The sequence below is a fragment of the Hemitrygon akajei genome, chromosome 10 (genome assembly GCF_048418815.1).
Source record: "Hemitrygon akajei chromosome 10, sHemAka1.3, whole genome shotgun sequence".
Taxonomy (NCBI): Eukaryota; Metazoa; Chordata; class Chondrichthyes; order Myliobatiformes; family Dasyatidae; genus Hemitrygon; species Hemitrygon akajei.
In genome coordinates this window covers 120,636,657-120,708,745 of record NC_133133.1, presented here as the reverse complement: position 1 = coordinate 120,708,745, position 72,089 = coordinate 120,636,657, and the positions used below count along the sequence as shown (strand labels likewise).

General features: G+C 48.4%; 1 protein-coding gene across 1 annotated transcript; it reads left to right on the top strand.

Annotated features, from left to right (window-relative positions):
* The first annotated feature begins 42,962 nt into the window (after nucleotides 1-42,962).
* LOC140734625 (podocan-like protein 1) lies at nucleotides 42,963-64,828 on the top strand. Its single transcript, XM_073058852.1, has 4 exons — nucleotides 42,963-43,048; nucleotides 47,294-47,365; nucleotides 54,554-55,370; nucleotides 62,399-64,828. The coding sequence occupies exons 1-4, from the start codon at nucleotides 43,027-43,029 to the stop codon at nucleotides 63,483-63,485; spliced, it is 1,998 nt and encodes a 665-aa protein (XP_072914953.1). The 5' UTR covers nucleotides 42,963-43,026; the 3' UTR covers nucleotides 63,486-64,828.
* Nucleotides 64,829-72,089: the final 7,261 nt, after the last annotated feature.

Below are 72,089 nucleotides of genomic sequence, written 5' to 3'. Positions count from 1 at the left end.
TCTGCCCGGTGCTGTTGGCAGGAATGACGGAGGACTGTAACTAGGCCATAAGACACAGGGGCAGAATTCAGCCATTCGGCCCATTGAGTCTGCCCCACTATTGCTGATTTATTTTCGCACTCGACCCCATTCTCAAACCTTCTCTCCGTAAATGCTGATGTCCTTTCTTATCACGAACGTATCAGTCTCTTTTTCATTATACTGAATATACCCATTGGGTTTGTGCTATCCCTGTACAAATCACTCCCCCCCCCCAATTAATTCCATTTTTATCCCCTTTCAAAACTTAGCATAGTATTAATCAGGAGCAGGTTCAGGCTGTTTATGCCTCTCTTTAGCATGATCATTTCTGATGCAATTATATTGGCGACACGGTGCGTAGCGGTTAGCGTAACACTTTGCAAGCCAGCAGTCGGGGGTTCGATCCCAGCACAGTCAGTAAAAAGTCTGGATGTTCTTCCAGCGACCGTGTGGGCTTTCTCCACGGGCTCTGCTCTCCTCCCGCATTCCAAGGCTGTGCGTGTTTGGGTTAGTAAGTCATGGGCACGCTACGTTAGCCCCAGAAGCATGGTGACGTTTGCCACACCCTTGACACACAACCAACGCATTTCACTGTATGTTTTGATGCACATCTGACAACTAAAGCTCATGGTTGCTTAAAGAAAAGCCTTGACTTTGGTGGCTCTGGAGAAGTTCACCAGGCCGTTGCCTGGATTAAAAGCTAAGAGCCCTGAGGGAAGGTTGGACAAATTTGTGTTGTTACCTCTGGAGTGGTGAAGGCTGACGGTGACCTGGCAGAAGTTTGTAAAATGTTGAGGGGTGCCATAGATACTCAGAGCTTTTTCTTCCCACCACCCATCACTCAAATCCTGGAGGACACAGGTTCAAAGTGAGGGGCTGGAAGTTTAAAGGAGGTGTGTGAGGCAGGTTTTCTTACACAGGGAGTGACAGGTGCTTGGAATGTAGAGCTGGGTGCAGTGGTGGAACCAGATATGAGAACACCATTTGGACAGAGACATCAACGGGCAGAGAAATGAGAAACAGAGAACATGTTCAGGCAGACGTTGAGTTCAAACTGGCATGAATATCATCGAGCCGTTGCATGGGACCATGGCGGTTAGTGTAACACTTTAGAGAGCCAGTGACCAAGGCTTGATTCCCACTGCTGTCTGTACATTCACTCCGTGACCATGTAATCCAAAGATGTACAGGTTACTAGGTTAATTGGCCACATGGGTGAAAAAGGATGGTGTTGGCTTGTTGTTACCATGCTGCATCTCAAAATAAATAAAATCATGGATCTGAGGGCCAGCTCCTGTGCTGTTCCATGCAATTCCCCATCTGCCTGGGACAGTGCTCCACCCCAAGAATTGTCCGATTTCTCCCTTAAAAATATTCAAAGTCCCTGCCTCCACAGTCCTTCGGAGAAGAAAGTTCTAAAGCCTCGCAGGCCCCAAAAGAAGCACTTCATCTCTTTCTCTGCTTAAACAGATGATGCTTAATTTAAAATATATCCAACTCTCATACAACAGTTGTCGTTGAACCCTCTTTCGCTGTTCTTCCAGGCAAAGTACTCAGATCCCAGCTCCCCACTCATAATAAACACAAGAGATTAAGCAGATGCTGGAAATCGAGAGTAACATGCACAAAATGCTGAGGGATCTCAGCAGCTATGGAGATGAAGGGTCTTTGCCCGGAACGTTGACTGTTTACTCCTCTCCATAGATACCGCCTGACCTCCTGAGTCCCTGCTTATAAAAGTCTCCTCATGCCCCTGAATGGGGCTGAAAGGAATGTTCTGTGAGCTAGCAGAGGTTGGTAGGTCAAATGGCCTCATGTAAGAAATATGAAAAATAGATTGTTGTTTTGCAAGCTTACTTTAACTTGGGTCCTGCCTTAACTGGGAGGTTTCAACAAAACCCTGCCTCAATTTGAGCACTGCTATCAGCCCCACCTCCGCTATTGTCTAAACAACAGTAGTTTTATAACAAACTTTTTGTTCAACACAAGGGATTCTGCAGTACTGGAAATCTTGAGGGACACACAACGCAAAATGCTGAGGAGTTCAGTAGGTCAGGCAGCATCCATGCAGGAGAATAAACATCTGGCCCGAAACAATGACTGTTTATTTCGTTCCGTAGATGCTGCTAGGCTTGCTGAGTTCCTCCAGCATTTTGTGTGAGTAGCTCAAAATCTCCGGCTGAGCTCTCAATTTAGTGCCCCGCTTCTAGTTCCTGTCATGTTGACTATTGCCACAAGGTGGCGCAGTTCATTACATCTCCTTTACAGCCTGAGTTCTGCATCTGCACTACAGTAAGAGAGAGGTGAGAGTGAGAAAATGAAATGGAGAGGTAGTAATGGAGGACAAAGAAATGTCAGATGACTTAATAAGTGTTCTGTGTCATCTTCACTCTGGAAGACACTAGCAGTCTGTCAGAAATTAGAGAGTGTCAGTGGAAGAAGTGAGTGCCATTGCTATTACTAGGGAAAAGGTACTTAGGAACATGGCGTAGGTAGAGGGATTAGTCTTTGGGTGTTTTTGATTTGCTGTTTAGTTGGTTCAGCACAATATTGTGGGCTGAATGGCCCATTCCTGGGCTGTACTATTTTATGTTCCATGTTCTAGGGACCCATGGTGTTATAGGAAAGATACTATCATGGATAGAAGATTGGCTGATTGGCAGGAGGCAAAGAGTGAGAATAAAATCGTGGTTGGCTGCTGGTGACTAGCGCTGTTCTGCAGTGGTCAGTGTTGGGACCGCGTCTTGTCACGTTATATGTCAATAATTTGGACGATGGAATTGACGTCTTAGTGGCCAAGTTTGCTGATGATACGAAGATAGGTGGAAGGGCAGTTAGTGTTAGGAAGCAGGGAGTCTGCAGAAAGACCTAGACAGATTGGAAGAATGGGCAAAGAAGTGGTAGGTGGAATACAAAGAAGCATTTGGTCGTGCACTTTGGTAGAAGGAATAAAGGTGTGGATTGGATTCTAAGTGGGAAGAAAATTCAAAAATCAGAGGTGCAAGGGGACTTAGGAGTCCTTAAGCAGGATTCTCTGAAGGTTTGCTCGCAGGTTGAGTTGGTGATACGGAGGGCAAATGCAATGTTAATATCCATTTCAAGAGGATTAGAATATCAGTGCAAGAAGGTAATGTTGAGGCTTTATCAGGCATTGGTCAGATTGCATTTGGAGTATCGTGAGTAGCTTTGAGCCTCTTATCTAAGAAGCGATGTGCTGGCATTGGAGACAGTTCAGAGGAAGTTCATGAGCATGGGATCCAGGGATGAAAGGGTTAACATATAAGGAGTATTTGATGGCTCTTGGCTTGTAATTGCTGGAATTTAGAAGAATGGGGGGGGGGATCTCATTGAAGCCTATCAAATGTTGAAAGGCCTAGATAGAGTGGATGTGGAAAGGATGTTTCCTATACTGAGGGAGTCTAGGTCCAGAGGGCACAGACTCAGAATAGAGGAACATCCATTTAGAACAGAGATGAGGAGGAATTCCTTTAACTAGAGGTTAGTGAATCTGTGGAATTCTTTGCCACCGATGGCTGTAGAGCCAAATCATTGAGTATATTTAAACCAGAGGTTCTTGACTAGTCAGGGCATCAAAGATTATGGGAAGAAGGCAAGAGAATGGGGTTGAGAGGGGAAATAAATCAGCTGTGAACAGACACAATGGTCCAAATGGCCTAATTCTGCTCCTATGTCTTATGGTCTAATATCTTATGCCTTCTGTACTGCATTAACACTTTGAAATCCTTTTTTTTAATAATCTCTCTATCCATCTCCCCTTCTGTGGCCACTGTCAGGTTGGAGGAACAACACCTCATATTCCACTTAGGCTGCTTCCAACCTGACTTCTCTAACTTCCAGCACTTACTCCGCCTCCCCATTCCGTCTTTTGAAAATCCTCATTCTATCTCTCCTCTCACCCCTTCTCTTCTTCTCACCTGCCCATCCCCTCCCTGGTGCACCTCCTCCTTCCTTTCTTCCCATGATCCATTCTCCTCTCCTATCAGATTCCTTCTTCTTCAGCTCTTTATCTCATCCACCTATCACCTCTCAGCTTCTTACTTCATCCACCCCCCCCACCCCCATCCATCCACCTTCCCCCTCACCTGGTCGCAAAAACGAAGGAGTTAGTTGTGGATTACAGGAGGAATGGAGACAGGTTCATCCCGATTGACATCAATGGATCTGGGGTTGAGAGGGTGAATAGCTTTAAGTTCCTCGGCATCCACATTACTGAGGATCTCACGTGGTCTGTACACACCAGCTGTGTGATGAAAAAGGCACAACAGCGCCTCTTTCACCTCAGACGGTTGAGGAAATTTGGTATGGGCCCCCAAATCCCAAGAACTTTCTACAGGGGCACAATTGAGAGCATCCTGACTGGCTGCATCACTCCCATGTGTGGGAACTGTACCTCTCTTAATCGCAAGACTCTGCAGAGAGTGGTGCAGACAGCCCAGTGTATCTGTAGTTGTGAACTTCCCAGGATTCGGGACATTTACAAAGACAGGTGCATAAAAAGAGCCCAAAGGATCATTCAGGACCCGAGTCACCCCAACCACAAACTGTTCCAGCTGTTATCATCCGGGAAACGGTATCGCAGCATAAAAGCCAGGACCAACAGGCTCCGGGACAGCTTCTTCCACCAGGCCATCAGACTGAGTAACTCATGCTGATACAATTGTATTTCTATGTTATATTGACTGTCCTGTTGTACATACGATTTATTATAAATTACTATAAATTGCACATTGCACATTTAGACGGAGATGTAACATAAAGATTTTTACTCCTCATGTATATGAAGGATGTAAGAAATAAAGTCAATTCAATTCAATTCACATGCCAGCTTATACTCCTTCCCCTCCCTCCACCTTCTCTTTTGGCTTCTTCCCCCTTCCTTTTCAGTCCTGATGGCCCATAGGTCGACTCTGTATTCCTCTCCGTAGATGCTGACCGACTGACTGAGTTCCTCCAGCCACTAAGAATCTCGTGTGTTTGTGATAGGCTGCTGCAATGGGACTGGCCAGCGGAGGGCAGTAGCGAGCTGCTTTGGCCGGGGTAAATCAGGGAAAACCAGCATTCTGAATGTACGAAGGCCCTGGGGGACAGGCTGACTAAAGCTCTCCACTGCAGCACTCCTGACTGTTGTGAACACCTGGTGTTGTAAGCATGTTTTGCTGGAACACAGATTAAGAAGTCTCAGTTGATGATCTCACCGACTGGCATGGGAATTGCAAGGCATCCGATGTACTACCTTACAAAGCATTGCGAGGACGGCTGAGAGAACGTTGGGGTCTCTCTTCCACCCATCAGAGATATTTATCCGAGCACTGTATGTGCAGGGCACTCAGCTTTATCAATAATCCCTCCCATTGTCCAACAATCTCTTTGACCTCCTGCTATCAGTACTCACATTAATATCTACCAGAGCATTAGGACAGGAACTGTTAGGATGGAAAACAGCTTCTTTCCCCAGGCCTAAGACTACTGAACTCCCTAAAACCACCCAGTCTCATCATGTAAGAAGCGCCAGTAGCATTATACAGATTACTTTTCCACTTGTGTTGTTAATACACCTTATTAGTTATTAATTTATTAGTGATAATGTCACCACATGTGCTGTGTGTGAGTTATATGTACTGTGTTGTGCACCGTGGTCTAGAGGATCATTGTTTCGTTTGGCGGTATACATGTATACAGTTGAATGACGATAAACTTGAAATCGAGAGGGAAGGACATGCAGCTGAACTTGAGCCCAGTGTAAGGACCCTACTCAGAGGTGAATTGAGTACTGGGACCTCATCAGCATCTCTTCGTCTGTCTTCACAGGCTGTCGGAGTGAGAATTAGGAAGATAAGCCCTGGGATTGCTCCCTGCTCCTCAAATTACCCCCACCACAACTATAACCACAACCCTTCAGATCAATTGCTGAAGTTGTAGAAAACGTTGGTGAGGCTTAATTTGGAATATTGAATGCAGTTTTGGTCAGCGCCCTTCAGGAAAGACATCAATCTGATTGAAAGAGTGCAGAGAAAATGTATAAGGATCTTGCTGGAACTTGAGGAACCGAGATTCAGGGGCAGGCTGAATAGGTTAGGACTTTATTCCTTAAAGTATAAAAGTTTGAGGGCACAGCTGATAGGGTAAGTGCAAGCAGGCTGGGTGGGATTAGAACTAGAAGTGGAGGTAATGGGTTAAGGGTGAAAGGTAAAATGTTTAATGGGAAAATGTTGAAGATCATCTTCACAGAGGTTGGTGAGAGTGTGGAACGAGCTGCCCACATAAGGAATGGAGGCAGGCTTGATTTCAACAGTTAAGGGAAAATTGAATAGGAACATAGATAGGAGAGGTTGGGAGGGAGATGGTGTGGGTGCAGGTCAATTGGCCTACGCAGATTTATAGTTTTACAAAACAGATGGCCTTAAGGGCCTGTTTCTGTGCTGTATGACCCTGACACACTCCCACTGAACTGAAATTGATGGAAATGGGGATTGATGTAAGGGGATGGAAGGGGGGAATCAGGGAGGGATGCTGACTGTGGTGGGGGCAGGATGAAGAGGGAGTAAGCTCAGAGATTCTGCAATTAGTATTGTTAGAGCAACGTCTGCCTGATACACTGGGGTGACGGAGTGTGTGACACACTGGGGTGACAGTGTGTGTGATACACTGGGGTTACAGTGTCTGTGTGACACACTGGGGTGACAGTGTCTGTGTGACACACTGGGGTGATGGTGTCTGTGATACACTGGGGCGACGGTGTCTGTGATACACTGGGGTGACGGTGTCTGTGATGCACTGGGGTGACAGTGTGTGTGATACACTGGGGTGACGGTGTGTGTGACACACTGGGGTGACGGTGTGTGTGACACACTGGGGTGACGGTGTGTGTGACACACTGGGGCAACGGTGTCTGTGATACACTGGGGTGACAGTGTGTGTGATACACTGGGGTGACGGTGTCTGTGATACACTGGGGCGACGGTGTCTGTGATACACTGGGGTGACGGTGTGTGTGACACACTGGGGTGACGGTGTGTGTGACACACTGGGGTGACGGTGTCTGTGACACACTGGGGTGACGGTGTGTGTGACACACTGGGGCGACGGTGTGTGTGACACACTGGGGCGACGGTGTGTGTGACACACTGGGGCGACGGTGTGTGTGACACACTGGGGCGACGGTGTGTGTGACACACTGGGGCAACGGTGTGTGTGACACACTGGGGTGTCAGTGTCTGTGATCCACTGGGGCGACGGTGTCTGTGTGACACACTGGGGTGACAGTGTCTGTGATACACTGGGGCGACAGTGTGTGTGATACACTGGGGCAACGGTGTGTGTGACACACTGGGGTGTCAGTGTCTGTGATCCACTGGGGCGACGGTATCTGTGTGACACACTGGGGTGACAGTGTCTGTGATGCACTGGGGCAATAGTGTCTGTGACACACTGGGGTGATGGTGTCTGTGATGCACTGGGGCGACGGTGTGTGTGATACACTGGGGTGACGGTGTGTGTGACACACTGGGGTGACGGTGTGTGTGATACACTGGGGTGACAGTGTGTGTGACACACTGGGGTGACAGTGTCTGTGACGCACTGGGGCGACGGTGTGTGTGACACACTGGGGCGACGGTGTGTGTGACACACTGGGGTGACGGTGTGTGTGACACACTGGGGCGACGGTGTGTGTGACACACTGGGGCGACGGTGTGTGTGACACACTGGGGCAACGGTGTGTGTGACACACTGGGGTGTCAGTGTCTGTGATCCACTGGGGCGACGGTGTCTGTGTGACACACTGGGGTGACAGTGTCTGTGATACACTGGGGCGACAGTGTGTGTGATACACTGGGGCAACGGTGTGTGTGACACACTGGGGTGTCAGTGTCTGTGATCCACTGGGGCGACGGTATCTGTGTGACACACTGGGGTGACAGTGTCTGTGATGCACTGGGGCAATAGTGTCTGTGACACACTGGGGTGACAGTGTCTGTGATGCACTGGGGCAATAGTGTCTGTGACACACTGGGGTGATGGTGTCTGTGATGCACTGGGGCGACGGTGTGTGTGATACACTGGGGTGACGGTGTGTGTGACACACTGGGGTGACGGTGTGTGTGATACACTGGGGTGACAGTGTGTGTGACACACTGGGGTGACAGTGTCTGTGATGCACTGGGGCGACGGTGTGTGTGATACACTGGGGTGACGGTGTGTGTGACACACTGGGGTGACGGTGTGTGTGTGACACACTGGGGCGACGGTGTGTGTGACACACTGGGGCAACGGTGTGTGTGACACACTGGGGTGTCAGTGTCTGTGATCCACTGGGGCGACGGTGTCTGTGTGACACACTGGGGTGACAGTGTCTGTGATACACTGGGGCGACAGTGTGTGTGATACACTGGGGCAACGGTGTGTGTGACACACTGGGGTGTCAGTGTCTGTGATCCACTGGGGCGACGGTATCTGTGTGACACACTGGGGTGACAGTGTCTGTGATGCACTGGGGCAATAGTGTCTGTGACACACTGGGGTGATGGTGTCTGTGATGCACTGGGGCGACGGTGTGTGTGATACACTGGGGTGACGGTGTGTGTGACACACTGGGGTGACGGTGTGTGTGATACACTGGGGTGACAGTGTGTGTGACACACTGGGGTGACAGTGTCTGTGATACACTGGGGCAACAGTGTGTGTGATACACTGGGGCAACGGTGTGTGTGACACACTGGGGTGACAGTGTCTGTGATACACTGGGGCGACAGTGTGTGTGATACACTGGGGCAACGGTGTGTGTGACACACTGGGGTGTCAGTGTCTGTGATCCACTGGGGCGACGGTGTCTGTGTGACACACTGGGGTGACAGTGTCTGTGATACACTGGGGCGACGGTGTCTGTGTGATACACTGGGGTGACCATGTCTGTGATACACTGGGGTGACAGTGTGTGTGATACACTGGGGTGACAGTGTCTGTGATGCACTGGGGCGACGGTGTGTGTGATACACTGGGGTGAACATGTCTGTGATACACTGGGGTGACAGTGTGTGTGATACACTGGGGTGACAGTGTCTGTGATGCACTGGGGCGACGGTGTGTGTGATACACTGGGGTGACAGTGTCTGTGATACACTGAGGTGACGGTGTCTGTGACACACTGGGGCGACGGTGTGTGTGATACACTGAGGCGACGGTGTGTGTGATACACTGAGGTGACGGTGTGTGTGATACACTGGGGCGACGGTGTGTGTGATACACTGGGGCGACGGTGTGTGTGATGCACTGGGGCGACGGTGTGTGTGATGCACTGGGGCGACGGTGTGTGTGATGCACTGGGGCGACGGTGTGTGTGATACACTGGGGCGACGGTGCCTGTGACACACTGGGGTGACAGTGTCTGTGATACACGGGGGTGTCAGTGTCTGTGATACACTGGGGCTATAGTGTTTGTGACACACTGGGGCGACGGTGTCTGTGATACACTGGGGCGACAGTGTGTGTGATACACTGGGGTGTCAGTGTCTGTGATCCACTGGGGCGACGGTGTCTGTGTGACACACTGGGGTGACAGTGTCTGTGATACACTGGGGCGACGGTGTCTGTGATACACTGGGGCGACGGTGTCTGTGTGATACACTGGGGCGACGGTGTCTGTGATACACTGGGGTGACAGTGTCTGTGATACACTGGGGTGACAGTGTGTGTGATACACGGGGGTGTCAGAGTCTGTGATACACTGGGGCTATAGTGTTTGTGACACACTGGGGCGACGGTGTCTGTGATACACTGGGGCGACAGTGTGTGTGATACACTGGGGCAACGGTGTGTGTGACACACTGGGGTGTCAGTGTCTGTGATCCACTGGGGCGACGGTGTCTGTGTGACACACTGGGGTGACAGTGTCTGTGATACACTGGGGCGACGGTGTCTGTGACACACTGGGGCGACGGTGTCTGTGATACACTGGGGCGACGGTGTCTGTGTGATACACTGGGGCGACGGTGTCTGTGATACACTGGGGTGACCATGTCTGTGATACACTGGGGTGACAGTGTGTGTGATACACTGGGGCAGTAGTGTCTGATACACACTAGGGCGATGGTGTCTGTGATACACTGGGGCGATGGTGTGTGTGACGCACTGGGGCGACGGTGTCTGTGACGCACTGGGGTGACAGTGTCTGTGATACACTGGGGTGACAGTGTGTGTGATACACTGGGGTGACAGTGTGTGTGACACACTGGGGTGTCTGTGACACACTGGGGTGATGGTGTCTGAGATGCACTGGGGTGACAGTGTGTGTGATACACTGGGGTGACAGTGTGTGTGACACACTGGGGTGTCGGTGTCTGTGATACACTGGGGTGATGGTGTCTGTGATACACTGGGGCGACGGTGTCTGTGATACACTGGTGCGACAGTGTGTGTGATACACTGGGGTGACAGTGTGTGTGACACACTGGGGTGTCTGTGACACACTGGGGTGATGGTGTCTGAGATGCACTGGGGTGACAGTGTGTGTGATACACTGGGGTGTCGGTGTCTGAGATGCACTGGGGTGACGGTGTGTGTGATACACTGGGGTGATGGTGTCTGAGATGCACTGGGGTGACGGTGTGTGTGATACACTGAGGTGACGGTGTGTGTGATACACTGGGGTGATGGTGTCTGAGATGCACTGGGGTGACGGTGTGTGTGATACACTGGGGTGATGGTGTCTGAGATGCACTGGGGTGACGGTGTGTGTGATACACTGAGGTGACGGTGTGTGTGATACACTGGGGTGATGGTGTCTGAGATGCACTGAGGTGACGGTGTGTGTGATACACTGGGGTGATGGTGTCTGAGATGCACTGAGGTGACGGTGTGTGTGATACACTGGGGTGATGGTGTCTGAGATGCACTGAGGTGACGGTGTGTGTGATACACTGGGGTGATGGTGTCTGAGATGCACTGAGGTGACGGTGTGTGTGATACACTGGGGTGATGGTGTCTGAGATGCACTGGGGTGACGGTGTGTGTGATACACTGAGGTGACGGTGTGTGTGATACACTGGGGTGACAGTGTCTGTGATGCACTGGGGAGACGGTGTGGGTGATACACTGGTGCGACAGTGTATGTGATGCACTGGGGTGACAGTGTGTGTGATACACTGGGGTGACGGTGTGTGTGACACACTGGGGTGACGGTGTGTGTGATACACTGGGGCGACAGTGTGTGTGATACACTGGGGCGACGGTGTGTGTGACACACTGGGGTGACAGTGTGTGTGATACACTGGGGCAACGGTGTGTGTGACACACTGGGGTGTCAGTGTCTGTGATCCACTGGGGCGACGGTGTCTGTGTGACACACTGGGGTGACAGTGTGTGTGATACACTGGGGCAACGGTGTGTGTGACACACTGGGGTGTCAGTGTCTGTGATCCACTGGGGCGACGGTATCTGTGTGACACACTGGGGTGACAGTGTCTGTGATGCACTGGGGCAATAGTGTCTGTGACACACTGGGGCGACGGTGTGTGTGATACACTGGGGTGACGGTGTGTGTGACACACTGGGGTGACGGTGTGTGTGATACACTGGGGTGACGGTGTGTGTGACACACTGGGGTGACGGTGTGTGTGACACACTGGGGCGACGGTGTGTGTGACACACTGGGGTGACGGTGTCTGTGATACACTGGGGCGACAGTGTGTGTGATACACTGGGGCAACGGTGTGTGTGACACACTGGGGTGTCAGTGTCTGTGATCCACTGGGGCGACGGTGTCTGTGTGACACACTGGGGTGACAGTGTCTGTGATGCACTGGGGCAATAGTGTCTGTGACACACTGGGGCGACGGTGTCTGTGTGATACACTGGGGTGACCATGTCTGTGATACACTGGGGTGACAGTGTGTGTGATACACTGGGGTGACAGTGTCTGTGATGCACTGGGGCGACGGTGTGTGTGATACACTGAGGTGACGGTGTGTGTGATACACTGGGGCGACGGTGTGTGTGATACACTGGGGCGACGGTGTGTGTGACGCACTGGGGCGACGGTGTGTGTGACACACTGGGGTGACGGTGTGTGTGATACACTGGGGTGACGGTGTGTGTGACACACTGGGGTGACGGTGTGTGTGACACACTGGGGCGACGGTGTGTGTGACACACTGGGGTGACAGTGTCTGTGATACACTGGGGCGACAGTGTGTGTGATACACTGGGGCAACGGTGTGTGTGACACACTGGGGTGTCAGTGTCTGTGATCCACTGGGGCGACGGTGTCTGTGTGACACACTGGGGTGACAGTGTCTGTGATGCACTGGGGCAATAGTGTCTGTGACACACTGGGGCGACGGTGTGTGTGATACACTGGGGCGACGGTGTGTGTGACACACTGGGGCGACGGTGTGTGTGACACACTGGGGCGACGGTGTGTGTGACACACTGGGGCGACGGTGTGTGTGACACACTGGGGCGACGGTGTGTGTGACACACTGGGGCGACGGTGTGTGTGATACACTGGGGCGACGGTGTGTGTGACACACTGGGGTGACAGTGTCTGTGATACACTGGGGCGACAGTGTGTGTGATACACTGGGGCAACGGTGTGTGTGACACACTGGGGTGTCAGTGTCTGTGATCCACTGGGGCGACGGTGTCTGTGTGACACACTGGGGTGACAGTGTCTGTGATGCACTGGGGCAATAGTGTCTGTGACACACTGGGGCGACGGTGTCTGTGTGATACACTGGGGTGACCATGTCTGTGATACACTGGGGTGACAGTGTGTGTGATACACTGGGGTGACAGTGTCTGTGATGCACTGGGGCGACGGTGTGTGTGATACACTGAGGTGACGGTGTGTGTGATACACTGGGGCGACGGTGTGTGTGATACACTGGGGCGACGGTGTGTGTGATGCACTGGGGCGACGGTGTGTGTGACACACTGGGGTGACGGTGTGTGTGATGCACTGGGGCGACGGTGTGTGTGATGCACTGGGGCGACGGTGTGTGTGATACACTGGGGCGACGGTGCCTGTGACACACTGGGGTGACAGTGTCTGTGATACACGGGGGTGTCAGTGTCTGTGATACACTGGGGCTATAGTGTTTGTGACACACTGGGGCGACGGTGTCTGTGATACACTGGGGCGACAGTGTGTGTGATACACTGGGGTGTCAGTGTCTGTGATCCACTGGGGCGACGGTGTCTGTGTGACACACTGGGGTGACAGTGTCTGTGATACACTGGGGCGACGGTGTCTGTGATACACTGGGGCGACGGTGTCTGTGTGATACACTGGGGCGACGGTGTCTGTGATACACTGGGGTGACCATGTCTGTGATACACTGGGGTGACAGTGTGTGTGATACACTGGGGCAGTAGTGTCTGATACACACTAGGGCGATGGTGTCTGTGATACACTGGGGCGATGGTGTGTGTGACGCACTGGGGCGACGGTGTCTGTGACGCACTGGGGTGACAGTGTCTGTGATACACTGGGGTGACAGTGTGTGTGACACACTGGGTTGTCGGTGTCTGTGACGCACTGGGGTGATGGTGTCTGAGATGCACTGGGGTGACAGTGTGTGTGATACACTGGGGTGACAGTGTGTGTGACACACTGGGGTGTCTGTGACACACTGGGGTGATGGTGTCTGAGATGCACTGGGGTGACAGTGTGTGTGATACACTGGGGTGACAGTGTGTGTGACACACTGGGGTGTCGGTGTCTGTGATACACTGGGGTGTCGGTGTCTGTGATACACTGGGGTGATGGTGTCTGTGATACACTGGGGCGACGGTGTCTGTGATACACTGGTGCGACAGTGTGTGTGATACACTGGGGTGACAGTGTGTGTGACACGCTGGGGTGTCTGTGACACACTGGGGTGATGGTGTCTGAGATGCACTGGGGTGACAGTGTGTGTGATACACTGGGGTGTCGGTGTCTGAGATGCACTGGGGTGACGGTGTGTGTGATACACTGGGGTGATGGTGTCTGAGATGCACTGGGGTGACAGTGTCTGTGATACACTGAGGTGACGGTGTGTGTGATACACTGGGGTGATGGTGTCTGAGATGCACTGGGGTGACGGTGTGTGTGATACACTGGGGTGACAGTGTCTGTGATGCACTGGGGAGACGGTGTGGGTGATACACTGGGGTGACGGTGTCTGAGACACACTGGGGCGACGGTGTCTGTGATACACTGGTGCGACAGTGTATGTGATGCACTGGGGTGACAGTGTGTGTGACACACTGGGTTGTCAGTGTCTGTGATACACTGGGGTGACAGTGTGTGTGATACACTGGGGCAATGGTGTGTGTGACACACTGGGGTGACAGTGTCTGTGATGCACTGGGGTGACAGTGTCTGTGATACACTGGGGCGACAGTGTGTGTGATACACTGGGGCAATGGTGTGTGTGACACACTGGGGTGTCAGTGTCTTTGATGCACTGGGGTGACGGTGTGTGTGGAAACACTGGGGTGACAGTGTCTGTGATGCACTGGGGCGACGGTGTCTGTGATACACTGGGGTGACAGTGTCTGTGACACACTGGGTCGACGGTGTGTGTGATACACTGGGGCGACGTGTCTGTGATGCACTGGGGTGACAGTGTGTGTGATACACTGGGGTGTCAGTGTCTGTGATACACTGGGGTGACAGTGTCTGTGATGCACTGGGGCGATAGTGTCTGAGACGCACTGGGGCGACGGTGTCTGTGATACACTGGGGCGACGGTGTCTGTGATACACTGGGGTGACAGTGTCTGTGATACACTGGGGTGACAGTGTGTGTGATACACTGGGGCGACAGTGTCTGTGATACACTGGGGCGACGGTGTCTGTGTGACACACTGGGGTGACAGTGTCTGTGATACACTGGTGTGACAGTGTGTGTGATACACTGGGGCGACAGTGTCTGTGATACACTGTGGTGACAGAGACTGTGATACACTGGGGCAATAGTGTATGTGATACACTGGGGCGACGGTGTCTGTGTGACACACTGGGGTGTCAGTGTCTGTGATACACTGGGGCAATAGTGTCTGTGACACACTGGGGTGTCAGTGTCTGTGATGCACTGGGGTGACAGTGTGTGTGACACACTGGGGTGTCAGTGTCTGTGACACACTGGGGTGACGGTGTCTGTGATCCACTGGGGCGACGGTGTCTGTGACACACTGGGTCGACAGTGTCTGTGACGCACTGGGGTGACATTGTGTGTGACACACTGGTGTGACAGTGTGTGTGATCCACTGGGGCAATAGTGTCTGTGACACACTGGGTCGACAGTGTCTGTGATGCACTGGGGTGACAGTGTGTGTGACACACTGGGTCGACAGTGTCTGTGATACACTGGGTCGACGGTGTCTGTGACACACTGGGGTGACGGTGTCTGTGATACACTGGGATGATAGTGTCTGTGATACACTGGGGTGACGGTGTCAGTGTGATACACTGGGGCGTCGGTGTGTGTGATACACTGGGGTGACGGTGTCTGTGATACACTGGGGCGACGGTGTCTGTGATACACTGGGGTGATGGTGTCTGTGATACACTGGGATGATAGTGTCTGTGATACACTGGGGTGATGGTGTCTGTGATACACTGGGGCGACGGTGTCTGTGATACACTGGGATGATGATGTCTGTGTGACACACTGGGGTGACAGTGTCTGTGTGATACACTGGGGTGACGGTGTCTGTGATGCACTGGGGTGACAGTGTGTGTGATACACTGGGGTGTCGGTGTCTGAGATGCACTGGGGTGACGGTGTGTGTGATACACTGGGGTGATGGTGTCTGAGATGCACTGGGGTGACAGTGTCTGTGATACACTGAGGTGACGGTGTGTGTGATACACTGGGGTGATGGTGTCTGAGATGCACTGGGGTGACGGTGTGTGTGATACACTGGGGTGACAGTGTCTGTGATGCACTGGGGAGACGGTGTGGGTGATACACTGGGGTGACGGTGTCTGAGACACACTGGGGCGACGGTGTCTGTGATACACTGGTGCGACAGTGTATGTGATGCACTGGGGTGACAGTGTGTGTGACACACTGGGTTGTCAGTGTCTGTGATACACTGGGGTGACAGTGTGTGTGATACACTGGGGCAATGGTGTGTGTGACACACTGGGGTGACAGTGTCTGTGATGCACTGGGGTGACAGTGTCTGTGATACACTGGGGCGACAGTGTGTGTGATACACTGGGGCAATGGTGTGTGTGACACACTGGGGTGTCAGTGTCTTTGATGCACTGGGGTGACGGTGTGTGTGAAACACTGGGGTGACAGTGTCTGTGATGCACTGGGGCGACGGTGTCTGTGATACACTGGGGTGACAGTGTCTGTGACACACTGGGTCGACGGTGTGTGTGATACACTGGGGCGACGTGTCTGTGATGCACTGGGGTGACAGTGTGTGTGATACACTGGGGTGTCAGTGTCTGTGATACACTGGGGTGACAGTGTCTGTGATGCACTGGGGCGATAGTGTCTGAGACGCACTGGGGCGACGGTGTCTGTGATACACTGGGGCGACGGTGTCTGTGATACACTGGGGTGACAGTGTCTGTGATACACTGGGGTGACAGTGTGTGTGATACACTGGGGCGACAGTGTCTGTGATACACTGGGGCGACGGTGTCTGTGTGACACACTGGGGTGACAGTGTCTGTGATACACTGGTGTGACAGTGTGTGTGATACACTGGGGCGACAGTGTCTGTGATACACTGTGGTGACAGAGACTGTGATACACTGGGGCAATAGTGTATGTGATACACTGGGGCGACGGTGTCTGTGTGACACACTGGGGTGTCAGTGTCTGTGATACACTGGGGCAATAGTGTCTGTGACACACTGGGGTGTCAGTGTCTGTGATGCACTGGGGTGACAGTGTGTGTGACACACTGGGGTGTCAGTGTCTGTGACACACTGGGGTGACGGTGTCTGTGATCCACTGGGGCGACGGTGTCTGTGACACACTGGGTCGACAGTGTCTGTGACGCACTGGGGTGACATTGTGTGTGACACACTGGTGTGACAGTGTGTGTGATCCACTGGGGCAATAGTGTCTGTGACACACTGGGTCGACAGTGTCTGTGATGCACTGGGGTGACAGTGTGTGTGACACACTGGGTCGACAGTGTCTGTGATACACTGGGTCGACGGTGTCTGTGACACACTGGGGTGACGGTGTCTGTGATACACTGGGATGATAGTGTCTGTGATACACTGGGGTGACGGTGTCAGTGTGATACACTGGGGCGTCGGTGTGTGTGATACACTGGGGTGACGGTGTCTGTGATACACTGGGGCGACGGTGTCTGTGATACACTGGGGTGATGGTGTCTGTGATACACTGGGATGATAGTGTCTGTGATACACTGGGGTGATGGTGTCTGTGATACACTGGGGCGACGGTGTCTGTGATACACTGGGATGATGATGTCTGTGTGACACACTGGGGTGACAGTGTCTGTGTGATACACTGGGGTGACGGTGTCTGTGATACACTGGGATGATAGTGTCTGTGATACACTGGGGTGACGGTGTCTGTGATACACTGGGGTGATGGTGTCTGTGATACACTGGGGCGACGGTGTCTGTGATACACTGGGGTGACGGTGTCTGTGATACACTGGGGCGACGGTGTCTGTGATACACTGGGATGATAGTGTCTGTGATACACTGGGGTGATGGTGTCTGTGATACACTGGGATGATGGTGTCTGTGATACACTGGGGCGACGGTGTCTGTGATACACTGGGATGATGGTGTCTGTGATACACTGGGGTGATGGTGTCTGTGATACACTGGGGCGACGGTGTCTGTGATACACTGGGATGATGATGTCTGTGTGACACACTGGGGTGACAGTGTGTGTGATACACTGGGGTGTCAGTGTCCGTGTGACACACTGGGATGATAGTGTCTGTGATACACTGGGATGATAGTGTCTGTGATACACTGGGGCGTCGGTGTGTGTGACACACTGGGGCGACGGTGTCTGTGTGACACACTGTGGCGACGGTGTCTGTGACACACTGGGGTGACGGTGTCTGTGATACACTGGGGTGACAGTGTCTGTGTGATACACTGGGGTGACGGTGTCTGTGATACACTGGGGTGACGGTGTGTGTGATACACTGGGGCGACGGTGTCTGTGATACACTGGGGTGACGGTGTCTGTGTGATACACTGGGGTGACGCTGTGTGTGATACACTGGGGCGACGGTGTCTGTGACACACTGGGGTGACGGTGTGTGTGATACACTGGGGTGACAGTGTCTGTGATACACTGGGGTGACGGTGTCTGAGATACACTGGGGTGACGGTGTCTGTGTGATACACTGGGGTGACGGTGTCTGTGATACACTGGGGCGACGGTGTCTGTGATACACTGGGGTGTTGGTGTCTGTGATACACTGGGATGAGAGTGTCTGTGATACACTGGGGTGATAGTGTCTGTGATACACTGGGGTGACGGTGTGTGTGATACACTGGGGCGACGGTGTCTGTGACACACTGGGGTGATGGTGTCTGTGATACACTGGGGCGACGGTGTCTGTGACACACTGGGGTGATGGTGTCTGTGACACACTGGGGCGACGGTGTGTGTGATACACTGGGGTGATGGTGTCTGTGACACACTGGGGCGACGGTGTGTGTGATACACTGGGGCGACGGTGTCTGTGACACACTGGGGTGATGGTGTCTGTGATACACTGGGGCGACGGTGTCTGTGACACACTGGGGCGACGGGTGTGTGTGATACACTGGGGCGACGGTGTCTGTGACACACTGGGGTGATGGTGTCTGTGACACACTGGGGCGACGGTGTGTGTGTGATACACTGGGGTGACGGTGTCTGTGACACACTGGGGTGACGGTGTCTGTGATACACTGGGGTGACGGTGTCTGTGTGATACACTGGGTTGACAGTGTCTGTGATGCACTGGGGTGTCAGTGTGTGTGATACACTGGGGTGACGGTGTGTGTGATACACTGGGGCGACGGTGTCTGTGATACACTGGGGCGACGGTGTGTGTGATACACTGGGGCGACGGTGTCTGTGTGATACACTGGGGTGACGGTGTGTGTGATACACTGGGGCGACGGTGTCTGTGATACACTGGGGCGACGGTGTCTGAGATACACTGGGGCGACGGTGTCTGTGTGACACACTGGGGCGACGGTGTCTGTGACACACTGGGGCGACGGTGTGTGTGATACACTGGGGCGACGGTGTCTGTGATACACTGGGGCGACGGTGTGTGTGACACACTGGGGTGACGGTGTGTGTGATACACTGGGGTGACGGTGTGTGACACACTGGGTTGACGGTGTCTGTGATACACTGGGGCGACGGTGTCTGTGATACACTGGGGCGTCGGTGTGTGTGATACACTGGGGTGACGGTGTCTGTGATACACTGGGGTGACGGTGTGTGTGATACACTGGGGTGACGGTGTCTGTGATACACTGGGGTGACGGAGTGTGTGATACACTGGGGCGTCGGTGTCTGTGATACACTGGGGTGACGGTGTCTGTGATACACTGGGGTGACGGAGTGTGTGATACACTGGGGTGACGGTGTGTGTGATACACTGGGGCGACGGTGTCTGTGTGACACACTGGGGCGACGGTGTCTGTGACACACTGGGGTGACGGTGTCTGACTGATACACTGGGGTGACGGTGTCTGTGACACACTGGGGTGACCGTGTCTGACTGATACACTGGGGTGACGGTGTCTGTGACACACTGGGGTGACCGTGTCTGACTGATACACTGGGGTGACGGTGTCTGTGACACACTGGGGTGACCGTGTCTGACTGATACACTGGGGTGACGGTGTCTGTGACACACTGGGGCGACGGTGTCTGTGTGACACACTGGGGCGTCGGTGTGTGACTGTCTGTGATCACACTGCCACCAGATTTCTGAACGAACAGTGAACCAAACCATGACACTACCTCACTATTTTTACACCACTTACTTAACTTTTTAATGTACATTTCTGGTTGTAATTTATAGTATTTTTATATATCACTGACACTGCCACTGTACTTCTGTCACAAAACAGCAACTTTCCTGCCGTTTGACAGTGATGTTAACTTTGAACTCGATCCTGTCGTGGCAGTGTCTGTGTGTTGCTTTGGTGCTGCAGGGTACAATGCATTTTGCGACAGTAGTTAATGATGCATGATTGGAGCAGCAGGGAGCCTCTCCCTTGAATGCATATGTGTGGTGGCCGACAGTCCTGTTGTACGACACACTAGTATCGACTCCAACCTTCCCTCAAGTTTCAGCAGTGTGAAACAGATGCTCAGATCTATCAGCAGCTGTCAACTCTCCTTTTGTGATGCTCAGTTTTAAAACAAAATTTACACAATTTCTTTTCTACTTCCCCGCTAAAAATGCCCACTATCCCATTTTCCTCTTCCCTCCCAACACATCCTTCTCTCCTGACACTCTCAGGGCTCCTGCTTTTCATTGCTGTAGCCACATCAGCAATAGTGAGGCTGTCCCGTTCGCCACAGGCTGGGATTAAAGGAATGTCGGAGGCCCGATCCCTGTTGGAGCATTGGAGGCGGCCTGTCCTGGGGTTAGAGGCCTGTCTCTGCGTGGGGGAGGGAGGGAAGGGCCTTGTGGCTGTTGCTGTTTGTGTTGTTCTGCTGAGTATTGTGGGCATACTGCGCTGGTGTGGCGACACTTGGGGGCTGCCCCCAGGTTGTTCTGGTTGCTGATGCAAACGGCACGTTTCACTGCCTGTTTCCACGTCCATCTGGTAAACTAATGAACCGGAATCTGAATCTAAAGATGAGCTTTATTTGTTGCATGTACGTTAAAGTGTACAGTAAAATGCACCCTTTGTGTCAACAACCAACAGAGTCAGAGGATGTGCGACGGGCAGCCCTCGAGTGTCACCACACTCCAGCACAACGTAGGATGCCCACAACACACCACCCCTAACCTGTGTGCCTTTGGAATGCGGGGGGGGGGGGGGTCTCACGCGGTGCAAGGTCCTTACAGGCAACGGAGGGAATCGGACACTGAGAGCTCGTAGGGTTAGGAGGAAGGAGACGCGATCGTGGTGAGAACTGAAAGTAGGAACAAGCATTTGAAAACATTGCTTCACTGGGAGTCAGCAAGCACTGGGGAAGGACGCTGAGGTCACATGTGGAGCAACAGGAGGTGGAACGATTCAAGGTTTATGAAAGGAGGAACTGACTGTGAGCCGTTCAACAACTCAGGGATTGATTCAGGAGTGCAGGGGAGGCATCAGCAGTAGATTCCTGGTTTTTGGTCTAAGCTGAGTGTAAGGTTATGATTGTGGCCACACTTCCGTGCAGGTGACACAGTGGTTTACAGTGCCAGCTGTCAGATCAGGGTTCAGTTCTCATTGCTGCCTGTAAGGAGTTTGCACGTTCTCCCCGTGACTGGATAGTTTCCACCAGCTGCTCCGGTTTCCTCCCACAGTCCAAAGGCGTATCAATTAGGGTTAGTGAGTTACAGACCCACCCCGTTGACAAACAAGAGAAAATCTGTAGATGCTGGAAATCCAAGGCAACTCAGCAAACCAGGCAGCATTTATGGAGAAACGTAAATAGTCGACATTTCAGCCTGAGACCCTTCAGCAGGACTCTATTGACGTTGGAAACGTGGCGACAATTGTGGGCTGCCCAGCACAATTTGATGAAAACACATTTCACTGTACATTTTGATGAACACGTGACAAGTAAAGCTGATCTTTTCTTCAGTGTGAGAGGGGGTTGGTTTTGTCTTGTCATTAGGGGGCAGTATTGCTGTTTTAGAAGCCAATGCTTGAGACTCTGCCTACCTCAGACCCGGTGATAAAACCTAACGCAGTGTCTCCAGCTTTGGAGGGGCACACAGCAAAGTCAGCAACTCATTTGACAGCTGAGTTTGACAAAGCATTCTGATCTGCGTGGACTGTTTACCAAAGGCAAAGCGGCAGAGCATGGGCTTGTTTCTAAGAGGTTTTGCAATAAAGTGGGCCCTGGCGGGGCATGTTGATTTGTTTAATAACCTCCTCCTGCAGTCCAGCGAAGCTCCCACCCGAGTGTTGGTTGCCCACTTGGTCTCAAATGTTGTAAAATCCAAGAAGTCGCAAAGTTCAGTACGATGTGCTATTCCGGCTGTTTCTGGAAACTTCTGCACTGGGGAGCACAACATGGGGTCCATGTTTCTGGCCTGTGATGTTAAGCTAGGTCACTATCCAAGTCTGTGGACATCAGATGATTAGCTCCCAACATCACGTTACCAAGGCTGCAGCTACTGTGTACCTCTCTGCCCCGATTATCCCTGTTAACCCCCCACCAAAATCTTTCCGTTCCCAACTCCTGTAACACTCCCCCAAAAATCTTTCCATTCCAACTCCCAACTCCCACTGACCCAAAACCCCAACATTCAGCCTCCAAATTCTCTGTACCACCCCTCCATATTCTTCGAAAAGGTACCTGTGATTGGAATGGGAACCGGCTCACATCGAGTACCATGGTAGCACCGTGGTTTGCACAGCTATATTACAGCTCTGAGCGCTGGGAGATACAATTCACTTCCATCGCCATCTGTACTGTGTCCCTGTTTGACATGGGCTTCCTCCGGGTGTTCCCGTTTCCTCCCTCAGTCCAAAGACGTCTGAATTGTCCTGTGAGTAGGGTATGGTCAGCCGATGGGCTGCTGGGCTGGAGGGGCCTATTCTGTGCTGTTTCTCTAAATAAACAGATGCTCTGATACCCAGTGAAAAGCTGTCTTCAATACAGATCAAATCGTTACACAGGTAGGACAAAACAATAGCGGAATGCAGAATAAAGTGTAACAGCTACAGAGAAAGTGTTGTGCAGGCAGATGATAATGTAGGAGACTGAGATCAAGAGTTAATTTCATCGCTCTAGAGACCATTCAGAAGTCTTACAGCAGTGGGATAGAAGCTGAACCTAGTGGTACAAACATGTACTGAGATACAGTGAGAATCTTGTCCTTCATACTGTTCATACAGATCAGACCGTTACACAGCGCATCAAGGTAGGGCAAGGTCAAACTATAACAATGCAGAATAAAGTAAACAGCTACAGTGCAGGTAAACAAGAAGATGCACGATCATAACAAGGGAGATTATGAAGCCGAGACTCAATTTTATTGTAATAGGTGACCATACACGCTTTCAGGCTTTTGTGTTGTCTGCCCGACGGGAGAGGGGAGAAGAGAGAACGTCTGGGACTGGTGGGTCGGTGATTATGTTGCTTGCTTTACTGAGACAGCGATAAGTATAGACAGAGTCCAGAACGGAGGCTGGTTTGACCAGGATCCACAGAAGTCACCATTTCTAGCATCTCAGTGGGTCTCGGATCTACGACTGAGAGAGCAGATTGCAGTCTGTAGCCTCATTTCAGAGACCTTGGTGTGAATTACAGGCTGATTCTTCCAGTGTAGACCTGAAGGGGGTTCATAGAAACAGACAGCTGCTCATTTTTACACTAATCTTATCCAAACGCATAGACACATTTGAAACACAACATCCTGCTCCCTTCTAATTATTAATTCCCTTTCTCTGGGACCTTACTGGCTTTATGCTCCTCTGAAGGTCACCGGTCAGTCTTCTAAACTCCAATGAATAAAGTCCTAACTTGCTCAACTTCTTCATGTTGCTGGACCTCAGGAACTGGCAGCATGGAAGACAGGGGGTAGTGGTTGAAGGGGCTAATTCGAGCTGGAGGTCTGTGATTAGTGGTGTTCTTCGCTGTTTGTGATGTATATAAATCACCTGGATGAAAACGGAGTATGTTTGCCGGTGATGCGAAGATTAGTGGCGGTCCCTGTAGTGTGGATGACTGGCAAAGAATTTAGTGGATATAGATTAGTTGCAGGGATGGGTTCAGAAACGGCAGATGGAATTTAGCCTGGCCAAATGTGAAGTGTTACCCCCTGGGTAGGACAATTGCAGAGAGAGAGTAAACTGTTAAACGTAAGGCCATGAATGGTTTTGAGGAGTCAAGGGACCTGGGGGTTCGTTCATTGCTCCTTGAAAGTGGCTACACAGGTTGATGGGGGGTTCGGAAGGCATATGCCATGCTTGCCTTCATTAGTCAAGGCATTGAGTTGAAAAGTCAGGGAAGTTGCATACTGTCTGGAAGTCAAAGCCTAGTGGCTGAAGCCTGGGGACTGGAGGCCGGAGGCTTGTCCTGGATTTGGAGGACTGCCTGTGGGAGGGTTGGGGATAGAAAGGGGCTTGTTTTGCTGTTGTCATTTTATTGCCTCTATTACACTAACTGTAATTGATTTATTTTTCTCTCTATTGTCATGTATTGCATTGAGCTGCTGCCACTAAGTCAACATGCCACATGCCAGTGATACTAAACATGACTCTGACAAGCTGGCAGGTGATGGGTGAGATCGGGTGGGGTAGAGGTGGGTGAGTGGGGGGGGGGGAATGAGGTCGGAACTGGGAGGTGATGGGTGAGATCGGGTGGGGTAGAGGTGGGTGAGTGGGGGGGGGGGAATGAGGTCGGAACTGGGAGGTGATGGGTGAGATCGGGTGGGGTAGAGGTGGGTGAGTGGGGGGAGGGGAACGAGGTCGGAACTGGCAGGTGATGGGTGAGATCGGGTGGGGTAGAGGTGGGTGAGTGGGGGGGGGAATGAGGTCGGAACTGGGAGGTGATGGGTGAGATCGGGTGGGGTAGAGGTGGGTGAGTGGGGGGAGGGGAATGAGGTCGGAACTGGCAGGTGATGGGTGAGATCGGGTGGGGTAGAGGTGGGTGAGTGGGGGGAGGGGAATGAGGTCGGAACTGGGAGGTGATGGGTGAGATCGGGTGGGGTAGAGGTGGGTGAGTGGGGGGAGGGGAATGAGGTTGGAACTGGGAGGTGATGGGTGAGATCGGGTGGAGTAGAGGTGGGTGAGTGGGGGGAGGGGAATGAGGTCGGAACTGGGAGGTGATGGGTGAGATCGGGTGGAGTAGAGGTGGGTGAGTGGGGGGAGGGGAATGAGGTCGGAACTGGCAGGTGATGGGTGAGATCGGGTGGGGTAGAGGTGGGTGAGTGGGGGGAGGGGAATGAGGTCGGAACTGGCAGATGATGGGTGAGATCGGGTGGGGTAGAGGTGGGTGAGTGGGGGGAGGGGAATGAGGTCGGAACTGGGAGGTGATGGGTGAGATCGGGTGGGGTAGAGGTGGGTGAGTGGGGGGAGGGGAACGAGGTCGGAACTGGCAGGTGATGGGTGAGATCGGGTGGGGTAGAGGTGGGTGAGTGGGGGGGGAATGAGGTCGGAACTGGGAGGTGATGGGTGAGATCGGGTGGGGTAGAGGTGGGTGAGCGGGGGGAGGGGAATGAGGTCGGAACTGGCAGGTGATGGGTGAGATCGGGTGGGGTAGAGGTGGGTGAGTGGGGGGGGGAATGAGGTCGGAACTGGCAGATGATGGGTGAGATCGGGTGGAGTAGAGGTGGGTGAGTGGGGGGAGGGGAATGAGGTCGGAACTGGGAGGTGATGGGTGAGATCGGGTGGGGTAGAGGTGGGTGAGTGGGGGGGGGAATGAGGTCGGAACTGGCAGGTGATGGGTGAGATCGGGTGGGGTAGAGGTGGGTGAGTGGGGGGAGGGGAATGAGGTTGGAACTGGCAGATGATGGGTGAGATCGGGTGGAGTAGAGGTGGGTGAGTGGGGGGAGGGGAATGAGGTCGGAACTGGGAGGTGATGGGTGAGATCGGGTGGGGTAGAGGTGGGTGAGTGGGGGGAGGGGAACGAGGTCGGAACTGGGAGGTGATGGGTGAGATCGGGTGGAGTAGAGGTGGGTGAGTGGGGGGAGGGGAATGAGGTCGGAACTGGGATGTGATGGGTGAGATCGGGTGGGGTAGAGGTGGGTGAGTGGGGGGGGGGAATGAGGTCGGAACTGGGAGGTGATGGTTGAGATCGGGTGGGGTAGATGTGGGTGAGTGGGGGGAGGGGAACGAGGTCGGAACTGGGATGTGATGGGTGAGATCGGGTGGGGTAGAGGTGGGTGAGTGCGGGGAGGGGAATGAGGTCGGAACTGGGAGGTGATGGGTGAGATCGGGTGGGGTAGAGGTGGGTGAGTGCGGGGAGGGGAATGAGGTCGGAACTGGGAGGTGATGGGTGAGATCGGGTGGGGTAGAGGTGGGTGAGTGGGGGGGGGAATGAGGTCGGAACTGGCAGGTGATGGGTGAGATCGGGTGGGGTAGAGGTGGGTGAGTGGGGGGAGGGGAATGAGGTTGGAACTGGCAGGTGATGGGTGAGATCGGGTGGGGTAGAGGTGGGTGAGTGGGGGGGGGGAATGAGGTCGGAACTGGGAGGTGATGGGTGAGATCGGGTGGGGTAGAGGTGGGTGAGTGGGCGGAGGGGAATGAGGTTGGAACTGGCAGGTGATGGGTGAGATCGGGTGGGGTAGAGGTGGGTGAGTGGGGGGAGGGGAATGAGGTCGGAACTGGGAGGTGATGGGTGAGATCGGGTGGGGTAGAGGTGGGTGAGAGGGGGGGGGGAATGAGGTCGGAACTGGGAGGTGATGGGTGAGATCGGGTGGGGTAGAGGTGGGTGAGAGGGGGGAGGGGAACGAGGTTGGAACTGGCAGGTGATGGGTGAGATCGGGTGGGGTAGAGGTGGGTGAGTGGGGGGAGGGGAACGAGGTCGGAACTGGGAGGTGATGGGTGAGATCGGGTGGGGTAGAGGTGGGTGAGTGGGGGGAGGGGAATGAGGTCGGAACTGGGAGGTGATGGGTGAGATCGGGTGGGGTAGAGGTGGGTGAGTGGGGGGAGGGGAATGAGGTCGGAACTGGGAGGTGATGGGTGAGATCGGGTGGAGTAGAGGTGGGTGAGTGGGGGGAGGGGAATGAGGTCGGAACTGGCAGGTGATGGGTGAGATCGGGTGGGGTAGAGGTGGGTGAGTGGGGGGAGGGGAACGAGGTCGGAACTGGGAGGTGATGGGTGAGATCGGGTGGGGTAGATGTGGGTGAGTGGGGGGAGGGGAATGAGGTTGGAACTGGCAGGTGATGGGTGAGATCGGGTGGGGTAGAGGTGGGTGAGTGGGGGGAGGGGAATGAGGTCGGAATTGGGAGGTGATGGGTGAGATCGGGTGGGGTAGATGTGGGTGAGTGGGGGGGGGAATGAGGTCGGAACTGGGAGGTGATGGGTGAGATCGGGTGGGGTAGAGGTGGGTGAGTGGGGGGAGGGGAATGAGGTTGGAACTGGCAGGTGATGGGTGAGATCGGGTGGGGTAGAGGTGGGTGAGTGGGGGGGGGGAATGAGGTCGGAACTGGGAGGTGATGGGTGAGATCGGGTGGGGTAGAGGTGGGTGAGTGGGGGGAGGGGAACGAGGTCGGAACTGGCAGGTGATGGGTGAGATCGGGTGGGGTAGAGGTGGGTGAGTGGGGGGAGGGGAATGAGGTCGGAACTGGCAGGTGATGGGTGAGATCGGGTGGGGTAGAGGTGGGTGAGTGGGGGGAGGGGAACGAGGTCGGAACTGGCAGGTGATGGGTGAGATCGGGTGGGGTAGAGGTGGGTGAGTGGGGGGGGGAATGAGGTCGGAACTGGGAGGTGATGGGTGAGATCGGGTGGGGTAGAGGTGGGTGAGTGGGGGGAGGGGAACGAGTTCGGAACTGGCAGGTGATGGGTGAGATCGGGTGGGGTAGAGGTGGGTGAGTGGGGGGTGGGGAATGAGGTCGGAACTGGCAGATGATGGGTGAGATCGGGTGGGGTAGAGGTGGGTGAATGGGGGGAGGGGAATGAGGTCGGAACTGGGAGTTGATGGTTGAGATCGGGTGGGGTAGATGTGGGTGAGTGGGGGGAGGGGAACGAGGTCGGAACTGGCAGGTGATGGGTGAGATCGGGTGGGGTAGAGGTGGGTGAGTGGGGGGAGGGGAACGAGGTCGGAACTGGCAGGTGATGGGTGAGATCGGGTGGGGTAGAGGTGGGTGAGTGGGGGGAGGGGAATGAGGTTGGAACTGGCAGGTGATGGGTGAGATCGGGTGGGGTAGAGGTGGGTGAGTGCGGGGAGGGGAATGAGGTTGGAACTGGCAGGTGATGGGTGAGATCGGGTGGGGTAGAGGTGGGTGAGTGGGGGGAGGGGAATGAGGTTGGAACTGGCAGGTGATGGGTGAGATCGGGTGGGGTAGAGGTGGGTGAGTGGGGGGAGGGGAACGAGGTCGGAACTGGGAGGTGATGGGTGAGATCGGGTGGGGTAGAGGTGGGTGAGCGGGGGGAGGGGAATGAGGTCGGAACTGGGAGGTGATGGGTGAGATCGGGTGGGGTAGAGGTGGGTGAGTGGGGGGAGGGGAACGAGGTCGGAACTGGCAGGTGATGGGTGAGATCGGGTGGGGTAGAGGTGGGTGAGTGGGGGGGGGAATGAGGTCGGAACTGGGAGGTGATGGGTGAGATCGGGTGGGGTAGAGGTGGGTGAGCGGGGGGAGGGGAATGAGGTCGGAACTGGCAGGTGATGGGTGAGATCGGGTGGGGTAGAGGTGGGTGAGTGGGGGGGGGGGAATGAGGTCGGAACTGGGAGGTGATGGGTGAGATCGGGTGGGGTAGAGGTGGGTGAGTGGGGGGAGGGGAATGAGGTCGGAACTGGGAGGTGATGGGTGAGATCGGGTGGGGTAGAGGTGGGTGAGTGGGGGGAGGGGAATGAGGTTGGAACTGGCAGGTGATGGGTGAGATCGGGTGGGGTAGAGGTGGGTGAGTGGGGGGGGGGAATGAGGTCGGAACTGGGAGGTGATGGGTGAGATCGGGTGGGGTAGAGGTGGGTGAGTGGGGGGAGGGGAACGAGGTTGGAACTGGCAGGTGATGGGTGAGATCGGGTGGGGTAGAGGTGGGTGAGTGGGGGGAGGGGAATGAGGTCGGAACTGGGAGGTGATGGGTGAGATCGGGTGGGGTAGAGGTGGGTGAGTGGGGGGAGGGGAATGAGGTCGGAACTGGGAGGTGATGGGTGAGATCGGGTGGGGTAGAGCTGGGTGAGTGGGGGGAGGGGAATGAGGTTGGAACTGGCAGGTGATGGGTGAGATCGGGTGGGGTAGAGGTGGGTGAGTGGGGGGAGGGGAATGTCGGAACTGGCAGGTGATGGGTGAGATCGGGTGGGGTAGAGGTGGGTGAGTGGGGGGAGGGGAATGAGGTCGGAACTGGGAGGTGATGGGTGAGATCGGGTGGGGTAGAGGTGGGTGAGAGGGGGGGGGGAATGAGGTCGGAACTGGGAGGTGATGGGTGAGATCGGGTGGGGTAGAGGTGGGTGAGTGGGGGGAGGGGAACGAGGTCGGAACTGGCAGGTGATGGGTGAGATCGGGTGGGGTAGAGGTGGGTGAGTGGGGGGAGGGGAACGAGGTCGGAACTGGCAGGTGATAGGTGAGATCGGGTGGGGTAGAGGTGGGTGAGTGGGGGGAGGGGAACGAGGTCGGAACTGGGAGGTGATAGGTGAGATCGGGTGGGGTAGAGGTGGGTGAGTGGGGGAAGGGGAATGAGGTTGGAACTGGGAGGTGATGGGTGAGATCGGGTGGGGTAGAAGTGGGTGAGTGGGGGGAGGGGAACAAGGTTGGAACTGGGAGGTGATGGGTGAGATCGGTGGGGTAGAGGTGGGTGAATGGGGGGAGGGGAATGATGTAAGCAACTGGGAGGTGACGTGTGGAAGGAATGAAGGATTGAGAGTTCAGGCCAGAACAGGCAGTGCGGCCTGCTTTCCTTCGTTAATTGAGGAATTGAATTCAAAAGACAAGAAGTTATGTTGCAGCTTTCTAATACTCTAGTTAGACCACACCTGGAGTGTTACATTAGTTTCTGCATGTTGAGGCTTTGCAGAAGCTGAAGAGGGTTACAGGACACTGCCTGGATTAGAGTGCATGTGCTGTAAGGCCAGGTTAGACAAACTATGGATGTTTTTTCTGGAGCAGCAGGGGCTGAGAGGAGATGATAAAATTATACGAGGCAAGGATAGAGGACCCGTATGGGCGGGGGGGGGGGGGGGGCGGTGGGCAGGATGGGTCGACCTACACTTTACAGGTTAATAAAGACAGAAACTATTTTCTAAATGAGAAGTGAATTCAGAAATTAAAGCAGAAAAGACAGTTCTCAAGCAGGATTCCCTAAAACAGGGGCTCCCAACCTTTTTTATGCCATGGTCCAATACCATTAAGTAAGGGGTCCATGGACTCCAGGTTGGAAACCCTTGCTGAATAGGTTAACTTTCAGGTTGAGTCAATAAGAAGGAAGGTACATTTCAAGAGCAATAGAATATCAAAGCAAGGATGTAATGCTTTGCCTTTATTAGGGGTTGGAAAGACCACACTTGGAGTATTGTGAGCTCTTTTGGGACCCATATCTAAGGACGTACTGGCATTGGAGAGGGTCCAGAGGATGTTTGGGTTGTGGAAAACATGTTTCCAGTAGCGGGACAGTCTAGAAGCAGGGGGCACAGCCTCGGAACAGAGGCACGCCCCTTTAGAACAGAGACAAGCAGGAATTTCCTTAGCATGAGGGTGGTGAATCTGTGGAATTCATTGTCACAGACGGCTATGGAGACCAAGTCATTGGGTATATTTAAAGTGGACATTGACAGGTTCTTAATTACTAAAGGTGTCACAGGTTACAGGTTACAGGAGAATGGTGTTGAGAGGGATAATAAATCAGCCAGGATGGAATGGTGGAGCAGACTTGATGGGCTGAATGGCCTAATTCTGCTCCTATATCTTAAGGACATGGTTCTGATTGTAATTTGCAAAATTATATAGGATATTAATAGGGTGGATAATTAGATGAAAATAACCACATGATTATATAAGTATATCATTATAAATAATAATGTTAACAATTATGTAGGTAGTAATAAACTCTGAATTAAACTGTATATAACAAATTATTGGCCACAAGTTATTGGCCACAAGTTTAAGATTCAAGATTCAAGTTTATTTATCACATGTACATTGAAGCATACAGTGAAATGTGTTGTTTGTGTTAACAACCAACACACCCGAGGGGACGGACACACACACACACACACACACACACACACACACACACACACACACACACACACACACACACACACACACACACACACACACACACACACACACACACACACACACACACACACACACACACACACACACACACACACACCTCTCTCTAACCCCGGGACAGGTCGTCTTCTTCGGCCTCCAGCCTCCAGTGACTCAGACTCAGACATCAGGAATTAAGGGAGTAGGAGATGTGGAGGGATTTGAGGAAGATTTCTTTTCACCCAGAGGTGGTATTCCTGAAATATACTGACTGAGAGAACGGGAGAGGGAGAGGATCCTGCAATTTTTAATAAGTATTTTGAGGAACATTTGAAATATAATGCCAAAGAAAGTTATGCATTGGAAATTATGGTTTGCATTGATGGCCAGCAGATATACAATGGGCTGAAGGGCCTGCTTCCATGGTACATGTCTCAATACTCCTTTGGTTTCAACCGTTTTCTGACAGGGACGAACCAGGTGGGATGACCTCTCTATAAAAAACATGAAAAGCTTATACGAGCAAGATTCTTCCAGCCACACACGAGTGCATAATGAGAATCTGGTTTTTGCAGAGACTGCACAATTTTGTCTTTAGCTGAGGCATTTATTACGAGCTTTGCGAGTTAGTTCCTGACACCAGCCAGTCTGTGAGAGTCTCTAGCCTACTGCAGAGTTCAAGTTTAGTCCAGGAGTCATCCCTGCATTCACACCTGTTCCTCTCGCTCTGGGACAGCAATATGTGTCCAAATCAATCATTGTGATTAACATTGTCCATCATATTTCCCTGAATAATGAATGAGTGAGGGGCAGAGAGGGTCTATGTATCAGGATGATTTGGGATTACAGAACCAACAGATCTGGGATGAATATAGAGTATGCTGGAGTAGTGGGCACGGTATGAAATCAAGCAGATTTCAAATGGAAAGCAATTGAGCACTTGAGACAGCTCTACTGGTCAGTGGTTTACATTTCATCCGTAAAAGGCACTCAAGGCTTCTTTTGAAAGTGCTTAATTTTCTATAAGACCAAAAATCTATAACCGTTTGAGCCGAATTAGGCTATTTAGACCATTGAGTCAGCTCTGCCATACAATCTTGGCTGATTTAGTATTCTCAACCCCATTCTCCTGCCATCTCCCCATAACTTATACAGCTTACTAATTCAGAACCTCATCAATCTCCACTTTAAACATAGCCAACAACTTGACCTTCACAGTTGTCTGTGACAATGAATTCCACAGATTCATCACCCTCTGGCTAAAGAAATTCCTCATCTCTGTTCTAAATGGACGTCCCTCTATTCTGAGGCTGTGCCCTCTGGTTCTAGTCTCTCCGACTACAGGAAACATCCTCTCTATGTCCACTCTATTTAGACCTTTCAATATTTGATATGTTTCAATGAGATCCCCTCGTCGTTCTTCTAAACTCTAGCAAGTACAGGCCCAGAGCCATCCAAAGTTCCTCATACATTAACTCCGTCATACCCAGGATCCCCTTATGTTTCCCTTAAACTTCTCACCTTTCACCTTTAACATATGATCTCTGGTTGTAGCCCCATCCGTGACTGAAGCCTCCATCAGTCAGAGTCGACCATGGATGTTACTTCCAAGCTGTCTAGATGTGCAACCCTGGCTGGTACGATATGGAAAGAAAGCTGTTGCCCAGGTAGCAAGATCTCCCTCTCCAAGCAACTGATGAAGCCAAAGGAACGGCAGAGACTGATATAGTTTGGCACCAGCAGGAGTTGCCAGTCAGCATTGAACTCAACGTTGGACTGCCTTAGGGACTCCAGCTCCAGATTTTTCCCTCGGGGTTCACTCCCGAAGCCTTCCCCATGAGTGGGTACAGACACAAGGCAGCAGAGGTTTGAATCAGAGTTTTCCTTCTCCTAGATGAGCTGCCAACCACGGCTGAAAGAGACCCATCTACCTGAAACCACTGGCTTTAAGGTGCCAATAACCCACCTTTGTCCCTTCTCCTGTCGGTAGAAATGGTTCCACTGGGTTTAGTGGCTAAGCCACACGTGAAGGCCAGTAACTGGTCTTGGTTGTTGGAGGCTATTTGAGGCGCACACCATTGGCAGCATTTAATAGGCAGTGGGAGCTTTCCTCTATCCAGGAAATCTACAGCAGCAGGTGCATAAAAAGGGCCCGGAGGATCATCAGGGACTCCAGCCACTCCAAACTGTTTCAGCTGCTACCGTCTGGCAAACGGTACTGCAGCATTCAGGCCAGGACCAACAGGCTCGGGACAGCTTCTTTCACCAGGCCATCGGATTTATCAATACACGTTGATCTGATTGTGTGTCTGACTGTACATACATGGACACAAAACAGTTATGTATACAATCCTGACGAAGGGTCTCGGCCTGAAACGTCGACATCGCTTCTCCCTATAGAAGCTGCCTAGCCTGCTGTGTTCTACCAGCATTTTGTGTGTGTTGCTATGTATACAATCTTAGTGTTTGGGCAATATCCTCCCACATTTCCCCTCTTTATTGCTTGTACATAGTGATGGAGGCGCAACATAAAGATTTTTACTCCCTGATGTTGTGAGATGGATGCAAGAGATAAAATTCTAATTCAATTCTAATTTACATACTTATTGAGAGACTTTCTATTACAGAAGATGGACTCTTGACTTCACAATCTACCTTGTTGTAATATCGCAGGTTATTGTCTGTCCTCACCGTGCTTTCCTTGTAGTTGTTGTAGTTTATTCTGTCTTGTGCTCTGTGTAATGAATTGATCGGTATGAACAGTATATGGATCAAGTTCAAGTTCAATTGTCAGTCATAAACGAATCTCCATGAATACAGCCAAATGAAACAGCGTTACTCTGGGGTTAAGGTGTAAAACTCAATACCAACAGTCACACGCAGCGCAAGGTAGACTTAGCATATATAAAATATCAGTTAAAACAAAAGTCCAAGGCCTTGAGTCTCTGAAAGTTACACCAGCCTGCAGTTGAATGCAATACAGCTTGTCTTCTGCCAGCTGAACACTAGGGGGCAGCACCAACTCCAGCTTGGACACCTCGCCACATGGCCTCCGTGGGAGCGCACCAACTCTGATGCACCTCTCCTGGGTGGCTGCAGCCTGAGGCCCAGTCCTCGCCACAATCGAGGCCATGTGGGTCCCCGGGGACATCCCACGCAGTCACAGAGAGAACATGCAAATTCCACACCGGAGGCCAGGACTGAACCCAGGTCTCGTGTGCTGTGAGGAACTGGCTGCTCCACTGTGCAGGCCACATTGTTCTGGGAGGAGTGGAACCTGCAGTAGATCCAGGAGACTCCTGTTCCTCCACACTCACCCCCTTATTTATTCCCTCACAAGATGAGGGCAGTGGGTAGAGATTTAAAGCAGTTGACAGGATGGGCCAAATGGCCTACTTCTGCTCCTATTCTTTATGCTCTCAAGGAGTCTCCAGGCCTTACCCTCTACCACTGCCTTTTAGAGGTGGAATGCCCTGAGCTGCCAGTCCACCCACTGCTGGAGTTCTTGAAGGAAAAATCGCGGAGAGCGTCACACACAAAGTGCTAAAGGAACTCAGAAACATTTGGCCCAAGGCCCCTAATGTCTCTTTTTATGACTTGTGTTATTAGATTCTACATCTTTCCCATGGAGCACCTTCTTGTGGTGATGTTGGCAGAGGCAAAGGAAAGAACGATCCAATTCTCTGCACTCCCTGTTCTTTCCCCCGAGGCCTGTACGTCCTCTGTCCCTCAAGCATTTTGAAAAGAGTCTTAGGTGTTTGTGAAGACTCCCAGAACATTACCCATACCCGGTGTGGCTTGTGAAATGCCACTTCTGGCTCGGCATTTACTTGGAACGGTGAGAACAGAGGATGCATTTAAAATAAAGACTTTGAAGTGGCCAAACTCAAGCTGACAATGTGAGCAAGTATCTGACGGGGTTGCTGAGGCGACGGGGGTTGTAAAATGTGCCGAAATGAAAACACATCCACCACAGGCTGGTGTAAAGAGAGGAGTGTCCAACAACAAATCATAGACACAGGGGATTCTGCAGATGCTGGAAATCTTGAGCAACACACATATACACAAATGCTAGAGGAACTCTATAATTCTGCAGCTCTATGTTCTATATTTAAGGTAGGGGGTTATATGGGAGGCAGGGTTTAACGGTTGGCACATCATTGTGGCCGAAGGGCCTGTACTGTGCTGTACTATTCTATGCTCTATGTTCTAATTCAGGCAGCATCCATGTAAGGGAAATAAACAGTTGACATTCTGGACTCAGGGTCTTCATCGGGACTGGAAAGGAAGGGGGAAGAAGCCAGAATAATAGGTAGTGGGAGGGAGGATGAAGGGCCTCGCCCTGAAATGTCAACCATTTCTAGTATTTGTGTGTTCATCAGATCAGATTGTCTGTATTGTCACATGCATATCGAAGCATTAAAACATATGGTGAAATGTGAAGCTCTATGCCAGCGACCAACATAGCCTGAGGATGTGCTGGGGCAGCCCGCGAGTGTGGCCACTCCTCCAGAACATGCCCCCAAGTCACCGACGTTAACACGTGCGTCCTGGGAATGTGGGAGGAAGTGCCCGGAGGAAACCCAGGCGCTCACGGGGAGAAGGTGGACATTCCTGGCAGACAACGGCGGGAATCGAACCCTGAGCAGCGGTCGCTGGCGCTGGGAACCGTTGCACTAACCGCTACGGCACCGCGCTCCCACTGCATCGTGCAGCATGATAACTACAGAGATTCGCAGGATGAGGGGATTGTCCCGTCTAGAGAACTGGAGAAGAACTAGAAGATACCTGGGAGAATGCAGGCAGGATATACAGTATGTTAGGTTAATTGGACATTGTAAATTGCCCCGTGAATAGGCTAGGGTTAATTTGGGTGGGGGGTGAGGAGGGGGTTGCTGCAGGGAGGAACGGCTCAAAGGGCCAGAGTGGCCTATTCTACACTCTAGCTCAATAAATAAATAAATAAATAAATAAGGTTCTTATGGCCTTTGACCTGCAGAGGCTGAGAAGCTGCATTCACTACGCCAAGAACAAGAGAGCACAGTCTAAGGGTGAAGGGCCAAGAGTTTAGGGCTGAAATCCTGAGCAGATTCACACCCACCTTCTCCCCAGCGCGCCAGCCACTTCTACACTACTTCCAGGCGCAAGAAGTTCTTGCCTACTTCGAGCTGCCCATGTTTTCAGTCCAAGTCCAGATCAAACTGAGGTTTGATTGAAAATCTGGCTGAGTGGTGCCACAACAACAACTTCTCACTCAACGTCAGCAGGACCAAGAAGCTGATTATTGACCCGGAAGAGGAAACTAGGGGTCCATGAGCCAGGGGATCAAAGGTGGAGAGGATCAGCAGCTTTAAATTCCTCGGCAACACAAACAAAATGCTGGAGGGATGCAGCAGGCCAGACGGCATCTGTGGAAAAGAGTATGGTCAAAGCTGCAGGCCGAGACCCTTCGGCAGGATTGGAGAAAGAAAGATGAGTAGATTTAAAAGGTCTGGGGAGGGGAGAGAGAAACACAAGGTGATTGGTGAAACCTGAAGGGGGAGGAGTGAAGTAAAGAGCTGGGAAGCTGATTGGTGAAAGAGATACAGGGCTAGAGAAAGGAGAACCTAATAGGAGAGGTCAGAGGCCATGGAAGAAAGGAAAGGGAAGAGGTGCACCAGAGGGAGGTGATGGGCAGGCAAGGAGATAAGCTGAGAGAGGGAATAGAAAATGGGGAATGGTGAGGGAGACAGAAGGGGGGGGCAGACATTATCAGAAGTTAGAGAAATCAATGTTCATGCCATCAGGTTGGAGGCTACCCAGATGGAATATAAGGTGTTGTTCCTCCAAGCTGAGTGTGGTCTCATCATGACAGTAGAGGAGGCCGTGGAGAAAGAGACTGGAATGGGAATGGAAAGTGGAATTAACATGGGTGGCCACTGGGAGATCCTGCTTGTTCTGGCAGATGAAGCATAGTTGCTCAGCGATGCAGTCTCCCAATCTATAACTGGTCACACCACTATACGGGAGGCCATACCAGGAGCATCGGACATGATATATGATCCTAACAGACTCAGGTGATGTGTCGCCTCACCTGAAAGTTTTGTTTGGGGCCACGGATGGTAGAGAGGGAAGAGGTATAGGGGCAGGTGTAGTACTTGTTCCATTTGCAAGGGTAAGTGCTAGGAGGAAGATCAGTGTGGAGGGACAAATAGACAAGGGGGTCACATAGGGAGCAATCCCCGTGGAAAGCAAAAAGTGAGGGCAGGGGGGAGGGAGGGGAAGACATGCTTGGTGATGGGACCATACTGGAGATGGTGGAAGTTGCGGAGAATTATGTGCTGGACGCGGAGACTGGTGGGGTGATAGATGAGGACGAGAGGAACCCTATCCCTGGTAGGGTGGCGGGAGGATGGGGTAAGAGCAGACGTGCATCAAATGGAAGAGATGCGGTTGAGGGCAGTGTTGTTGGTGGAGGAAGGGAAGCCCCTTTCTTTGAAGAAGGAGGACAGCTCCTTCGTTCTGGAATAAAAAGCCTTATCCCGAGAGCAGATGTGGTGGAGGCGGAGGAATTGAGAGAAGGAGATGATGTGTTTACAAGTAACAGTGTGGGAGGAGGTGTAGTCCAGGTAGCTCCTTCTTCATAATCATATAAGGAAAAAATGAAATTATTGTTGTCTGTGCTGTCTTTGTCAAACAAGGCTGAATCTCAAAGGGAATAATCTGACAATATTCTCAGCCTGATTTCAATAGTTGTATAGGCATTGTCGTCCTAGCTGAGTGTGATCATTTGTCCATCTCTCCCAAACCTCCCTTTTACACATTGAGTTGTAGATTCACAATTCAGGCACTTTGGCCTAACTAGACTGGTGACCAATTTGCCTACCTGAGCTTGTCCATTTGCCTGCACTTCAAAGTTTTCAAATGTAGAATTTAATGTCAGAGAAATGTATACAATGTATATCCTGAAATGCTTTTTCTTCGCAACCATCCATGAAAACAGAGCAGTGCCCCAAAGAATGAACGGCAGTTAAATGTTAGAACCCCAAAGTCTCCCTCCCAGCTCCCCTCCCTCCCACGTGTAAGTGGCAGAAAGCAACAATCCCCCCTCCCCCACTGGCAAAAAAAGCATTGGCACCCGCCACCGAGCATGAAGCTTTAGCAAAGCAACAGTAAAGACACAGACTTACATACCCCAAAAACTACATTGTTCATCCGGCATTCAAAATACCACGGGTTCTCTCTCGTTAATAGGGGAGAAAGAGGTGGCCCATATTTCCCTAAATCAAGGTTTCTCAACTGGGGTTCCATGAGAGGTCGCTAGGCGTTCCATGAGAGATTGTGATAAAAAAAAACCAAACATTGTTTTTTGAACTTCACGTGATGCTAGTGCTCACAGTGGTGGGCAGCCCCATTAACGATCTCGTTAGAGGTCTCTCAGCCCAGTAGGACAGTGTTTATTTGCTTGAGTCCAACGCGAGATGGGGAGGATGGTGAGCACTGTATTCCACAGGAGGGAGGACGGTAGGCTGATAATTGGTGAGTGCCGTATTGCACCGAGGGGAGGACGGTAGGCTGATGAGGAGTGTGAAGTGCATTTTCCAAGCATTGAACAGACTCACCCAATTTGGGCTGTGACGTCAACCTCTCCCTCCTGAATTACCCCCCTCCCCCTGCAACTTCCCCTTACACACTGCCGACTGACTTACAGGAGCGAACAATCTCTACCGGTGTGGTAGAAAATTGGAGGGAAGTGTTCTTTCTAAAGACTGTCTAATGGGTCGATATTTGAAGAGGAGGATTCTAGGCCTATGGACAATTCTGATAAGTTTAATGATGAAGAATTCAAAGGTTCAAAGGTCAAGTTTAATATCAGAAAAATGTATACAACATACAACCTAAAACTTTTTTTCTTCGCAAAACATCTTCTGAGTCATTTCCCTGAACTAGTGCAACTAGGGCCACAAAACATAGTTTTTACATAACTATAAAGGTTTATTTGCACAACAAATACATAAAGTACAAACATTAAGTATTTACAAGACAGTGAATAAATTCAAATTAAAATATCATTATTACTGTCTTTAAAACAGTCAATTCCCCAGGGCCCCCATCACTTCTGAAAATCCTCCACTGTACCTATTGTGAAAGCATACACCCTCTCCAAGGGCAGCCAGGCACAAATGTATCCTCGGAAGAGGGGCAAACTGCCGGCTCTGGCAGGGCCCTCGACTTTCCACTGCCTAGACCTGTAAATGCCCTTCTTGGCCAAGCCCAGGAGCAAGCCCACCAGGAAATCCCCTGAGCAACACGTCCCCTTCCTTACTGGGTGCCTGTTTATGAGGAGCGCGGGGCTGAAGTGGAACCAGGACCTGAGTGGCAGCCCCTTCAGATACTCAAACGGGGGCTGCAACCTCTCACACTTCATTTCAGCCCGGTACACTGACTCCTCCCGGACACAGGAGGGACAGGTAGACGGGGTGTCAGTGAGCCTGCCCTATGCAACACCTTCCACCCCAGGTCCCCAATATACATGGGAAGGACCCCTGCATGAAGAGATTTCTACTGGAGACCTCCTCCATCGTGGTGAAACAGATTGGCAAGGCGAGTATGGTTGGCAGATGAAGGCAAGGATGCGAAAGCTGTGCAGGAGCAGCCCATACAGAAACCAAGAAACACTTTGGAGCATCACAGAAGGACAAGATGGCATCCCCGTGGGACGGCTGACGTGCGCGACCCTCTCCCGCGTGGTATCCCGGGGCCGGGGTCCGACAGGCAATTTCAGCCCATCAGGTGGTGGTGCAACTGGAGCCTCTGCATTTCTCCGAACCCCCTCAACACCCACCATGATAGGATGGGGACCAGTCCCTCACTGACACAGGGGCACCTTGTCTGGATGAGACTGAACCTCAGACCCTCAGCAGCTCTCAGTAAAGCCGAGGCACTTCCCTCAAAGCGGCGCGGCTGATGCTGTCCGCTGGAAGCCCCGTGCCCTCCTGCTGGCAGTGTCCCCAGCAGAGAAGGTGCTTGCCAGCGCACGCCATCTCAGAGGGCAGTCACTGTACAGGTACCCAAGCAGGGTCCTGAGGCAGAGAGCTACCAGCTGGGTGCACACACTCCAATCTGCCCTCTGCGATTGGAAGACTCGGACCGCAGCAGAGAGCCAATGCCTCCTGTTGCCCCAGAAGAAGTCCACCAGCCTCTTCTGGGTCCTGGAGACAAAATCAGTGGGCAGGACTAATATAATCAGCCAGTACCATGTCTTTACAATGAAAGCTGCTTATCAGTGGGTTTGACATGGGCTGGTGATCCACGTTGTCCTGTTCCATTGTGCCAAACAACGTACAAATGCAGCAATGGCTCCAGCAAAATTGAACAGACACTGAACCAGAAATCACAGCCATCTGACACGTAAAAACACTACTTATTTTAAACAACTATTGGAATCTCAAAGCAAACAGATTAAAGGTTTTGAAAATAAAATCACAGTCAGTAAAAGGGTTCAGGAAACAAGTTATGTAGCAGCTTTGAGATCAGTTCACTCAAGAATGTTTAAAAAAACTGTGTGCAAACCTGGACAAAGAGCACACCCATCGTCCGCTACATACAGAAATCTGGTGGCCTAGCAGAGGAGTTCTCAACAGGTTGTTTGAGCTGAAAGGTGAATTGCAGGAGTACTTTCAAGAAAATAGTAAACCAGATTTTGCTAAGTGTTTTAAAGATGAAGAATGGATGTAAAAGCTTGCCTACTTAACGGACATTTTCATCATTTGAACCAGTTGAACAAGTCTCTGCAAAACCCTGGAGAAAACTTTTTGATTTCAAGTGCCAAGGTTCTTGGATTTAAAAGGGAACTGAATCTTCAGAAAAATCATGTTGTAAAAGGAAATCTTGAAATGTTTCCACTGCTGCTTGGCTTGAGAGTGAGGATGGATATCAGAAAGTCTTGAGTCTTATTGAAAAACACCTGGAAGAACTGCAGAACAAAATTGAACAGCATTTTTCCTCCCTTTCAACACAAGTGTATGACTGGGCGAGGGAGCCGTTCTCTGAATCTTCTGCTCAGACTGAGAACTTGACTTTGAGAGAAGATGAAGAACTTTGTAGGCTGCACTCTGACCATGCATTCAAGCATCAAGAGCAAGGATAGAAATCATCTCATTTCGGTTGAAGGTGAAACCCATGTGTGCTTATCTCAACTTCGACACAAAATTGAGAAATTTATTATGCCTGCCTCATGAGTTTTTAAAATTTATTAAAGAGTAAGGAAGATTAATTTCAAGAAAGGTTAGCTAAACTTAACTCTCTGCTTTTTTTTTTCCAGAAAGGCTGGCTAAAAATTCATTCTCTGCTCAAAAGAACATTGACAATTATTTTTGGATTATTACATCTACAATTTACTGATCACACTAACGTACCATGACCTCTAGATATAATAACTTTAATGCAGGAGTTCCCTGAGACCTGAAAAATTATTTTAAGGATTCCTCCAGGGTAAAAAAGTTGAGAAAGGCTGTTCTAAATGGTGACAAGGAGTCATACAGCAGCGAGATAGATCAGCTAATTGAGTGATGTTGCAACAATGGCATTGCACTCAATGTCAGTAAGACCAATGACCTCAAGAAGGAGAAGTTAGTAGAACACGCACCAGTCCTCAATAAAGGTTCAGCAGTGGAAAGTGTGAGCAGCTTCAAGTTTGTGGGTGTCAGCATCTCAGAGGATCTAGCACATTGATGCAATCGTGAAGATGCACCTCAGTGGGTCTACTTCATTAGGAACTTGAAGATATTTGGTATGTCAGTAAAGATTCTTACATATTTCTGTAGGTGTATGGTGGGGAGAATTCTGGTTACATCACAGTCTGGTATGGAGGTTCCAATGCACAGGATTGAAAGAGGCTGCAGAGGGTTGTAGACTCAGCTAGTTCCATCACGGGCCCAACCTCCCCATCATCAAGGACCTCTTCAGGAGATGGTACTTCAAGAAGGCAGCATCCATCATTAAGAAGCCTCATTGTCAGGGACATGCCCTTTTTCATGCCCTGATGAAATATCACAGCCCAATACGTCAACTGCCCATTTCCCTCTATAAATGCTGTCTGACTAGCTAAGTTCCTCCAACATTTTGTGTCTTGCTCTGGATTTCCAGCATCTGGTGAATCTCTTGTACTTATGATAATTTCCCTCCATTGATGCTGCCTGACCTGTTGAGTATTTTGTATTTATTTTCATGTGTGGGGTATGAGCCTCACTGGCATTAATTGTCCTTGAATGTAAAGATCATTGGACCATCTCAGAGGACAGTCAAGAGTCAAGCAAGCTGGTCAATAGTTAAGCAAGGTAAGGACTGGAGATTCCCTTTCCCAAAGAACATTAGTGAATGAAATGGGATTTTACAAAAAATTCATGTATACATGGACAACATCTCTGAAGCAATATTTTATTCATGAATTAACTAGATTAAGATCCTTTATTATCTTTGGTGGGATTTGAACTCATTTCCCAGGAATGTTTAGCCAGACAGTCAATAACTAGCTTAGTATCCTAACAGCCATGCTTTTGGACCTTATTTGATCAGATTCTTAGTGTCTGTGGCATTAATATCAAAGGTAATAACTTAGTTAAAAAGACTAAAAGATTAACTCTATTTGTCACATGTACAGCAAAGCAAACAGAGAAACGTGTCATTTGCAACAAATCTAGTTTGATACAGGGTGATCTTCTTAAAGGAAGACTTGTTCCAATGAATGTCACAGCTTTTAAATTGCAGTGCTCAAAAGAACCTCCATATTTGTTACTCTGTGACCTCTTGTAACCTTTCTCCTCAGAGATGTACTGTCAAAATCAGTATTTGCATGTGAAAATCACAGTGTGGGGACACATGGATCGCTGGCTACTGTGCCTCGTATATAGGGCTAAGAGGATGCTTCAAAGGATCAGAAGCATGATGGTAAATGAGTGGGAGTTTCAGCCACAGCTGAATACAGTGTTGAGATAATAGCATGAAGATGATGAACTTTAAAGGTAAGAACACTTGCAAGTTGAACAGGCATTAGTTGCAATGATTCTTGTGTGTGATCTAATAATGTGGAAAGAAAGGGGAGGATTTTGTTGAAATGTGAAGTTGTGCTCTAAGTAGTATTTAGAAAAATGAATGTGTGCATGATATCAGAAAAACAGCCACTACAATCCACCATATATCCACGTCAGGCTTCGAAGAGAGCATGTCTTATAAGATTAGCTTGAGCCAGCTAGGGCTTTTCTCTTTGGAGTGAAGTAGGATGAGAGGTGACCTGATACAGGAGTACAAGATGATCAGGGGCATAGATCAAGAAGTGGACAGCCAAATCCTTTTTCGCAGAGTGAGAATGGCTAATATGAAGGAGCATGATTTAATGTGTTTGGAGGAAAGTATTAGGGGGACAGTGACTGTGGTAGGTTTTTCCACAGAGTGGTGGCTGAGTGGAATCCACTGCCAGGAGTGGTGGTAGACACAGATACTTTAGAGGCATTTGAAAGACTCTTAGATATTATGTGAATGAAAGAAAAATGGAGGGCTATGGGGGTAGGGGGAAGGGTTAGATTCATCTAGGAGTAGGTTAAAGGTCAGCACAACATTGTGGACCGAAGAGCCTTTGCTGTGCTGTATGGTCTAACGTTCTATGTTCTATGTCCAACGTTTTTGACCCTCTGCAGTAATCCCATTTGCCTGCAATACAACTGTATCCTTATACAGTACTGTGCAAAAATCTTAGGCACATATTGTATGTACAACTGGGGAGCTTAAGACTTTTACACACTCCTGTATTTGTCAACGTGGAGTGGAGAGCGGGCTTGTAAATCTGGCAGGAACAAAAGATATTGGGAATGGTGAGGGTGAGGCACTATGTGAGGGGTATGAGACAGGTGGCAGAGAAGGAGTGCCAGGTGCGGGGGGGTGGTGGTGGTGGGGGGTTTGGGTGTGGGTGCCGTGTGGGTGCAGACTCACCCAGCCCTGAGACGACAGGCAAGGTCATTTCATTCCAAACAATTGCTGCTCCCTCCCCTCTCCTTTTGCCTTTTCCCAACCATGATTCCCCCCTCCCTGCTCCCTTCCCACTCTCAGTCCACAATAGAGACCCATATCAGGTTTATCATCACTTACATATGTCATGAAATTTGTTTTTTTTTGTGGCAATACATCAAATTACTATAGTACTGTGCTGAAGTCATAGGCACTCGTTCTACATATCACATATGTGCCCAAGACTAGTACAGTACTGTAAAAAAAACAGAGTTTTTAACCGGATTAGATGGTTGTAGGGAAAGAAATATGGGGCGAATATCAAGTAAATAGTGATGGAAATTGTGGCTTAGCAGACTCATGCAGTTCTGTCACTTGCACAACTCTCCCACCATCGAGAACACCTTCAAAAGATGACGCCTCAAGAAGGCAGCATCTATCATTAAGGAGCCTCACACCTGAGAAATGTCCTCTGCATGTTACTACCACTGTGAGCCTGAAGTCTCACTCTCACTGGTTCAGAACAGCTTCTTTCCTTCTTATTACTGTTTATTTATTTAGAGATACAGCTCAGAAACACACCACCCGTGTGACCAATTAACTACGTGTGAGGGAACCGGAGCATCCGGAGGAAACCCATGCTGTCACTGGGAGAGCAGACACACTCCTTACAGACAGTGGTGGGAGCTGAACCTGGGCCGCATGCACTGTTACAGTGTTATGCCAAGCACAATATTACAGTACCACCCTTCCACTATTAGATTTCAGAATCAGAATCAGGTTTAATATCACTGACATGATAAATAAATATAGAGAAAAATACTGAATTACAGTAAGTATATACCGTAAGTCTATTAAGTAATTAAGTTACTCTGAAATAAGTTGTGCAAAAAAACAGGTAAAAAAGTAGTGAACTGGTGTTCATGAGTTCAATGTCCATTCAGAAATCAGCTCTTTGGTCTTGCTGACATTGAGTGCCAGGTTGTTGCTGTGACACTACTCAACTAATTGGCATACCTTGCTCCTGTATGTCCTTTCGTCACCATCTGAAATTCTGCCAACAATCAGCAAATTTAGAGAAGGCAGTTGAGCTATGCCTAGCCACATAGTCATGGGTGTAGAGAGAGTAGAGCAGTGGGCTAAACACACACCATGTTGATTGTCAGCGAGGTGGGGATGTTATTTCCAATCTGCACAGATTGTGGTCTTCTGGTTAGGAAGTTGAAGATCCAGTTGCAGAGGGAGGTATGGAGGCCCAGGTTGATGGTATTAAATGCTGAGCTATAGTCACTAAACGGCATCCTGACAGAGGTGTTTGCATTGTCTGGGTGATCCATGGCTGTGTGGAGAGCCATTGAGATCGTGTCTGCTACAGACCTTTTGTGGTGATAGGCAAATTACGTCCTTTCTGAGACCATCCATTATTAAAGACCCCCATCACCCAGGACACACCCTCATCTCATTGTTACTATCAGGAAGGAGGTACAGAAGCCTGAAGGCACAGACTCAGTGATTCAGGAACAGCTTCTTGCCCTCTGCCATCTGATTTCTAAATGCACATTGAACCCATGAACAGTACCTCACTCATTTTTGTATTATTTCTGTTTTGCACAATTTTTATTCTAACTATTTAATATGCATTTATACACTATACTTACTGTAACTGATTTACTTATTTACATTTTTCCTCTATATTATCATGTATTGCATTGAACTGCTGCTGCTAAGTTAACAAATTTCACAACACATGCCGGTGATAATAAACCTGATTCTGATGACCAACCTCTCAAAGCATTCCATCACCGTAGATGTGAGTGGTACTGGGCAATAGTCATTAAGGCAGCTCACTCTGCTCTTCTTGGGCACTGGTATAATTGTTGCCCCTTTGAAGCAGGTGGGAACTTCTGACCGTAGCAGTGAGAGATTAAAGATGTCGTTGAATGCCCCCGCCATTTGGTTGGGGCAGGTTTTCAGGGCCTTAACAGGTACTCCATCGGGGCCTGCCATGTAGCGACAGTTCACCCTCTTGAAAGACACCCTGATGTCGGCCTCAGACAGAGATCACAGGGTCACTGGATGCCACAAGGATCCTCATAGTTGTGGTTTTATTCTCCCTTTCACAGTGAGCATAAAAGGCGTTGAGCTCATCTGGGAGTGAAGCATCACTGCCATTCATGTTATTGGGTTTCCCTTTGTAGGAAGTGGGAACCTGCAAACCCTGCCAGAGTTGACGTGCATCCGATGTCGCCTCCAACCTCACTCAGAACTGCTCCTTAGCTCTTGAAATAGCCATCCACGTCATACCTGGTTTTCTTGGTACAGACCTGTGTTGCCAGACTTAAATGCCACAGATCTAGCCCTCAGCAGACTATAAACTTCCTGGTTCATCCATGACTTTTGGATTGGGAGTGTACAGTATGTCCTTGTGACCGCACAGGTTTTAGTGAAGTCAGTAACAACTGCAGCATACTCATCCCGATTCGAAGATGACTCTCTGAATACAGTCCAGTCCATTGATTCAAAGCAGTCCTGTAGGTGCTCCTGTGTTTCCCTTGTCCAAACCTTCTTGGTCCTCACTACTGGTGCTGCAGTCTTCAGTCTCTGTCTGTACTCAGGGAGTAGAAGTACAGCCAGGTGATCAGACTTTGCAAAGTGTCTCATTTATGAATGGTTTACAAACACTACTCTCTCATTCCTGTTATTTTACAAAATTTCTTTATTTTTGTAATTTAATGATTTTTATGTTTTTGCACTTGTGATTACAGCACCAGTGATCAGGGTATAATTCCCACTGCTGTCTGTGAGGAGTTTTTATGTTCTCCCTGTGACCACTTGGGTTCCCTCTGGGCGACTCTGTTTCCTCCCACATCCCAAAGAGATACGGGTTAGGGTTAGCGAGTCGTGGGCACGCTCTGTTGGCACCGGAAGCATGGTGACGTTCATGGGCTGCCCCCAGCACATCCTCAGACTGTGTTACTTGTTGATGCAAACAACACATTTCACTGTATGTTTCTATGTCTTGATGTACTTGTGACAAATAAAGCTAATATTTAATATGATAGGAATTTCAAAGAGGTATTTATGCAGACACAAGGACAAGGACAAGCAGGGCAGAGAGGGGCATAGAATGTGCAGGGCGATAGGACTGGTTAAGATTGGCATCATGGCTGGCATAGAGATGGTGGACTGTTCCTATGCTGTACTGTTCAACATTCACCTGTGTAATTCTCTGCGTGTTTCCCTGTGCATCCAAATGAACGACCAAGGGAAGATTTTGGTGCAGACTTTGATGGTGGTGATCCTGCTACTCGGACGCTCAGCTACCGATCTGCGGAACGGTGAGTACTGGGCAGAGTGTAATCTCCTGCTTCCGTTCACCATCACACACACCAGCACCACCCACCCTGGACGTTCTCTGTCCTCCCCTCTCCAACTGAGCAGAAGATAGAAGAGTCTGAAAGGAAGTACCGCTAGGCTCAGGGGCAGCATCTAGCCCACTGCTGTGAGAATTCAAATGGTCTCTGGAATGTTAAGATGGGCTCTTGACATCATGATGGGATGGTTATAGTTTTATAATTCTGCTCGAGCTCTCAGGTCTTCTTCTGCAACTCTTCTAACTTTAAACAATTTCCCACAAAAGATAATTGGCAGCTTTTTTTGAACTACTGTCTTAAACCGTGGAATTCAAAGAAGTTCAAAAGTTCAAAGCTCAAATAAAATTTAATATCAGAGTACATACATGTCACCACATACAATCCTGAGATTATTTTTCTATAGAACAGTAACTGTAAACAGGGTCAATGGACAACAAACTGTGCAAATGCAGATATAAATTAACAACAAGATAAATAAATAACGAGCATGAAATAATAAGATAAAGAGTCCTTAAAGTGAGACCATCAATTGTGGGAACACCAGAAACAGAATGAGTGTAGTTATCACCTTTTGTTCAAGAGCCTGATGGTTGAAGGGTAGTAACTGTTCTTGAACCTGCTGGTGTGGGTCCTGAGGCTCCTGTAACTTCTATCTGATGGCAGCAGTGAGAAAAGAGTATGTCCTGGGTGGTGAGGATCTTTGATGATGGATGCTGCTTTTCTACAGCACATTTCATGTAGATGTGCTCAATGGTTGGGAGGGCTTTACCTGTGATGTACTGGGCCGAATCCACTACATTTTGTAGCATTTTCCGCTCAAAGGCGTTGGTGTTCCCATACGAGGCTGCAATGCCGCCAGTCAGCACACTTTCCACCACACATTTATAGAGGTTTCCCAGGGATTTTGATGACATACTGAATCTGCTGACTCCTGAGGAAGTAGAGGTGCTGGCAATTATATTTATATGATGGGTCCGGGACAGGTCCTCTGAGATAGCGACCCCCAGGAATTTAAAGTTACTCACCCTCTCCACCTCTGGTCCTCCAATGAATACTGACCCATGGGCCTCTGCTTTCCCTCTCCTGAAGTCTATAATCAGTTTTTTGGTCTTTCTGACATTCAGTGAGAGGTTGTTGTTATTACACCACTCTACCAAATTTTCAGTCTCCCTCCTGTATGCTGATTCATCACCATTTCGATACAGCTACAATAGTGGCTTCATGAGCAAACTTGTACAGTCCATGGTGTTGGAGCTGTACTTATCCTCAGAGTCATAGGTGTAAAGTGAGTAGAGCAGAGGGCTTGGTACACATCCCTGCTGTGCTCCTGTGCTGATGGAGATTGTGGAAATACCTAAAACCATAAGTGATGCAGACTCAGTTGAGACTTTTAAACACCAGCTCCAAGCCTATTTATTTAACCTTGCTTTTAACTAACATCTTTTTGCCCTTTCTTTTCATGTTTATTCTTTTTTAAATTTTTTATTTTATTTTCGTGTTTGCACTTCGGTTATTCGTTTTGTGCTGTGTTGTATGACGTGAGCGATCATGGTCTTTCCAGGGCCACGATTGTTCTTGGCAAATTTTTCAACAAAGTTAGATTGCCGTTGTCTTCTGGGCAGTGCTTGCACTTTGTCCCATTGTAAGGCATTTTGAATTACAGCATCTGCATGAAAAGTGCTCTTTGAATAATGTTATTATTAACATTATTTTGTCTTTCTTTCCCTTGTTGTAACCTTGCACCTGATCATCTGCCTTCACTGCATTTGTTCGTTGCATGTATCACTTTATTCTGCATTCTGTAATTGTTTTACCTCAGCTCGTTGTGCAGTGACATGATCTGGATGGCTGGTATGCAAGACAAGCTTTTACGTGAGGCAATTATAAACCAACTCCAACTCCAGTCCCAAGTCCACCAAGTCAGATTCAGATTCAAATTTAAATTAATTTATTTATTAGACAGCCATTGAACCATGCCATGAAATGGCTTGCTTGGGTTAACAACCAGATTGAAAGAGTACATAGAAAATTTACAAGGATGTTGCCAGGATTTGAGGGAAAGGTTGAAAAGGTTATGAATAGAGATTTGATAGAGGTGTACAAAATTATGAGGGGTATAGATAGGGTAAATGCATGCAGATAGGAATAGAACTAGGGGTCATGGGTTAAGGGTGAAAGGTGAAATGTTTGAGGGGGAACTTCTGCACACAAGGGTGGTGAGACGTGGAACGAGCTGTCAGTGGAAGTGGGTTCAATTGCAACATTTCAGAGGTTTGGATCACTACATGGACAGTTAATAATCTGTACACGACACTGTCTTGGAGAACAAGGATCCCTTCAGAACAGAGATGAGGAGGAATTTCGTTAGCCAGAGGGTGGTGAATACATTGCCACAGACAGCTGTGGGACCCAAGTAATTGGGTATATTTAAAGTAGAGGTTGACAGGTCTTGATTAGTAAGGCTGTCAAAGGTTACAGGGAGAAGGCAGGAGAATGGGGTTGAGAAGGAAATAAATCAGCCCCGATTCTTGAGGTTATGTCCCCCAGTTCTAGTACAGGTCCAATGAAGAGCCCGCTTACAGCAGCATCACAGGATTGTAGGTTCAGATAAGATGCAGAATAGAAATTATACATAAATTATAGAAAAAAAGAGGAAAAGACCATGCACTATGAGACATTAGTGCAAAAAGCCAACAGAGACAGGGGCACAATTGAGAGCATCCTGACTGGCTGCATCACTGCCTGGTATGGGAACTGTACTTCCCTCAATCGCAGGACTCTGCAGAGAGTGGTGCGGACATTAGTTGTGAACTTTCTGCTATTGAGGATATTTACAAAGACGGGTGTGTAAAAAGAACCAAAGGATCATTGGGGACCTGAATCACCCCAACCACGAACTGTTCCAGATGCTACCATCCGGGAAACGGTACCGCAGCATAAAAGCCAGGACCAACAGGCTCCGGGACAGCTTCTTCCACCAGGCCATCAGACTGATTATTTCATGCTGATATGATTGTACTTCTATTGACTGTCCTGTTGTACATACCATTGACTGTACAGACAGACAAACACACTTTATTGATCCCGAGGGAAATTGGGTTTTGTTACAGCCGCACCACCAAGAATAGTGAAGAAATATAGCAATATAAAACCATAAATAATTAAATAATAATAAGTTAATCATGCCAAGTGGAAATAAGTCCAGGACCAGCCTATTGGCTCAGGGTGTCTGACACTCTGAGGGAGGAGTTGTAAAGTTTGATGGTCACAGGCAGGAATGACTTCCTATGACGCTCAGTGTTGCATCTCGGTAGAATGAGTCTCTGGCTGAATGTACTCCTGTGCCTAACCAGTACATTATGGAGTGGATGGGGGTCATTGTCCAAAATGGCATGCAACTTGGACAGCATCCTCTTTTCAGACACCACCGTCAAAGAGTCCAGTTCCACCCCCACAATATCACCTGCCTTACGAATGAGTTTGTTGATTCTGTTGGTGTCTGCTACCCTCAGCCTGCTGCCCCAGCACACAACAGCAAACATGATAGCACTGGCCACCACAGACTCGTAGAACATCCTCAGCATCGTCCAGTAGATGTTCAAGGACCTCAGTCTCCTCAGGAAATAGAGACGGCTCTGACCCTTCTTGTAGACAGCCTCAGTGTTCTTTGACCAGTCCAGTTTATTGTCAATTCATATCCCCAGGTATTTGTAATCCTCCACCATGTCCCCACTGACCCCTTGGATGGAAACAGGGGTCACTGATGCCTTAGCCCTCCTCAGGTCCACCACCAGCTCCTTAGTCTTTTTCACATTAAGCTGCAGATGATTATGCTCACACCATGTGACAAAGTTTCCCATCGTAGCCCTGTACTCAGCCTCATCTCCCTTGCTGATGCATCCAACTATGGCAGAGTCATCAGAAAACTTCTGAAGATGGCAAGACTCTGTGTTGTAGTTGAAGTCCGAGGTGTAGATGGTGAAGAGAAAGGGAGACAGGACAGTCCCCTGTGGAGCCCCAGTGCTGCTGACCACTCTGTCTGACACACAGTGTTGCAAACACATGTACTGTGGTCTGCCAGTCAGGTAATCAATAATCTATAACACCAATGAAGCATCCACCTGCATCACTGTCAGCTTCTCACCCAGCAGAGCAGGGCAGATGGTGTTGAACGCACTGGAGAAGTCAAAAAACATGACCCTCACAGTGCTTGCCGGCTTGTCCAGGTGGGCATAGACACGGTTCAGCAGGCAGACGATGACATCCTCAACTCCTAGTCGGGGCTGAAAGGTGAACTGGAGAGGGTCTAAGTGCAGAGCTGCTCTAGAACAAGTCTCTCCAGGGTCTTCATGATGTTGGAGGTCAATGCCACCGGTCTGTAGTCATTGGAGCCACTGGGGCACGGCGTCTTCGGCACAGGAATGAGGCAGGGCGTCTTCCACAGCACAGGAACCCTCTGGAGACTCAGGCTCAGGTTAAAGACATGGTGAAGTACTCCACATAGCTGGGGGGCACAGGCTTTGAGCACCCTGGGGCTGACACCATCCGGGCCTGCAGCCTTGCTTGGGTGGAGACGTTTCAGCTGTCTTCTCACCTGTTCAGCTGTGAAGCCCACCATGGTGGTTTCAGGTGTGGGAGGGGTGTAGTCACGAGAGGAGGGTGGGGGGCTGTGAGGAGGGGTAGAGGGGAGAGTGGAGTATGTGTTGGTTGGGGGCCGACATGTGAATCACATGAATCATGTGGGGGATGGGCAGCGGCCACAGTGTCAAATCTGTTGAAGAACAAGTTAAGTTCATTGGCCCTGTCCACACTGCCTTCAGCTCCTCTGTTGCTGGTTTGCCGGAACCCAGTGATGGTCCTTATCCCACTCCAGACCTCTCTCATGTTGTTCTGCTGGAGTTTCCACTCAAGCTTCCTCCTATACCTGTCTTTAGCCTCCCTGATCTTGGCTTTCAGGTCCCTCTGTATTGCCCTCAGCTCCTCCCTATTTCCATCTCTAAACGCCCTCTTTTTAGCGTTCAGGATGTCCTTAATGTCCTTTGTTACCCATGGCTTGTTATTTGAATAACAAAGGACAGTCCACACAGAAGTTGATGTAACCAGTGATGCACTCTGTGAGCCCATCAATGTCCTCTCCATGTGGCTCACAGAGTGCCTGCCAGTCTGTCGCCTCAAAACAATCCTGGAGTGCCTGATAAGCCTCCCACGACCATTTCCTCACTGACCTGGAGGTTGCAGGTTTACTCTTCACCAGAGGCACATAGCAGGGTTTGAGATGCACCAGGTTGTGATCTGACCTTCCCAGTGGGGGGAGGGGAGAGGAGCTGTAAGCATCCTTAACGTTAGCATACATCGTCCAGGGTACTCTCCCCTCTCCTCTCTCCTCTCTGTATGAACCTGTTGTACATACTATTTATTACAAATTACTATAAACTGCACTTTGCACATATAGATGGAGACAAAGATTTTTACTCCTTATGTATGTGAAGGATGTAAGAAATAAAGTCAATTTAATTCAAGACCATGGTAGTGCAAGAGGTAGTGTTCCGCTGCTGAGGGAGGGTTGGGATTATGTAGGTCAGTTCAAGACTTGACAGTTGTACGAAAGCAGCTACTGCTGAACCTGGCAGTGTGGAGCTTAAGGAGATCAGTACTCCTCGACCACATGACCTTTCGTGAACTTATACATCTCAATTACAGCTCAGCCAATCAAACACAAAAGGTCTTATTTTCAGACCTAAATTACGGGGTGGTTCTGGTCTGGGTACAGTACTTTTACTGTGACTGGGAGTTCTGACCTCTTTGAACTTGCCTTTGTTGTACACAGGGTTGTTGATTGTAATTTTGATCACATCTTTGGCACACTGAAGCCTTAGGTCCCGCATTACTGGCCTCAGGGATAGTCATTACTCTACAACCATCAGGTTCCTGAACCAGTGTGGATCATTTCACTCACCACAACTCTGAAACTGATTCCACAGTCTACAGACTCACTTCCAAGGACTCTTGAAAACTCATGTTCTCAGTATTACTTTTCACTTGCATAATCTGTCTACCATTGCACATTGCTCGTCACTTTGTTTATATAGTTTTTCATCAATTCCATTATATTTCTTTATTTTCCTGTAACTGCCTGGAAGAAAATGAATCTACATGGTAGCATATGTTTATGTACCTTGATAGTAAATTTACATTGACTTTGACTCTAAATCAGATATAGTGGTTAACCCTTTCTTGCCCTGCGAAATGACCCACCAGCCATTCAGTTCATGGGGCACTCTGGGATGGTCATTAAACCCTGTCCAAGCCAATGCTAATTCACAAGCTACTGTACCTGGGAAACAGTGCTTTAAATGCTGACCTTCAGGAGTTCCATCTTGCCCAGGAGACACTGCCACTATGATAGCACCCTCACTGCTGCCATTACTGTCTGGTTTAATGCATTATCCTCTCACATTGTATGAAACTGTCAGGACAGCAGGAAAGGGCACTGGCTGCAGGCTACCATCACTGCTGGACTTGTACGCCCAGGACAAAGAAACAGGCAGAAATAGTCATTGTGAACTCTACCCACCCTGGAAACTGCACTTTGTCAAAAGCTTCCTCTGGAAAGTGCTATAGGGCTATTAAAACCAAACAAAAAATATCACACTATCTTACTACCTTCTGCCCCCAGGCAGTTAATCTTTTCAAGGCAACACACACAAAATGCTGGGGGAACTCAGCAGGCCAGGCAGCATCTGTAGACAAGAATAAACAGTTAACATTTCAGGCCGAGATCTTTCATCAGGACTCATTAATCTGATCAACCATTCTAGTTTCCCCCGCCCACCCCCTATCTATTACCTTAGTCACTACACTATAAAAACTTTAAAACACTTTTTATAATGGTATTTACATGGTAAATACATGTTGGTATTTATGAATTTATAGATATTTTATTTATATCAATGCTTATAAAATAATTTTATGCAATTATTTACTTTTTACAGTTTTCAAATGTTGTTACTTTTTTGTTTCATCTCACACCAACGCACCACAGCAAATTCCTCGTGCATACAAACATATTAGGTGAATGAAGTTGATCCTTGATCCTGTTAATCCTTGAGAATTATTCCCACTGTTGATGTTGTGCTTCTTTCTCTCCCACAGCCATGGAGGGCAGGCAGGCTGAGCTACAGATCTCACAGACCCTTCTGCTGTCAACGCAGGCTGCACCAAAGATGACTAGGCCTCAGAAAGGCAGAGGACTCCGAGCGTCCGGAGATTTGACACTTATTGTTGCCCTCGGCAACAATAAGTTTGGGGTCACCAACGAGGCATCTGCTACAAGTGACAACAAACCTTTCCCTCATGCACCAGTAGCACAAAGCCTGAATTTGTCAAATCCCATCTGTACCACTGTGCCTACCAGTTTGCTCCATAAAGCTGGGCAGACTGGCAGCCAGATGTTTCCTTTACAAGAGAGAGCTGGTACCACCCAGGATCCTGATAAAATAGAAGTCAATCTAGCTGCAAACCTGGTTGTGAACACTAGTCTAATACAAGCTCGCCATCCAACTCTGAACTATTCCCTCAGCCAGATTTCCAAAAACGTGCCAACACGTGTCCAATTGGGAAGGAATACAACAGCTAAACCAGCAAGGAGGAACCCTCCCAGACTCTCAGCTCCTAAACGATCGGGAAGCGACCCCATCAGCATCCACTGGAGACGGCCAGGAGCAAAGAGGGTCACAAAGGTCACCGCAAATCATCCAAAATATCACAAGCTCACCAAACCTCCCAAAAAACGTCAGAAACTGCCACCTGCCAAGCTGAAGGCAAAGCCCCATGTCCTTGGGAAGGTAGATCAGACGAAAAGGGAAAAGAAGCCACAGAAAAATAAACCATTAAAAAGAAAGGCGAAGCCAACAGCGTTCCCCTACTTTGAAGACTATTACTGTCCCCCACAGTGCACGTGCTATGGAAGGTATGGTTTGTCCTGTACGATAGCCTTTCAGTCATAAATATCCAGATATAATCTTAATGTGATCGATCCGGGTGCAACTAAAGTGTGCATTGAGGAGGATGCTTAATTGTTAGTTGGTCTAGTATTGTCATAAATACCAAGATATAATGAAAAGCTTTTGGTTTGCCTGCTATCCAGACAGGCTATTCCATATGTAGGTACATTGAGGTCGTACAAACGGAAAACAAAACAAAATGCAGAATATTGCTACAGTTATTGAAATTGTTTTAATATTGTGAGAAGTACCAAAGTATAGTGGAGAAAGGGGTCGAGAGGAATACTGAAACAGCCATGGTTGAACAGCGGAATAGTCTTGGTGGGCAGAATGGCCTAATTCTGCTCCTATGTCTTATGGCCTTAGAGTGAAATGCTTGTCTTGCCTGCTGGACGTACGCTTCAGATCATTATGAGGCAGAATAAGGTAAAACAATGACAGAGTGCAGAATGAAGTGTAGCAGCTGCAGAGGAAGTTCGGTGCAGATGGACAGTAAGATCATAACGAGGTAGATTGTGACATTACGATTTACAGAGAAACTGAAGTGCAGGAGGATAGATAAGTGCAAGGACTACAACAAGGTGGATTGAGAGATGAAGAGTTCATCTTTAGTGTATAAGAAGTCTGTCCAAGAGTTGTATAAGAGTGGGATAGAAGCTGTCCTTGAGCCTGGTGGTATGTGTTCTTCTTGCATCACCTGCCTGGTGGAAGGGAAGAGGGAGAATAACCAGGGTGGGAGGTGTTCTTGGATTTCTTGGCTGCATTCCTGAAGCAGTGGGAAGTGTAGATAGAGTTAATGGAGAGAAGGCTAGGCTGCATTCACAACTCAGTGCACTTTCTTACAGTCTTGGGTAGAAGAGTTGCTGGATCAAACTGTGATGCATGCGGACGGACTGCTTCCTATAACGCATCGATAACAATCGGTGAGGGTCCTTGGGGAACGTGCCAAATTCCCTCAGTCTCATGAGGAAGCAGGTCTTCTTAACTTGTGAATTGCCCCATTCTGGAACCTGCTGATATTTTCCAGAATGGTACTGGATGCTGGGCAAATTGAAGGACAGTGAGAATGGAGCAGAGAGTTGGAATACAGGGAATACAGATCCATAATTCCTTGAAATTAGAGACACAGGTAGATAGTGAGCTTTTGCTACTTAGCCTTCATAAATCAAAGTACTGAGTACAAGAGTTGGGATGTTATGTTAAAGTTCTATTAGATGGAAAGATTTCAATAAGATTGAAAGAGTGTGGAGAAAATTTACAAGGTTGTGACTGGGATCTGATGATCTGAGGTATAGGGAAAGGATGAATAGATTAGAACTTCATTCCCTAGAATGTAGGAGAATGAGGGAGATTTGATGAAGATACACAAAATTATGATGTGTACAGATACGGTAAATGTAAACAGCTGAAGTTGGATGAGACTGGACACTAGAGGTCATGGGTTAAGGGTGAAAGGTGAAATGTCTAAGGGGGAACATGAGGGGAAACTTCTTCACTCAGAGCATGGTGAGAGTGTGGAATGCCAGCAGAAGTGGTGGATGTCGGCTCTATTTCAAAAGAGAAATTTGTATAGGTACATGGATGGGATGAGTATGGAGGGTTATATTCCGGATGCAAGTCTGTGAGACTTGGCAGCATAGTCTAGATGGGCCAAAAGGCCTGTTTTTGTGCTGTAGTGTTCTATGACCGTGAATAATTGGATGTTTGTGTAGCTAGCATAGATATGACAGGCCAAATCATCTCCCAATCAACATGTTGAGGATTTGTCCACTGGGTCAGTCCTTCAAAATAAATACCACTGAAGAAATATCATGTGAATATTTTAAACATTTGTAAATTAGAGTAGGCCTTGCAAATTTCCGTGCATTAAGAGCATGAAAAATGGTCCGCTGAGGAGACATTTTCAGGGTGAATCCCATTGTGTATATCACATTTCTCCCAATTCTGTCATCATCTGAACTTGAAGGGTTACTGGCAGGATTCTTAGCAGTGGAGAGGACAGAGCAATCTTGAGGTAAACATCCATCAAAGCTGCTACACAATGCGAACAGAGTGATTAGAAAGGCGTATGGTTTGTTAGCGATCGTTAGTCATGTGATTGAGTTCAAGGGTCACTACAGCTCTATAAAGCCCTGGTTAGTCCACAGTTGGAGTATTGTGCTCAGTTCTGGTCTTCTCATTATAGGAAGGATGTGGAGGATTTAGAGATGGTGCAGAGGAGATTTACCAGGATGCTGCCTGTCTTATGAGGAATGGTTGAGCGAGCCAGGATTTTTCACTTCAGAGTGAAGCAGGATGAGAGATGACTTGATAGAAGCGTAAAGGCCGTAAGAGGCATTGATAGAGTGGACAGCCAGCACCTTCCTCCCCACGGTGAAAATGGCTAACACCAGATGGGATAATTTCAAGGAAAGTATGGGGGGCGGGGGGTTGTCAGCATAGTTTTTTTGAACCGAGTTGTAGGTGTGTGGAACACACTACCAATGGTGGGCGTAGAGGCAGATACATTAGGAACATTTAAAAGACTCTTAGACAGGCACATGGATGATAGAAAAATGGAGGGCTATGTAGGAGGGAATAGTTAAATTGATTGTGGAGTAGGCTAAAAGGTCGACACAACATAGTGGGCTAATAAGTATAGACAGTGTAGAAGGTTTTGGCATGGACTAGATGGGCTGAAGGAATCCCCCTGTTTGCACCTCAGATTTCTGAATTTTCTCCCCATTTAGAAAATAGTCTGTCTTTTTTCTTTCTACCAGAGTGTAATGCCATATACTTCCGTACACTATATTCTTTCTGCATTTTCTTACCTATTCAATTCTGAAACCCATCCGTTTTCAACACCGTATTCCCGCTCCCACATCCCCACTCTCCCTCCCTCTCTGCAGCTGACGCAGAGAGTGAACAGGGCTTAAGGAAACTACACTGGAAAATATCGCAGAAACCTCACATGACCTCACCACACTTGGAGACGTGAATAATAAATCAGCCTGTGCCGGCCATGCCAACTCGTGTCTGGTGAATCAGGCGGTTGGATTTGTCTTGCTATTTTCCTACAAGCCATCCCAGCCATGATTCAGAATGTCCTCTCGGCCACTCGTGTTCTCTGCTTCCGCAGTGACCAGGCCCTGCTCTTTTGCTGCTCTATGGGAGAGGATGGGTCTGTGCTCTTTTTCCCTCACATTGGCTGAAGATGACGTTTATAACCGGGACACAAGTTGTGTCCATTGCACCCAGCAGTTCACAAGGGTCTCTCTGTCAGCTGCAGGGGAGCCCTTTAATAACAGGAACTCTGTTCCTCAAGGCAGTCCAATGCCGTCTGAGTAATATCAATGTGGCTGATTGCTCATGATCTCCAAATGTAAGCAAATGGTGTTGTGGTTCGTCATTCAAACATTAACCATTTCATCACTGGTTGGACTAAAGAGAGCCCTGGTTCTATCACAACATCAGGATCTGTCAAACACAAGAGTTTCTGCAGATGCTGGAAATCCAGAGTAACACACACAAAATGCTGGAGGAACTCAGCAGGCCAGGCTGCATCTATGGTGGGGAATAAATAGTCGCCGTTTCAGGCTGAGACCCTTCATCAGGACTGGAAAGTAAAAGGACAGAAGCCAGAATAAGAAGGTGTGGGAAGGGGAGAAGTAAAGGCTGGCAGGTTTCTCCAGCATTTTGCATGTGTTAATCAGGACTTTCCCATGTGATCGTTCACCAATCAGTACCTTGTGCTTTCTGCTGCAAAGTGGCAGATTTTATTTCCCCCTACAATTTGTTTTCTCGTGTTTACATCATTGCTTGTTAACTGCTTCCTTAAGTTTAAAAGATCAAAGATGAAGATTAGCTTTATTTGTCACATGTACATTGAAGCACCGAAACAGACAGCGTAACGCATCTTTTGCGTCAAATCAGATCAACAAAGGTTGTGCTGGGGGCAGTCCACAAGTGTCGCCACATGTTCGTCTCCAATGTGAGAACTCATTAACCCTAACCCGTACGGTTTTGGAATGAGGGAGGAAACTAGAGGACCTTGAGGAAACCGAAGCAGTCAGGGCAAGGACTCACACCGTAAAACGTTATGCTAATTACTACATCACCGTGCCACCCAATCAAATCAAATCATTACACATTGCATTGAGGTAGGACAAGGTAAAACAGTAACAGAATGCAAAATAAAGTGTAACAGCTACAGAGAAAGTGCAGCTCAGATGAACACAATCAGAATGAGGTGGATTGCGAAGTCTTTGTAGGTGCCAGGATTGAAATGAAAGGCTTTCTTTCTAAGTTGCTTTGATACAAGGGGAAGTTCTCTCACACTGAAGGGCATTGAACTTGGGGCAATAACTCAGGATATGGACGCTGCTATTTAGAAGCTAAGCCAGAGTTTCACAGGAGAATTATTTGGACTTTATTCTCTTGAGTGCAGGGGAATGAGGGGAGATTTGATACAGGATTATGAGAGGTATAGATAGGGTAAATGCAAGCAGGCTTGCATTCTCATCGCTCATCTCAGTCAACCGAATGTGCGTGAGACATGGAGATTAGAGGAGGAATCTTCCTTTAGGTCCCCCAGGCTCGTTCCACCGTTCAAAAGAGATCAAAGCTAGTCTGCTCCAGGGTTTTAGTTCTATATCCCTAGTGATTTCCTAGAATTCCGAAATGAAACTACTGTGGCTCTGAATAGAGTCAAAGAGTTTAGATCCACACTTCTCCATGTTGGGAATTCCAATGACGCACAATGTTCCCGGAGAAGAGATTCACTGCTTGTCTTCCTTGATAGAGTAATATAGCACTTCACAGAAATAGGCCCTTGGCCCACCTCGTCCATCTGGTTTTCTCCCTAGTCCCAATTACCTGCACTGGAACCATAGCCCTCCATACCTTTCTCATCTATGTACCTATCCTAACTTCTCTTAAATACTACAATTAAATCCATATTGATTACTTACACTGACAGCTCACTCCACACTCACACTGCCACCTGAGTGAGGTAGTTCCCCCTTATGTTCCCCTTAAACATTTCACCTTTCACCCTTAACCAATGACCTCTAGTTCTAGTCTCACCCAACTGAGGGGACAAAACCTGCATGGATTCAGCCTATTTATACACTTCATAGATTTGTATATCTCTGTAAGATCTCTCCTCGCTCTCCTGCACTCTGGGGAATAAAGTCCTAACCTGTTCAACCAATCGCTGTACCTTCAGTCTTCACAGCCCAGCAACAATTTTCTCTTTAAATCTCATTGATATCTTTCCTGTAGGTAGGTGACCAGAACTGAACACAATGCTCCAAGTTTAGTCTCACCAATGTCTTAAACAAGTTCAGCATAACATCCCAACTCCTCTACTTTGATTTATGAAGGTCAATAGGCCAAAAGCTCTCTTATGACCCAATATACCTGTGACACAACTTTCAAGGGAATATGGATCAGTATTCCTAGATCCTATTGATATTCAATTCCTATTCCCAAATTCTATAAAATCCAATTGGGATAAGTACATACAGGAATAGGAATAAGACGTTTAGTTTCTTGACCATGGTCCAAAGTTCAATGATCATCAGTGGTCTATTTATGTACTCCGCCCCCAAGCCAGTGTAACCTCTAAAACCAGTTGTTAATGATATTAATGACATTGATGGAACAGACTTCTGCATTTCTACCAGTCTGTGCAGAGGCGTTCTCGGAAAGACAGAGCAATGCTGCGCTTGGTGGTTGCCATCTCACATCACCAGAGACCTGGATTGAATTCTGAGCTCTGGTACTGTCTGTGTGGAGTTTGCACATTGTCCCTGTGACTGACTGTATTTCTCGTGGGTGCTCCCATTGAACAAGACTGAAGACACATACCGCCAGGCTCAAGGATGGCTTATACCATTCTGTAATAAGACTATAAGTGGTTTCCTAGTAGAAGTGGGTGGCAGGGTGGAGATGCATCTCTATCAAAGTCCTTCCCTCTGCTAGCAGGTCAGCCTGGGCAGGGTGGTGTGTCACCTGTTTAACCCCCCCTCCCCCCTCCCTGATCATGGTCATGTGAAACCACAGGAGCAGGTGGTGGACGGTCGTATGAGCAGCGGGTACATATCACTAGTCCTGGTTATGTGACCACTGACGCCAGGCAGCCAGTCTCTGAAGATTATTGATAATGGCTGGGGTCACCCGTCTTGTAAAGACACTGCCCAGAGGAAGGCAATGGCAAACCACTTCTGCAGAAAAATTTGCCAAGAGCAATCACGGTCATGGAAAAGCCATGATTGTTCATGTCAATACAACGTGGCACATAACGATGATGAGAAGTATGATAAGATGAACTCTTGACCCCACAATCTACCTTAAACATTATTGTTTACCTGCAGTGTAGCTCTCAGCTGCTGTTCCACTTTAAATTGCCTCCTGGTGTTGTTTTATCTTGTTCTAGCTCAATGCACTGTGTAATTTTGATCTGTATGAACAGTCTGCAAGACAAGCTTTTCATTGTATCCCAGCACATGTGACAATAATAAACAATACATCGCTACATTGCCATTAATTCTGCAACTCTAGTTTTGTTTAATATTTTTCTTTGTGGTACATTATCAAAGATTCACTGAAGGTCTAGATCCAGCACACTCTCCCTCAGCGAGCTGCAGCCTCCAAAAACTCCAACAGATCTAACAGTGCTGGAGACCTAGCTTCATTCACAAATCCTATGAGAAATTTGCATGCGCTCTGTGAGCATGTGTGTTTTCCCTGGGTGCTCAGGATTCCTTTCACCTCCCAGGCTGGTAGGTTAATTGCCCTCTGTAAATTACCCCTAGTGTTTGGTGAGTGGTAGAACCTGGGGGTAATTGATGGGGATGTGGGGAGAATAAAATGGGATTAATGTAGATTGATGCCAGAATGGACTTGATGGGCCGAAGGGCTGTATGACTTTATGTGAGTGTAAAAAGCTGTGAGAAGTATTATGAAGATTAGGAAAAATACCTTTACATTATTATTTCTCTCATTGGTACAGGGTTGTACAGTGCTCAGATAAAGGACTCAAGCAATTCCCATATGGAATTCCTTTGAGCACCAGAAATCTCTTCTTAATGAACAACCAGATTGATTTGATCCCTTTGGACTTACTGAGTGAGTACATGTTGTTAGAGTTTCTAGTGCTCAACAACAACAGGCTGACAGACGCTGGGATAGAGGGCTCTCTGAAAGGCATGCCCAAGTTGGCTCATTTATACCTGGACCAGAACAGACTCTCCCGTGTTCCCACTGACTTGCCTCTGACCTTGGAGGAGCTGACACTCAATTCCAACAACATCAGCAGCATTCCGACTCAAGTTTGGGCAACCTGTGAGAATCTCCGAACAGTCAGCCTCAATCACAATAACTTAAGGGATGACTCCATCGCTCCAGGAGCATTCAGCCCAATGCAGAACATTCTCGTTGTTAAGATGGACCACAACCAGTTGACTGAAGTGCCCATCAACTTCAGCACAAATCTCCGAGAGTTGTATTTGGAAGGAAATCAGATTCAGAAAATCCCAAATAACATAGTTAGCAACTCTTCTGCACTGATATATCTCAACCTGCATGACAACCAGCTTCGTAATAAAGGCATAGGTGAAAGAGTCTTCCAACATCTGAACAAACTTCAATATTTAGACCTTGGCAAAAATGTCCTCACTGTTGTCCCAAAGAGTCTTCCTCATTCACTGAAGAAGCTTATTCTTCAAGACAACCGTATCACCTCCATAAGGAAGGATACCTTCAGCAACATGTCATACTTGGAGGAGGTCTACCTGGCACGTAACCAGATTTCCCTAGTGGCTTCTGGGGCTTTTCGGAGCTTGCCACGGCTACGGCACCTGGACCTGAGCCACAACCTTCTGATCCAGGTACCTCGGCAGCTGCCGTTAACGCTGCTGTATCTTTACCTGCACAACAATCGCATTACCTACCTCCCTAGAGATGCACTCTGCGGCCGTGAGTGGGCAAAGAGCCATCTGGTACTTGTGCGCCTTGAGAAAAATCACCTGAAACCCTGGCAGATAGACGCCCAGGCCTTGAAGTGCCTTCGGGGCTACCAAGTGATTTACTTTGAGTGAACACCAAACCAAAATGAACCCGGAGGATAGACCTACTAACTTCCCAACAATCCCATCTGGATCTTGTAACGTTTTATGTTCTATCTATGTCGGACAGAAGGGTTGAATTGATCCCAGTGTAGGTAAAAAGCCAGCATAACATCATGTGCTGAAGGGCCTGTGCTCTAATGTTCTATGATCTTTGATGCTGAATTTATTACTTTATATTCAGTCCAAGAGAGATCCCATTCGTGAATACTCCTCCTTGGCAAACACATATGTTTAAAGTTCAAAGTTCAAGGTAAAATTATCATCAAAGTATGTAAATAATAACTTCATTCATATAGCACCTTTCATGAATTAAGATGCAGGCTCAAAGTGCTTTACATAGATTGTAAAGATAAATATGGTCATAAAAATATGAGACAAAATTAAAAATCTGAAATAAAGAAAAACATTATATATATGTGTACTTTGATAATAAATTTATTTAGAAATTAGAATTTACTTCGAAAATTTGAACTTTATATATAGAATAAAATATAATCAAAAGTACCAAATTATATAAATGTAATAACAAAAACTGGCATTAAGTAATCCTATAAATAGGCCAAATTTCAAAAAATAAGTTTTTAGAAGTTCTTAAAAAATTTCCACAGTACTAGCGTGGCGTATCTCAGTCGGTAGACTATTCCAGATTTGTTACCATAACTACACTGAGGTACATTTCCATGCAGGCCTTCACAGCAAAATTTATAAAAGGAGCAGGTTTTTAAAATATAGTTATATATAAACAAAGACTGACAAGCAAGCAATCAATGTGCAAAAGAAGAAGACAAATTGAGCAAATAAAAAAATGTATGATATTAAATTAGGAATTCTTCCTTGAAAGCAGTTCCACCCAGTACTGAGTGGTTATGCTCTCATTGGTTGGAAGATTTTTCACTGCAATTCATGAATAAAAAAATACATTATCTATGTCTGGACCCATTTAAAGCATTTCTTTTAACCCAATTTAAGGCCATTGTCCATGTCTGGACCCATTTCAGGCCATTAACTATGAATGAACCCATATAAAGCCATTGTACCTGTCAGAACCTACTAAAGAACATTGTTCAGGTTTGGATGCATTGAAAGTTATTATCCATGTCTGGACCCACTTAAGGACTTTGTCCATGTCTGGACCCATATAAAGCCATTGTCCTGTCTGAGCCCATTCAAGGCTATTGTTCTTGTCTGCACCATTTAAGGCCATTTTGCTTGTCTGAACCCATTTAAGGCTATTGTCCATGTCTGGACCCTTTTAAAGCCATTCTCTTTGATTGGACCCATTTAAAGCATTTCTTCGAACCCATTTAAGGCCATTGCCCTGTCTGGACTCATTTAAGGCTATTGTTCATATCTGGACCCTTTTAAAGCCATTGTCCTTGTCTGGGCCCATTTAAGGCCATTGTCCTTGTCTGGACATCATAACTCCAAGTAATGATCCAAGCTCTAAGCTCATCCGCTTTGTTTATAACACACATTGAATTAAAATAGCCTTTAAATGGGTCCAGACAAGGCCATTGTACTTGTCTAGACCCATTTAAGACCATTGGCCTTGTCTGGGCCCATTTAAGGCCATTGTCCTTGTCTGGAACCATTTAAGGCTAATTTCATTATCTGGACCCATTTAAGGCCATGGTCCTTGTCTAGACTAATTTAAGGCTATTATCCATGACTGGACCCATTTAAAGCCATTATCCTTTTCTGGACCCATTTAAGAACATTGTCTTTGTCTGGACCCATTTAAGGCAATTATCCTTGTCTAGACCCACTTAAGGCCATTGTCCTTGTCTAGACCCATTTAAGAATATTGTCTTTGTCTGGACCCATTTAAGGCCAATTTCATTGTCTGGACCCATTTAAAGCTATGGTCCTTGTCTGGACCCATTTAAGGCTATTGTCCTTGTCTGGACCCATTTAAAGCTATGGTCCTTGTCTGGACCCATTTAAGGCTATTGTCCTTGTCTGGACCCATTTAAGGCTATTGTCCTTGTCTAGACCCATTTAAGAATATTGTCTTTGTCTGGACCCATTTAAGGCCAATTTCATTGTCTGGACCCATTTAAAGCTATGGTCCTTGTCTGGACCCATTTAAGGCTATTGTCCTTGTCTAGACCCATTTAAGACCATTGTCCTTGTCTGGACCCATTTAAGGCTATTGTCCTTGTCTAGACCCATTTAAGAATATTGTCTTTGTCTGGACCCATTTAAGGCCAATTTCATTGTCTGGACCCATTTAAAGCTATGGTCCTTGTCTGGACCCATTTAAGGCTATTGTCCTTGTCTGGACCCATTTAAGGCTATTGTCCTTGTCTAGACCCATTTAAGAATATTGTCTTTGTCTGGACCCATTTAAGGCCAATTTCATTGTCTGGACCCATTTAAAGCTATGGTCCTTGTCTGGACCCATTTAAGGCTATTGTCCTTGTCTGGACCCATTTAAGGCTATTGTCCTTGTCTAGACCCATTTAAGAATATTGTCTTTGTCTGGACCCATTTAAGGCCAATTTCATTGTCTGGACCCATTTAAAGCTATGGTCCTTGTCTGGACCCATTTAAGGCTATTGTCCTTGTCTAGACCCATTTAAGACCATTGTCCTTGTCTGGGCCCATTTAAGGCCATTGTCCTTGTCTGGACCCATTTAAAGCTATTGTCCATGTCTGGACCCATTTAAGAATATTGTCTTTGTCTGGACCCATTTAAGAATATTGTCTTTGTCTGGACCCATTTAAGGCCAATTTCATTGTCTGGACCCATTTAAAGCTATGGTCCTTGTCTGGACCCATTTAAGGCTATTGTCCTTGTCTGGACCCATTTAAAGCTATGGTCCTTGTCTGGACCCATTTAAGGCTATTGTCCTTGTCTAGACCCATTTAAGACCATTGTCCTTGTCTGGGCCCATTTAAGGCCATTGTCCTTGTCTGGACCCATTTAAAGCTATTGTCCATGTCTGGACCCATTTAAGGCTAATTTCATTATCTGGACCCATTTAAAGCCATTATCCTTTTCTGGACCCATTTAAGAACATTGTCTGGACCCATTTAAGGCAATTATCCTTGTCTAGACCCACTTAAGGCCATTGTCCTTGTCTAGACCCATTTAAGAATATTGTCTTTGTCTGGACCCATTTAAGGCCAATTTCATTGTCTGGACCCATTTAAAGCTATGGTCCTTGTCTGGACTCATTTAAGGCCAATTTCATTGTCTGGACCCATTTAAAGCTATGGTCCTTGTCTGGACCCATTTAAGGCTATTGTCCTTGTCTGGACCCATTTAAAGCTATGGTCCTTGTCTGGACCCATTTAAGGCTATTGTCCTTGTCTGGACCCATTTAAAGCTATGGTCCTTGTCTGGACCCATTTAAGGCTATTGTCCTTGTCTAGACCCATTTAAGGCCATTGTCCTTGTCTAGACCCATTTAAGAATATTGTCTTTGTCTGGACCCATTTAAAGCTATGGTCCTTGTCTGGACCCATTTAATGCCAATTTCATTGTCTGGACCCATTTAAAGCTATGGTCCTTGTCTGGACCCATTTAAGGCTATGGTCCTTGTCTGGACCCATTTAAAGCTATGGTCCTTGTCTGGACCCATTTAAGGCTATTGTCCTTGTCTGGACCCATTTAAAGCTATGGTCCTTGTCTAGACCCATTTAAGGCTATTGTCCTTGTCTGGACCCATTTAAAGCTATGGTCCTTGTCTGGACCCATTTAAAGCTATGGTCCTTGTCTGGACCCATTTAAAGTCTATTTTAATTCAATGTGTGTTATGAACAAAGCGGATGAGCTTAGTGCTTGGATCAGCACTTGGAGTTATGATGTTGTGGCCATTACAGAGACTTTGCTGGCTCAGGGGCAGGAATGGTTACTTAGAGTGCCAGGCTTTAGATGTTTCATAGAAAATGTAGAAACCCTGCACAGCTCAATACAGGCCCTTCAGCCCACAAAGCTGTGCCGAACATGTCCTTAACTTAGAAATTATCTGGGGTTATCCATAGCCCTCTATTTTTCTGAGCCCCATGTACTTGTCCAGGAGTCTCTGAGAAGACGCTATCAGATCTGCATCCACCACCATCACCGGCAGCTCATTCAATGCATTCATGATTCTCTGCATAATAATCTTGCCCCTGACATCTCCTCTGTTCCTGCTTCCAAGCTCCTTAAAACTGTGCCCTCTCTTGATAGCCATTTCAGCCCTGGGGAAAAGCCTCTGCTATCCACACAATCAATGCCTCTCATCATTTTATACACCTCTATCATGTCACCTCTCATCCTTCGCCGCTCCAAGGAAAAGAGGCCGAGTTTGCTCAACCTGGTCTCATAAGACATGCTCCCCAATCCAGGCAACATATTTGTAAATCTCCTCTGCACCCTTTCTATGGTTTCCACATCCTTCCTGTAGTGAAGCGACCAGAACTGAGCACAGTACTCCAAGTGGGGTCTGACCAAGGTCCTTTATAGCTGCAACATTACCTCTCAGCTCCTAAACTCAATCTCACAATCAATGAAGGTCAATACACCGTATGCTTTCTTAACCACAGAGTCAACCTGCGCAGCAGCTTTGAGTGTCCTATGGACTCGGACCCCAAGATCCCTCTGATCCTCCACACTGTCAAGAGTCTTACCATTAATACTATATTCTGCTATCATATTTGACCTACCAGAATAAGCCACTTCACACTTATCTGGGTTGAATTCCATCTGCCACTTCTCAGCCCAGTTTTGCATCCTATCAATGTCCCGTTGTAACCCCTGACAACCCTCCACACTATCCACAATACCTCCAACTTCTGTGTCATCAGAAAACTTACGAACCCATCCCTCCACTTCCTCATCCAGGTCATTTATAAAAATCACGATGAGCAGGGGTCCCAGAACAGATCCCTGAGGCACACTTCTGGTGACCGACATCCATGCAAAATATGATCCATCTACAGCCACTCTTTGCCTTCTGTGGGCAAGCCAATTCTGGATCCACAAAGCAATGCCCCCTTGGATCCCATGCCTCCTTACTTTCTCAATGAGCCTTGCATGGGGTACCTAATCAAATGCCTTGCAGAAATCCATATACATGACATCTACTGCTCTTCCTTCATCAATATATTTAGTCACATCCTCAAAAAAATTCAATCAGGCTCATAAGGCATGACCTGCCTTTGACAAAGCCATACTGACTATTCCTAATCATATTATTCCTCCCCAAATGTTCATAAATCCTGCCTTTCAGGATCTTCTCCATCAATTTACCATCCACTGAAGAAAGACTCACTAGTCTATAATTTCCTGAGCTATCTCTACTCTCTTTCTTGAATAATGGAACCACATCCGCAACCCTCCAATCCTCTGGAACCTCTCCTGTCCCCATTGGTGATGCAAAGATCATCACCAGAGGTTCAGCAATCTCCACCCTCACCTCCCACAGTAGCCTGGGGTACATCTCGTTCAGTCCCAGTGACTTATCTAACTTGATGCTTTCCAAAAGGTCCAGCACATCCTCTTTCTTAATATTTAAATGCTCAAGTTTTTCAGTCCATTGTAAGTCATCCCTACAATTGCCAAGATCCTTTTCCGTAGTGAATACTGAAGCAAAGTATTCATTAAGTACCTTGCTATCTCCTCTGGTTCCATAGATACTTTTCCACTGTCACACTTGATTGGTCCTATTCTCTCATGTTTCATCCTCTTGTTCCACATACATGTAGAATACCTTGGGATTTTCCTTAATCCTGTCCACCAAGGCCTTCTCATGGCCCCTAATGGCTCTCTTAATTTCTTTCTTAAGCTCCTTCCTGCTAGCCTTATAATCTTCTAGATCTCTATCAATGCCTAGTTTTATGAATCTTTCGTAAGCTCTTCTTTTCTTCTTGACTAGATTTACATCAGCCTTTGTACACCACGGTTCCTGTACCCTATCATCCTTTCCCTGTCTCTTTGGAACTTATCTATGCAGAACTCCACTCAAATATCCCCTGAACATTTGCCACATTTCTTCTGTACATTTTCTTGAGAACATCTGTTCCCAATTTATGCTTCCAAGTTCCTGCCAAGATAGCCTCATATTTCTCCTTCCTCCAATTAAATGCTTTCCTAACTTGTCTGTTCCTATCCCTCTCCAATGCTATGGTAAAGGAGTTAGAATTGTGATCACTATCTCCAAAATGCTCTCCCACTGAGAGATCTGAGACCTGTCCAGGTTCATTTCCCAATACCAGATCAAGTACAGCCTCCCCTCTTGTAGGGATATCTACACATTGTGTCAAGAAACCTTCTTGAACACACCTAACAAACTCCACCCCATCTAAACCCCTCACTCTAGGGAGATGCCAATCGATATTTGGGAAATTAAAATCTTCCTCCACAACAACCCTGTTATTATTACACCTTTCCAGAATCTGTCTCCCTAACTGCTCCTTGATATCCCTGTTACTATTGAGTGGTCTATGAAAACACCCAGTAGAGTTATTGACCCCTTCCTGTTCTTAACTTCCAACCACAGACTCCGTAGACAATCCCTCCATGTCTTCCTCCTTTTCTGCAGCCGTGACACTATCGCTGATCAACAGTTCCACACTCCCAGCTCTTTTGCCTCCCTCCCTGTCCTTTTAAAGCCATTTTAAGCCACTGTCTTTGCCTGGACCCATTTAAGGCCGTTGTCCTTGTCTGGACCTATTTAAGGCCATTGTCCTTGACTGCACCCATTTAAAGCCATTTCTTTGTGCACATTTAAGGCCATTGTCTTTGCCTGAATCCATTTAAAACCATTGTCTTTATCGGAACCCATTTAAGGACTTTGACAATGTCTGGACCTATTTAAGGCCATTGTCTTTGTCTGGACCCATTTAAAGCTATTGTCCATGTCTGGGTCTGTTTAAGGCCGTTGTCCTTGTCTGGGCCCATTTAAAGCTATTGTCCTTGTCTAGACCCATTTAAAGCTATTGTCCATGTCTGGACCTATTTAAGGCCATTGTCCTTGTCTGGACCTATTTAACACCATTTCTTGTCTGAACCCATTTAAAGCAATTGTCTTTGACTGAAACTATTTAAAGCCATTGTTTTTATCTGAACCTATTTAAGGCCATTGTCCATATCAGAGCCTATCTAAGGCCATTGTTCCGGTCTGGACCCATTCAAGGCAATTATCCATGTCTGGACCCTTATAAGGCTATTTGCAATGTCTGAGCCCATTTAAGGCCCCTTCCTTTCAGGTTTGGTGAGACTAGAACTAGAGGCCATAGGTTTAGGGTGAAAGGTAAATTATTTCAGGGGAATCTGGGGAGGAATCTTTTCACTCAGAGTGGTGCAAGTATGGAATGAGCTGCCTGCAGAAGTGGCAGATGCATGTTCAGTTTCAATATCTAAGAAGAATTTGGATAGGTATATAGATGGGAGAGGTTTGGAGAGATGTGGTCTGAGTTCAGGTAGATGGTACTAGGAAAAATAACAATTTGGCATGGACTAGATGGGCTGAAGGGCTTGTTTCTGTGCTGTAATGCTCTATGACTCTATAACCAGAGCCTGGGATGGCCATGGCCAGACAGCGCTTATGTCCATGTTTGAAAATGAATCGCCTTGCCTGTACTTGGTCTCAGCAGATTCTGCTCAACCCATTGAGTTGCTCCAGTAGATTGCTTGTTGCTCCAGAAGCCAGTATCTGCAGCCTTTTGTGACTCTACATAATGTGACAACACCAGTAGGAATCTCTGGCTGGAATGCAACACCAGAGATTCTTAGTATACGATTCAATGTTCTGTTTTCTTACAAAGTTTTAAAAAGGTCAGAGCAATGTATGTATGTAGGCCTCCATTAGTCTCGATAGATCATGGATCTGCACCTTGGAAAGTTTCCAGGGTGCAAGCCTGGGCAAGGTTTTTTTTTATGGAGCAGCGACAGTTGCCCAAGCTGCAAGTCTCCCCTCTCCACGCCATTGATGTTGTCCAGGGGAAGGGCATTAGGACCCATACAACTTGGCACTGGTGTCATCGCAGAGCAATGTGTGGTTAAGTGCCTTGCTCAAGGACACATACACAGCCTCAGCCAAGGCTCGAACTAGCGACCTTCAGATCACTAGACGAACGCCTTAACCACTTGGCCAAGACTCAGCATTACATTTTTGATTTTATATTCTAATCCTCATGAAATGAAATATAACATGACATTGAGGCTCTCACAACAATCCCATCAATCACATTCCCTCATTTATTTCCTTAACCTATTTGTCAGACCACATCCATCTATCATAAACTTGAGAAATTCTGTAGATGCTGCAAATCCAAGGCAGCACACGCAAAATGCTTGAAGAACTCAGTGGGTCAGGCGGCATCTATGGAACTGAATAAACAGTTGACGCTTTGGGCTGAGACCCTTTTTCAGGACTAGAAAAACGGTTGAGGTAATGTACTGGTGGTAGGATCCCTTTGGAGATGGCGACAGTTCCAGATGTTCAGGAAATGGAGGAGAAGCAGGTGAGGTCAGCGTCAATGGTGGAGGAAGGAAACCCCTTTTAGTGAAGAAGGAAGACATCTCCAGTGTCCAGGAAAGGAAATCTGCATCCTGGGAATAGATGCAGTGGAGATGAGGAACTG

Coding starts and splice junctions, on each gene's coding strand:
- LOC140734625 (XM_073058852.1), top strand. CDS start 43,027: ATGAAGATGATGAACTTTAAAG. Junction 47,366..54,553: donor AGCTACCGATCTGCGGAACG/GTGAGTACTGGG, acceptor TCTCTCCCACAG/CCATGGAGGGCAGGCAGGCT. Junction 55,371..62,398: donor CAGTGCACGTGCTATGGAAG/GTATGGTTTGTC, acceptor TCATTGGTACAG/GGTTGTACAGTGCTCAGATA.